The following is a 64,642-nucleotide window of genomic DNA, read 5'->3' on the forward strand; positions in this document are numbered from 1 at the left end:
TAAACGTATTTTGGCACTAAATTCAATTTGTTTTAGGGAAAGTAAGATTCGTAAATACTTCCTCTACTGATATGGGCTGGATTTCTTGCTCATGAAAAGGACAATTACAATGGAGGTTCTAGGACTCTGCTAATTTAGCTCACCTGATCATTCTCATCACAGATGCAGGAAGAATCAACTCTGCCAGTGCCATAGTGCATAGAAAACACAACCCATATAAATTAATGATATTTCGCTTGTAGTTAATAAGATATACTCTGAATATCTTTGTTAAATACACTTAATTAAGCTGGGATATATTTCAGTTTTTCTCTAATGCTTTAAATTAATTAGCTAGGTGTTAAATATAATTTCTATGTGATGGAAGTATAAAGCTGAGGCATCCAAATCAATCATATTGCACACAACCATTTTTTCATGTAACTTGCAGCCTTTTAGGTGACTGAAGCACTATACATTTTGTAAGTATATATAGATATTTACACATGTCATTTTTTGTGACTTGTATACTTTTTTTCATTTCTCCTTACTTGACTACTGAGTAATAAAAAAAATGGGGTTTCAGTTCATGTGAGCTTTGCTGTCTGATTACTTGCTTTTTAAACAGAGCAAATAATTTTTTTTATATATAGGGAGGCATTTATTCACTAGTTGCTTTTAAACAAAAACATGTGGAAATATTTCTTTTTGGTGGGTTGGTTGATTTTTTCTGTCTGGTTTGTTTATTAAGGAACATTTTCCTATATATCGAAGTTGATTTTTATGCCTTTTATAAAGAACAATATATTTTTGAAGAAGGCTGCTAATGCTATGTAGCTGACAGCATTGTAAAATCCATCTTTTATGCACACTCTGCTTTGACATACTACCACTACTTGTTAAACTTTGTTGATGAAAATATTAAAACAGTGGACTAGTCACACTGCAGTTAAAAAATGACCTGGAAGAGTCTACATATGTCATGTTTCCCATTTCCACTGATGGAAATTTACATAACACAAACCTAAGTTAAAATTAATTCCTTGTGCTGTTTTGTGAAGAGTAACACAAAGATATCCTTTCCTGTTTCCCTCTCCCACACTCAGATATTTTTGCATAGATTTCACATTTCAGTTACAAAAGGACAAAGTAAACATAGCAGTGCAAGAATGAGCTCAATTTAATCACAAATATAGCCTGTCCCCTTGTATTTTTTTTCTACAGTACACAACCATTATTTTCCAGGTGGGATGTCACACGGTAAAGAAACACAAACCTCCTATCTGTGTATTTATAGAAAATACAAAACTAGCTTGAGTAAAAAGATAGCTTTTCTAACTATATTGTTGTACAAGGTCAATCTTCTGTTTTTCTACAGTACAAACTCTTATTCTACAAAAAGTGAAAGAGAAAGCTTTGTGTCAAGTGAGTACAGGAAACGGTTACTGGCCTGGAGCAGCTTACAGCATAGGGGAAAAGAGGCAAAGGCAGAAGTTTAAAAGCTACCAGTTCTGCTGAACACACTAGAACAAAGGTCAAAGGCTGACTTTTACTGAAAGTCTACAGTTCTTTCTCTTGAAAATATTCTCTAAAAAAGTTCTAAAAATGGCAGACAGATTTTATCAAGAAACAGCTACCCCTTCAATACAGATAGCTTCATATGGGGAAGGTGATAGACTCGTCTACTCCCTGACCAACATAAAATCATCAGAAGATTCACATATTTTCTAAAACCCCAGTTAAAAATGTTTTCAGTTACAAAATAAATTCACTGTTGTGAGTACTAAATGAGTCTTCACCCAGAAAACACAAACCCAATATACCTTAAGCTATCATTAACTTAGCTTTTTATATCAAACATGAGATTTAAGTAATTTTATCATATATTTTCAAGCATTTAAGATTTTATTTTGAAAAAGGTATGCTGAATTTTCTTAAACCATGCCTCTGAGATTCTGAGCAGCGCCTGTTAGTGCTGTTTCCTGCTGACTTAGACCTCAAATTAAATTCAGAATTATAGTAATAAGAATTTATGCAATAAATAATAAGAATCTCTAAACCTAACTACTAGTTGGAAAAATACTTTTAGATCTCTTACTGAAAATGGATGTTTAGATTGCAAATAACTGATTTTCTTTAGGCTAAGATGGAGAAGGAATATGCATTTTTTTAGAGTAATGAAGCTAAGCACAATACAGTGAAAGTATAATTACATTTGTTTAGAGTTCTTTTCTGTGATGTATTTTGACGGTAAAATACAGGCTAGTCATTCAGAAGTTAGGGGTATTAAGTGATATACTAAAAGAAGCAGAGGCAATTAATTAATTCTATTCCATGTGTTGGTTTTGTTACCCAAGATCCAGTACTATTTTCTCCAGTAAAATATTTTTCTGGATGCATGTGCAATTTGAGCAATATTTTATCTGAAGAAATTCAGAGATAATTCTTTCACAGTGGCTAAAGTAGAGGTTCACAACATGTACGCTAATGCAACTTAGCTAATATGGTAAGAACAGGAATTCCTATTTGGATCAGCATAAGAAAGCAAGCAGAACCAGTAAGGGTGGTTGTGCGGGTTTTTTTGTAATTATAATTTGATTTCATAGGTTATTTATAAAGAACTGTTTAGAATACATGAAAGCAGATTTTAGGATTACAATAAACAGATACAGTTCAGTTCCAAATCTGAAGCCTGTACAGTAGACATTCCACCTTGCAGAAATCTGTACCACAGGTGGAAAACGCTTCAAGGATTAGCATTCCATTCCAACATGCTGTGGCATTATCCCAGATTTAAAAGAGATACTAGAATATTTTTCTCAATCATTCAGCTCCATTCAAATGCTGAAAGCTCACTTACAAATAAATTCTAATATTTATTGGCTTGAAAAATATATATCAATGGTTTACTACTTCTCTTAGCCTTCATTTCAGGAAGGACAGCAGCACTAAGGTAGATAGGTCACCATTACTTTTACTACTCTTCTGTCTTTTTGCACTGAGAATTGTTTTTTCTAAGCCATTTTGATTTAATTATTATTTTTTTTTAATTGCATCATTTCCACCATTACCTCCACCAATGATGCTTCACTTATCTTCCAAGAAAAAGATACAGACTTTTGCAGAAGCCTTACAAAGTAAGCAAAAGACAGTGATAAACACCCAGGGATTCTGATGATGTTCTAACAGTATTACATGTCACTAGTGTATTTTGTTGCTTTTCAGGAGTAAAAGACCTCATGGAAGGGGTGCACTAAAAATGAGCATTCAATAAGCAAACAGCCAATAAGATAAGAAGAATAGTCTGAATATATAATTAAAATGCACTGAACTGAGACAGCTATAAGATTTTATTGGGTTCATGGAACTCTTAGGCCTGTTGATGTTTTGTTTTTCTAAAATACTCAGGAGGATGCTAATTTTTCTAAAGTCAAACTGGTAAATATATATTTTTAGTGGTCTATTTGTAATACTCCTGACCCCTTGCTTGTTAACCTCAGTTACTAGACATTCTTGTTGTAGGAATTTATTATGAATTCTGACTGTATATCTATGTGCTAGATAATTTCAGAAACATGTTTTAACTTATTTTAACTTGATAGCTACGAGTAATTTCTTATGAAATTCACACTGATCCTGGCATAAGTGTTCAGCTCTAAAAATCTTCCATTTTACAACATTAATATCTTTAAAAAACAAACAAAAAAGACTGTTCATGTACCATTTTCCAGGCAGATAGAATTTAACAAGTGAACTGAAAGCTAAAAAAAGACTGACATTAAGGCATATTTAGACCAAAACTCAGTACAGAATTGTCAGAAAAATATGTAGGGTAATTTAAGATTCAGTGTTAATACCATGTATAACAATGGTTTGGAAAAGAGGAAAAGAAATTTAATGCCAACAGTTTATCCAGTAGAATCAAAGTCTCCCTATGCAAATAGTTCTACAATGAGCATAATGCTTGGCACAGTAGCATGGAATGAAGTCCTGGAAGGGAGAGGGGCCTAAGAAAGCTGGTTAATATTCAAGGGACTCCTCTTCAGGAGTCATGGCAGTCCAATGAGGTTCCCACTGACTGGAAAAGGGGAAACATAACCCCCAATTTTAAAAAGGGAGAAAAGGAAGACCCGGGGAACTACAGGTCAGTCAGTCTCACCTCTGTGCCCAGCGAGATCATGCAGTGGATACTCCTGGAAACTGTGCTAGGGAAATAAGGAGGTCATTGGTGATAGCCAACATGGCTTCACCATATAGGGAATAAATTCTTTATTGTGAGGGTGGTGAGACACTGGCAGAGGTTGCCCAGAGAAGCTGTGGCTGCCCCCTCCCTGGCAGTGTCCAAAGCCAGATTGGACGGGGCTTTGACCTGGTCTAGTGGAAGGTGTCCCTGCCCATGGCAGGGGGTTGGAACTACATGATTCCTAAGGTCCCTTCCAATCCAAACCATTCTATGGTTCTATGATAATGAGGTGAGACTTTAAAGGTATATATGCTATATCACAAAATTTGGCGCAAAGACTTGGCTACAGTAGCAGAATTTGTATACTCTTTTCTTTGTAAATTCACAGTTTTCAAACATGAAACACCCTGTGAAAAATAAAAGGAAACATTTCCAATCCTCCAGTGCAGGCAGGCTTCATGCACAGAGCATTGCAACAGCAAGAGGAGCCTCTTGACTCCAGACCTGGAGGAAGACAGTCATCAGCATGATTTATACCCTAGGTTAATTGTGTTAGTGGGATGGAGTGGGCAGTGTGGTCCTGGCTGCTGCGAGTGGAAGTGACTCAGTGCTGCCACACAGTCACAGCCTCCAGCATCATGGGGTAAGGAAAGCAACATGCATTTTCTCCCCTCTCCCAACCCAGGGAGTAGTAGAGCAAGGTTTGCAGTTTGGCCCTGATGAAGGTGTAGGCCATAGCATAGCACACAAGTGACATTTATTCTTCTTGTTAGCCAACGGGCAGTGATGGAGGTGTGAAAGAGCACAAGGGGGAGGGCTGATGTTTGACAGCTACTCTGCTGGAGCCCAATCCTGCAACATGTGCAGCAATGTACTGAGGGCAGTAGGATGATTTGCAAATCTATAAAATCCTTTCCTAGAGTAAGGTCATTCCTAAGGCAGTCTAGATATTGTATATTTCTGATTTTAACCTACAGTGGATTTCATACAGGCAAATGATAAACATCAGGAAAAATTAATGGAATAATACAAAATAAACATGAATTTAAACACTTAAAAATGGATCTCAGTGGAAAGTGGGAGTTCCTTATTCTGGGAATATGGTAACACAAGGAGATGGCCATTAACATCAGTACAGCTCTGCTTTCCCTCATCCTCATTGCCTGCCCGAGTTTTGCTGTAAATGCAAGTCATGCTAATAAGCTAAATGATCCAGAAATGCAGTACCACAGAACCGGGCTAGGATGTATTGCTGTTGTTATTATTTTTACTGGATACATTGGATGTTCTTTCTCCATGTGATCCAGTCCCACAAACACGTTAAACATAGTTTTCTACTGCTCATATTCTTAACACACAGGTTTCAAGCAGATACATCAAGAATTAGGTAATCTTTTCTCCCCTCCCTCCTCAAGGCCATGCTATGCAGTCCTGGCAGCTCCTGGGCACAGCTACTGTTGTACTCAGAAGTCAGTGTCCAGAGCTGAGATAAAGTACTCTGAGACCAGGTCAGGCCAACAGAGACTTTTAAGGAGACACTGGAGGGACACATGGACAAAGCTCCTTCATGATATGTACTGAATTTACATCTGACACAACCCTGCATAGTCTCCACCACATGCTGAGTGCATATACAGCCATCTGACAGAGATCTGCTTTTGGCTCCATAGAGGGTACACAGGCACGCTGTGTCTCCCCCCTCCCCATCATGCATGTCAGGCAATCGGGAGGGTACACCACTGTATGATGTTAACATTCACCGTGTTCTGGGGCAAGCAGAGAAGCAGTCTGGGCACTTGCTCACCCTTACAGCACTGAAATGCTAGTGTGGTTTGAGCGAACTGTGTGGGAAGGAGGCAGACGGAGGCCAGGCCCTATGGGCATCCCCACACCACTCAAAGACATACAGGTGCTGCAACTTTGTTACACCTGTGAAAACCTGGTCTCAGAGGGGCCACTCTGCTGCTCCATCCTCAGCAGACTAAAAATTACAGAGGCTGCAGGTGGCAATATTGTAAGGAAGAAAGAAATGGGTCTGTTGGGAAAGGTGGTGAAGTGGAAGGAATAGGGGAGGACACCTCTGCTGCAAGAGAAGCTACGGAAAGTGTGCGACTGGAATTTTGTGAGAGCAGCTGAAGTTTCCTTTAGGTTATGGATTTCTTTGCTGAATATATATTTTAAATGTAAGATTTGTCTGTGACTTTTTCTTCCCCTGAAACAATTAATTATTGTGGCACAGCTTCATCTCCTATGCTTGTGTGTAATACAGTCCTTCATACAGACAGGTCATAAACATCAGGAAAGAGTTTATAATAGAAATTTGGAGACCAGCCTAAGTGCCCAATGCTGGGAACAGCAGATGTTTCAGTAGTATAACTTTCAAACAGCCTTGCAACTGACGTGTGACTGTATCTGTACGATCAAGGTGTCACTTTTACACTTTACCATCAGAGTTGTGGAGGGTTTTTTATTAAGTATACACACAATATAAAATCTAAATATTTTACAGTTCCAGACAACTTAACATTGTTTTTGGGTGGCCTGCTGTTATCAAAATCTCCCTCAATCTTGTTTCAGAGTGAAAGGATAATCTTGTTAATTCGTTGATCTAGGATTTAGAAGCTCTGAACTCTTCATCCGTGTCTGCCACAAACCATGCATAGCAGGAGCACAGTAATCCTTACTGTTTTGGATGGTACACAACCTGGGAGAGGCAACCTCCCTTGCTTAGTATTTGCAGCACTCAGTATGCCATTGTAATACAAATAATAGGTGCTGTAGTGTGAAAGAAAACCTGTCAAAGCTGTTGAACTCTTCCTGATCATGTGCCAGTATCTGCTGAACCGCTTCAGGAAATGTGACTGACAGAAGAAACTCGGTTACCGAGCATGGGGCCAGGCTGCAATGGCACGCCAAGTCAAGCCACTGCTTCTGGCAGCACGGCTGTCTGGCGGCCGCTGTGGTGTGACCAGCAGAGTGTGACTGGCTGCAGAGGGACAGAAATAGCTGTACCTTCAGCTTATGGGATCTGATGAACAAGTCCTCCAGAACGGCTGGCCGACAGCAGAGCTGCTGTGCTGCCCTCCTACTTGCTGCTGAAGGCCCCAGGCAAACCACAAACTGCTTACACCTAGCAGGGAAACAAAAAGAGATAAATCAAAGTAAAAGGCAGTTCAGCTTGATAAACCAGATAAATTTCTACACTTGCAAGCTCGTGGCATCTAAACATTATAATAGCTTACCAGCTATTATAATAGCTTACCAGCAAAAAAAGATCATATGTGGCTCCTTCAGCCACTCAAAACTCCCAGGGCTGGCACAGCCCTTGTGTGGACTTTGGCATGCCACCTGCCTTACAAAAGCCTGTGATATTGCACTTTGTTGCTCAGGGGTGGTGATGGGCACAATATGGTTGTGCTTTGCTGTTTTCTTCCCTGTAAGCCAGCCTCAGGTCTACAAGAAACAAATATTTTGCCAATTTAGTCTGCCAATAAGAACAGGTGGTTGCACAGCTTCCTCTAAAAGGCGCAAAAAGCCACACAGCCAAGGAAGCACAAAGAGAATAAATAAAATTATGTGGGGACAAACTCAGGGGCAGAAGCCACTCAGGTGAATGGTTTTGTTGTCAGCACAATACAGCTCCAGGGCCTCATTACTGAAGGTACAAATGAAGGCAAATCCAAACATGGAAAGCACATTTCAGTGGGATACGAGCTGCAACATGGCCAAAGTGGGATCTCTTTCATCTGTGATCATTCACAGGAGCATTTATCAGTTTGTTTCCACGAAGTGGACTTAAACATGAGTGCCAATATATGGAAACGGTTCTCCAAAGTGCCCATTTAAGGAATTTGCTTCACGTGCTAGGAACATGTCCTACCTTTTTGCAGCCCCTGTCCCGTAAGCTTTTCCTCTTCATAAAGCACATCCATATTTGCTTTGCATATGATTCTCTATCCTCTCTCTCCTGCTTTACCACTTTTTTCCTTCAGTCTTCTCTACTTCTGCTTCGTGAGTTCTGATTTCAAATACAGAGACTTAGAATTAAGTCAGTCAAATTACTAAATATTCTGCAGTTTAAGTGTCAGATGAACCAGATCAACTGTCCATTTCTCTGATCCAACCATCTGCAGGCTTGCAGTGTTAGATTCCTTGTCTCCAGATGTTAGTTGTTTGCCTGCTCTACAGAATGCAACAGAAGACGAGCAGAGTGTGTTACTGTATATTCAGAACAGCTTTTCTTTCAGTTTTTCAGTTTCAGACATTATTGTTTCTGTGTAACCCATTTAAGGTAAAAATCCTTAACTCGGCTATTTCTTTATGTAGACATTTGTAAGTATGCTATCCCTGGTTTACCCTAGATGCTGGGTCCAGAAGTTCTGCTAAATTTCTCTGTGAGGGAAATCTGGATGACAGCCATCTCTCTGCCAGGATGTAGAACTTTCATTTAGCCTGCTTGTTTAACAGCTGCGAACTCCCCCAAGTTTTCAGAAGATGGGACATCAGGCTCTGTAGCTGGTCTGCTTGGATGCAGAGGAGCCTTTTTAGCTTTGCAGCCGTGGAGATTTATGAAGAAGTGGTTTTCCTATATTTCTTTTCCCAGATTTCTTTAGAGCATTATGACAGAGACGAGTGAGATACCTCCTCTGCTTTAGTCCCAACTCCAATGGGGCGGGAGCATTTGCCAGACATGTCACACATGACAAAGCAACCTGCAGCTAATGAGTAACTACACAGAAAACACAGGAGTAAAACAATGGCTGTTTAACCTCAGCTGTAAGGACATTAACAAAATAATAAGCCAAATGAGGACAAGGGGATGGCACAAGACGTCTTACCCTCATATTGGTCTCCAGTAAACACACTATTGAACTTTGATACTCAATAATATGCTTTGTTTCACTGAGTGGAAGGATCCAAGGAAAGTAGGTGGGCTGTACAGCATAAACATCCTGAGAAGAGAGTGCATCTTTCCCCATACAGAGACTAGTTGTGGTTATCAACCATGCCACTTGTCAGTAAAATAACAGTAGCACTGTATAAATGTTATTGTCAATAATTTTTTCCTCCCCCTGCCCCCAAGTTTGCTAGCCATCAAAAACACTTTTATTTTCTAGAAAAGGTAGACTCATCACTTTGAGTTTTATCCCTTGCTAATACATTAAGGGTTTTGCTGGGTAGAGGACAGTATACTTATAAAGTTGTGAGGTATCTCTTAGCATGGAAAAGCCCTATGAGCTTCAGTCAGCCTTTCTTTGCTTGAAATTAGGGAAGATAAAACATGCCCAAATACTAACTGCCACTTATTTTAGCTATGTAGAATTAGAAAACTGATCCTGTGTCATAAAAGCGATGCCAAGAATAAAAGGAAATAAATAAAACATGCAAATATTTAAGGTTCTACATTCTGACATAAGTTATCAATGTAAGTGCCCCAGTTTTCAAAATTGATGATCATCTAGTTCCTCCTTAAATTCTAAGACACCATATATTATTTATCTATGATTTATCTATTGTTCTTATTTATTTCTTTTAAATAAACAGGATAGGTATAATCTCGCTGTAGACAGCAGACTTGCTCAAGAATTGAATATTAATTGCAGAATTGAATAAACTTTATTTAGATTAAATAAAAAGAAAGTATTAGCTAACAAAGAATTTACTTTTTAAATTTATCAGTTCTAATCAAAGAAAAAAAATATTTCTCGATGTTAATATTTCCAGAAGCACATGAAAGGAATTTGTACCACAGAATCCTTATGATCCTTATTGCATTATGATGTAATTTTTTTTTAAATGCCCTATGGAGGCACCTATCTGTAAAGCCAAATGTTTTGCTCTCCTTGTTGAATCACTCTTGTTGGAGCTTGTTTTGAGCTCTGAAGCTCAGCCAGGCAGAAAGTAGTATACCTTATGATTTTCTTTCGCTCACAACGCGACTCACATCACTTCAGAACTTGCACTCCAGAGCATGGAAATGTCACGCTTGGCTTTGCTGAGTGCATGAATAACCAGCCACAACACTTTGAAATCGTTGCTGCTTTATAAAGAAAATGTGAATGATTCGCATTTACAGCATGTGGGGATATACCACAGTTAAGTGCCAAAAGCCGAAATACCTAGGAAGTTGCTGCAGCTGATGGCAGCCTAAGTAAGTTTAATGCTGACTGTGAATCAGTGACATAAACCACTCCAAATACACTGTTTACAATTTCAGACATGCTCAAAGTGCTGGTGGGATATTATTTTCTGAAATTTGCCTACCAGACAAGGCCCAAGAGTCAGGAAGTGGCAAAGCTGTTGTTCTCAACCAGGAGGCTGCAGAAAAAAATAGTTGCTGAGTCAGACAGAATTTCCCCTGAGGACTCTGGCTGCAGCCCAGCCTTCATAAGACCTGCCAGCTCACCTAAGGGTAAAAATCAAAGCTTTAAAAAAGCCTATAGAGCTCACAAAGAGTGAGACTCATTTTTAGGTAGTTTTTCGATATTTTAAATTAGATCTGTGGCAAAGAAATCTCTGGAAAATCTGTATGCACAATTTGTATGGTATCTCTTCAACCTCAGCCACCACTATGTAGCCAAGAACCACTTGGCTGAGTGCTGCTGTACCTGCTCCTGTTACCATGGAAATGGACACTGGCAAAAGTAGAATAAGAGTTTTAAAGTAATTACCAGTATAATTAGGACTTCCACTTTTTTGGAGATTGGATCCCCCAAAGCCCCCAAAGAGTGAAACCACCCAATTCGGACTCATCAATACAGCAATTAGTGTTTAAGGAGGCATCAGTTAACATGATCAATGCGGGAATGCCACGCAAAAGGAAGGCCTTGTTGGAGCTGGGGAAACAGTGGGTTCCTGTGGCCTTCTTTGCTTATTACTAATAAGAAACTCTCCTCCTTTGCTATGAATCACTGTTCCAATTTCATCCTTAGTTAATTCAGAGTCAAGAGAAAGGGCACTAACATGAAAAGAAGTTCCCAGTGATGGCTTAATAAAGTTTGCTGAAGAGGGGGAGGGGAAAGAAGTCATTATAGTAACAAATCTCAAGATAATAGGAACGGAGAAACCTCAACAGACATGCTGTACAGCTGCCATACTGGCAAGTCTAAGTACCAGTGTTTTTCTTATGCTCAGACACTGCAACTGTCTGAATGAAATGTTCATCGGGGCAGCACTAGCCAGTCACTATGCACACCACAAACCTTTCATCCAGGTTGCATGTGCATCAGTTATTAATACACTGTGATCTGCACCACTTTCTACAATATTGCAAAAGCCATCAAGGTCTTTCAGCTTTCCCAGCAACATCTCCTTTACCTACAGAGGAGTCAGAAGGGACAATCAAGTTTTTTTGGTATCTGATATATAACTTCACCCTTTTGGCTAAAACCACAATAGCCTGTGCTTGCATTCAGGTCAAATACAGAACTCACCTTCAGTGACCAGTGAAGTGACTGCTTCTAACAACATTAACAGGTGGCTGGATACAGCCTCAAAGGTTTTGGCAATGGCTATTGAGCAGAAAGAGATGCACTTGCAGAAGAAACTGACGAATGCTCTGAAGAAGGGCAAGATAGTAGGTAAAATTTTGTAGTATATTTCTTGGTTTACTAGTGGATTTTGACTATCTCAATTGTAAAAAAAAAAAAAAAAGTTTACAAATTACCTCTGTTTATCTCATACTATTCTTTCAGGGCCTCATGACACTCAAGGCCTCATTTCTGTAGAGGAGGCTGAGGGGAGACCTCATCACCCTCTACAACTACCTGAAAGGAGGGTGCAGAGAGCTGGGGATGAGCCTCTTTAACCAAGTAACAAGTGATAGGACAAGAAGGAATGGCCTCAAGTTGTGCCAGGGAAGGTTTAGACTGGATATTAGGAAGCATTTCTTTACAGAAGGGGTTGTTAGGCGTTGGAATGGGCTGCCCAGGGAGGTGGTGGAGTCCCCATCCCTGGAGGTTAAGAGTCAAGTTGACATAGCGCTGAGGGATATGGTGTAGTTGGGAACTGTCAGTGTTAGGTTAACGGTTGGACTGGAAGATTTTCAAGGTCTTTTCCAATCTAGATGATTCTGTGATTCTGTGACACTGTGGGCTGCCTATGGGCAGGGCTGGGCAATACAGCAAAGCACCAGGTAGAGCCATCTGAAATGAAGCTGTGTCCCTGGGCATGAATTTTGTGCAAGACCTACTCACTAGTTCACCCACACTCCCCCCCACACCCCCAACCTGCTCCCTTTGGAGTGTCTGGTTAATTAAGTGTTGTCACATAGCCTAGTCACTGCACAGCAGAGCAAATAAACCTTCTTTGTACCTCCCACCCCCATTAAAAGGTAGTAAGATTCAGCAGCACTAGGGTGTTAGCTAAATACTGGGGGGTGTGTATTCTTGTACAGCTTTGTTAGCTAAATACTGGGGGTGTGTATTCTTGTACAGCTGATTCTCATGCATCTGGATTTTCAGGACCCTTTGAGATGACAATTTTCTCTTCTTCAGTGCAGGAATTTTTATTAAAGACAATGAAATCCAAAATTATTCTTCATCAAAACACTGTTGAGATGAAAGATTATATCATCCAGGTGCATTTGTCATAGCCTGTCTCCCTGCCTACCACTGTTAAGTGTTTTCAAATGAGTGTGAGGGTTAGGCTAAGTTCTTCCACTAAGGGCAAAATATCACTGTGGGTGGAACACTTCTCTGCTTTCACCATGACAACACAGACCTAACAGGCTGGACAGCTTCCTTCTAATAGAGAGTCTGTGACACATTCATACACGATACACACACATTTTATCATGGCTCATTTCAGAGAGGACTGAGCATTTTTCCCACCAAGAAAGGTAAGGTAGGGGCAAGAATGCTGGAGGGAACTGTCATGCCACGTGACTCCAGCAACGTGTGGTTGCTAAGCAGTGTTTTGTTCTGACACTCAGTCTGGACATTTTCCAAAATGACACTATCGCCTCCAGATGCTCCGAGAAGCTTCCAAGATTCCTGAGCTCCCTAGCTGCTACCCTGAGCCCTCCTGAATAGCTCTCATTCCCCAGCAAAACAACACAGCCAAAGCCCTTAGTAACAGCTTTACTTTCTTCAGTCTACTGCCAAATTTCTTCACTAAATAACTTAAAAAACTTAAAACACATACAGAAAACCCACTGATGCTTACATTAACCACATAACTGTCTCTAGCAATAAGAGGGTCACAGCTTATAATGACCATTGTGTGTTTTTGTAGGCCAGCAGAGCTACACCAGACTGAGTTCCAAGGCAAGCACTCAGTTAGGAGGTGCTATAATTAAGGTACATAAGGTTAGGAGGTGCATAATTACATTCAACCATAATTACACCCACTGGTGGCTGTGCTTTATGATATAGTCTTCAATTACATGACCACCTCCTTTTTTCTTTTCCCTATGGGATCTCTGCCTGTGTCAGGACTGTCTCCATGGCACAGTGCTGCAGGACTGCCAAAACTGCCATAAAATATGCTTTTTAGGACACTGGAAAGTGCAGTAGCATTTGCACTGCACTCTGTCCAGGACAATCATGTGAAGTTAGGTTCGCAATAGGTGAATAGTCTGAGGCACAAGAAGTCTGAGCTCACAACTTAAAATGTTCTCATGCTGATTTGCAAGAATTCACAGATTTGCATGTCCGGCTTGCATATTATTAAAGCCTGCATTTATAAATCTCTGCTGATACTCAGCATCTTTATGAACTGCTTTCTTAACTTTAGGATAAGAAGCTACTTCCCAGGACTGAACTTTTTCACGAAAAAAAAAAGGCTTTACCCAGCCTCTATTTCTGTGGTAAAATTCTTATTGACTAAATGTGAGCAGATTCATGCCTCTGGTATCTGCTGTCCTGCCCCACTCCCAACAAAGCATTATTCATCTCAGCCAAACCAACAGGAAGAATCTCTGCAAGAGTAATTTCTCAATTCATAGCACAAATACATGCACATAGTATGACAGACTGAAAGACTATTACTGTTGCCTATACTGAAAAAGTGAGTTGGTTTTTCAGATATACCTGGCACATCTTTGTGAAAAACAGAATGGAGCACTGATCTTTTACTCATATGTCAGCATCATGAAGAAATATTTACACTGTGAGCAGCTAATAGCAATCTTTCATAATTGCTGCTTATTAACATCTCCAAACTTTTGAAGCATGGCAGAATCATAGTTTCAGTGATACTTTTGAAATAACTAATGCAATAGCAATACTGAAATTTAACTACTCATAATTTTAGACTGTCTGTCAGAAATGAGTGTAAATAATCTATATGGCAATTACATTGGTGGTAATAAAAGAGAGTCCAAAATGATAGGTTAAACTAAATCTGATTTTTAAACAGATACCATTAAACTATATATCTCCTTCTAACATAAAACTAGACAACTAAATCTTGGAGCTCAGTCTACAGTACAAGCCCTCTTGAAAATTCAAGAGGATTACATGCACTAGGTGAAGCATATGAATATCTTATTTTGGTTTAACTAGCAGTGTAACTATCTAACCTCTCAAATAGGAAAGAATCAAAAAAAGAAATCTGAAATATGCATCTATCAGAAAAATATGCAAAAGAGGCACAAACTTATAAGGGAGTCCAAACAAGATAAGACCACAGATTTCAGAATTACCTTATTTTTAATTTGCTGTGACCAACTTGGGAAAACATTCTATGAAATAACTCAAGTGAGGGTACTTGCCTTCCTACAGCAAACTGCTTGGCATGACATTCTTGTTCAGCACCACAAATTCCATCCACAAAGTCTCAGCAAGATTTTTGGCAGCAGGAACAAAACTATTTCCACTTTCCCTTAACCACATTGGATAACCCAGAGCTGTTACGATTCAGTGCCTCTGGAACAACTGGAGAAGGTTATCTGATATATTACATTTCAACAGGGTAAGTAAGATTAAAGTTCTTATACATCTGGAAACAACAGAAGTGTTCCAATAAAGTTGTATTCCCTTCCTTGATCCTCCCACAGTAATAAATATTTTTAACAATAATCTCTTATTTATATCCTGTTTATAAACACAGTTTTCTTACCAATATCTCATTTACTCTACTTCATACTCCAATATCTCCATTACCAATACACATTTACTCTATTTCATACTCCTAGTGATAGCTTTTCACATTTCCACCTTTAAAAGTTAAAATATCATGGTATCAGATTTTAGTATCAAGTAAGGATTAACTCTTAAATTGAAGATTACAGTCACCTTTCTGGTTAATCCTATAATTACTTCTCACTCAAGTGTCATCCTGCTTTTAGTTTCAACACATCTTCCAATGAAGTACACACTGTTGTCATCTGGAAAAATGCTTTCCTGCCCTTGGCTTCTTTCTTAGTGTGTAACATCTACATTTGCATCTGTCAGCCTGACACCCTTTTATCCACATCTTCAAATGTGAGACATAGAGAAGAAGCCACATGAATATCTAGCCCATTTTACTTGCAGTGGCAGCCTTTTCAATAGCTGTTCTCACCAGTAACTGCCAATTCTATCTTTGATGTCTTGTGAGTTTGCTTCTGGGAGCTTTAACTTCTTCATTCAATCTTTGAGTGTACCATTTTTAAAAATAACTGCATTGATAGTTTCCTTAGATGAGCCAAAGTAGTCTTTCAGGCTTTTGTTTTACAGCTTCTTCCACAGTGTGAGATTTCAGGTCTAATTAACATCTAGAGGTGGGATTAATACATAGCAGTTAAATAATATGATGGACGAAGTAAATCTGTCCCTTACACAAAACACAGTATTTTCTCTTTTTAAAGTTAACCAGAAAGTTACCTCAGTAGACATTTAAATATTTGATGATCCTTGCAGTTCACTTATTCTGTTAATGCAATCCAACTGACTAGACAGCTCACTTAACATAGGTCCACTGACTTTTAGCAGACCTGTATCAGTGAATCCCTGCTGAAGATTCATTTCCATACAATGGCCATCCAAAACCGAATCTTATTCATTGAAGAGTAAAACTTCACTCTAAACCTGACCATTCTATAAAAACTCTGCTTTTTATGGAAAGGAAGAGTTCTGTAAGCATCTCAGGTAAAAAATTAATTTTTTCCACTAATATCAGTGAAAAGTCTTAGGGAATTTTTCAGCAAGTCTAACAACTGACCAAAGTCTAAATGATACAAAACCATCTGATGAAATAAATGTTGGGGGAAAAAATCATGTTGTTGAAATCCAGAGCTCCATATATGTCAACATTAAATATATGTCAACATTAAAAATATAACATTTTAACCAGTACCACTTCGACAAACCATACCAAGAAACTCTTTCCCCACCTACTTTTGTAAATTATCATCTTACACTTACAAGTTACTTTCTGCATGTAGTAAATTATAGTTTGGGCTTGCAGATCCACCTGCAATTTAGGTTGCCTCACACTTCCTATTATAATAACCTGTTTTCAATTGCTCTTGAATTTGTCAAACTATAACTGAGCTGAAACTCCCTATGCTGAATAAACTCCCCAGGCTGCTTTTGGTGAGGAAAATTTTATCTGCTTCTGAAAACAAAGTATTATAAATATTATTTCAATAATTAAAAACATCTGGTATCCATGATTTAGAGTAAGATTTGAAATATGAGGAGAAAAATTTTGTTTTGAAATGTCCTTTTTGCTGTTCTTATGAAGATACACCTTCATTTACCCAGGTTATATACCTCTAAGAATATGTTCAGTAAAAATTTGCTGTGACTATATACCTAAAAATCTCTGAAATCCCTTGAAATGCTTGGATCTCCCACAGTTTCGCATAGGCTCAATTGCAAATGAGCCATTTTATCCCATGCAAGAGTTTTCCCCAGGCCACAGCCACAGAACTGAAGTTGGGCCGACTATACTAACAGCTGCTCGTGAGCCCTGACTACAGCAAGATAAACCAGCAGAACTGTAGAGTGCAGCTTGCCCCTCATGTGCCCTCAGTGACTGACTTCCTGGCAGCCGATAAGGAGGTGAAAGGCACATTCCTGATGCTAATGCAGAAGGAACAATCTGCAAGGGGAGTAACTGAACAATTTTTCTGTATCTTAAATCTATGACAAATCTATGACAAACTGTAGATTGTGAGCTATGGTAAGTTGTTGCACATAAATCAGTTGTAGAAAAGACTAGATGTTCTCAGTGGACTGTGCATATATAATTAAAAATAAAATGTTCATTGTGCCCTGTGTTTCCAAGTGCAACTTCATCATTGTGTTCTTGTGAAATGTATTTGAAACAGATATTATTCCACTCCATGGCAGGGACCTTTTTTTTTTTCCCACAAAACTGATGATATAGTTCCTTACCAGCAACCCAGCACCTAAGATCTGTGAAACTAATAGCATTGCTGTCTGTAATGCCCAGCGTAAAGGGCCCAAACTTTCTTCACCCAAGATCATAAGCTTCTTTGTTATAAGAAAATCCAGTGCCAAAAGCAATTAATTATACAGCTTAAAATTTAAGGCAAGAGCCTTAAATTAACCAGAAGAGCATTTACTCAAGTGCTCTCAAAGTAGGGTGGACTTGAACACATGGTGGTGTGTATGCTGAATCAGGCAGACACTATGCAAAGTAGAACATTATTTTCATGGCAATTCCTTTTGGGAATTTTGGTCACTGAAACTGTACTGGTCAGAATAAAAGAATATCAAATGCCTCCCACATATGAAAATTATTCCAGTACTTTATATGCCTCTTTTTACAACACATACTAAATGCTGACCCTTAATTTTATATTTTTGTGTAGATAATAAATGATGCATTCACATTTGTGTTTTCCAGTAGAAATTACAGCTATACAGTTCTTCCAGTAAAGGGAAATTTTATCATCACATTACTGATCTCTCCCTATTCATATTCAAATCTCCTGCAGTCATACCAAATATCTTCTACTCTTCTGGCTGAATGTTAATCCTTTTATTTTTTTCCCCAAAATTAAATCATTTACAGCACTTGGATATGGGTTCTCTGAAGAAAATGGAGATGCCATCATCCCTAGTAAGTATATCATAAGGAGACAAGCATCCTTGTTGATATTTTCAAATCTGAGAGGCTCAATGTTTAACAGTTGTCAAAATACCTTCTCTAGGTCTCACTGTTTTACATGTAGAGATAATGGAGTTATCCTTGTTATCCATTCTGTAAAATGCTTTAGACAAGAAATGGTCAGTAAGAGGAGGATAAAAATTTTTAGATCTTAGGCAAGTTACCATAGTATGATTTTTTGGCTCCCTTAACAGTGGCTGTAATTGAGCTCAATAGTTCCTCATTCTCTGAAAATCATCTTCACTTAAATAACTAACCTTGAGCTCTGTATTTTAACATGTAAAATTGTAGCCATAAAATGCTGTTAATAAATACAGGTTATACATATAGGAGTTATACTTTGTGCTTGGGGAAAAGTGGTTATTTAAATTCACACCCTCCTTTTCTGCCAGCAGAATAAACAAAGTACTTAGAAATAAAACATTTCAAGATGGAAGTAGCCACAACACAGCTAAAGAGGCATAACTGCTACCAGAAGACAAGGCACAGCCAGTACTCATGAAAAGACATGAGGGGAACTTCATGCTCAACCTGTATTTGGAATTTAAGAAGATTCATGTTCTCTAATGACAATCTGATTAAAAGTGAGTACAGAAATGTTACTTTACCCTCCATTCTGAAGGCTCTTTTAGAAGTATTATCTAAAATATAGCAAAAGGATCATATATTATTCAGAAGTGTTCTGTTGCTCACACTGAGGTACCAGTTTGCAAGTCATGTACAGAAAGTTTTCAAATACCGGCAGAACCATTTCAGGATTCACTAGACTAAACTCACTAGCCTGAACTCATGATATCCTCCAATTTTTGATACAGCCAAATCTAATTAAAGAACATCAAGAACAATTATTATATTTTCTTGTACTTTGTTTTAAACTAGGCAATTCTTTTTCACTAAGACTATAAAAGAAAATTGTCTTGTGTTTTTTTAGACATCTTGTTGATTTTTATTTGTATGACATATAGCAATATTTTACAAATAAAATCATTATCTGTTTTATATAACAGACTGAACAACTTTCCTCAGCCAAAATTTCTTCTTTGAAGATAACTAGCCTAAATCAGAAGAGAAAAAGTCAATATAAAATGTATAATGCCTCAAAATTAGGTATCAGTATACCAGTTAGATGCTAAGCTCTGGGATAAAATCCTGAGGGAGACACTGAACACTAGAAATGATTGAGATTCTTTTACATCTAAAATTTTGCTTCTGAAAATTCTAATTCTGCTGCTGCCTAATTTATTATCTTTTATGTTACATTTTACCTGCTTATCATAATACTTCTGCACAAATAAAAACTACCTCCTTTTTAAATAAGGAATTTCTTTACATCTTTAATGCAACTTTTCATTTTAATTAACGTTGTACATAAAAAAATAACAGGAAAATTATATCAGCAACAGAAACATCTTTGTTCTCATGACAAATTAATCTAGAGACTTCATTTTTTTGCTACAGATGTTGGCCAGCAATAATTATAAAAATATTTCAATACACTTTTAAAATATTTTAGAAACTTTGATGATAACTAAACAAATACTATGCTAATAGACATTTTAGGGATTTATTTGGCAAATCATTCTACAGTAGCGTATGAAGTCACATCTGTGCAGCTTCCCAAATGTACTGTTACAGAACTGAGCCCATATTAATCAAACGTGTATCAGACAAGTATGATTTCTACTCTCCAAGACTCCTCCAGCCCAGAAAGCACTTGAAGAGGCTTGAATTGTCCCTTTTTCTTTTGAGATAGTCTCAGCCTCAGTCTCTGCTTTGGGTGTCGCCTGGTCAAAGAAAAAAAAAAAAATTGAAAACACAAACGTAGTCTGTCACCTTTCAAGATCAGGAGACCTTATCACTTTTGGACACCAACAAAAAATGACACCCCTTCTGTTGCAGAACCAGCCCGTCTCTTGGAACCTTCTTAGTTATCTTCTAATTTCAAGGTGCTGAAGAAGAAAATATGTGATATATCAAATGTAACTCTCACCATTCCTGCCTGGGCAATTGTTATAATTTGAGAAATTACAATGTCCAGACCCTGTCCCAGGCTTTAGTCCTGCTTTTGCAGAACCTGGGTAGGATTTTCTCTGTGTTTTCTCAGTGATCACCAACATTAGTTTTTTGTAAAGACGGTTTAAAGGTGGGTTTTTGTTGGTTTGGTCTTTTTCTTCACAGATTTTAACTCATAAGGGGTTCTGAACTTTGTTTTCACACACTTCTGGGGGAAACAACCGCTTTAGTAACACGTTATTCTTTCACCACATCAAGCTTACTCTTGTACATCAAATTTCTGTTTTATCTAAGCAAGAGTATCACATCACTTAAATTTTCTCCTTAAAAACCTGATCCACTGCATTCCAACCCAGACATCATGTTACCTTTTTATTCAGGCCGAACAGATCATTTAGGAAGACTTCCTCCTTTTTTGTCTTCATGGCAGACAGATACAGCTCTATTGAGGACTTATCACACTGGATAGCGGATGGTAAAACAGGACTGCTAAAATGAAACCAATCTATGATTTAAGCAATTTCCATCAGAACTCAAGCAAACCTAGTGTCATCCCTAGGGAATGAGAGAGATGAAAGCCAGCCATCTCAGACTTAATCCATGCTTTTACCAAGTATTATGTCACCAAAAAATAGCGGTTCAGTTCTTGAGAGCCGTCCTAGACCAGAAGTTCCTCCTTCACGCTAAGGCGTACTGCTGAATGTGTTCAGCAGAGGAAATGTGAGTACAGAAAACAACCTGAAGGAAAAAAGGTGTTAATTTGCCAGTAAACCAGAAGATCTTCAGATGTGGTTTTTATCTATGCAGCTCACTAAATGCCATTAGAAAAGCTGCAGGGGCCTATGGCTGGGCTTACCCAGGGTTTACTATGCTTGACAGGAAAGACAACAAGCATGTCCCTATAGTGATAGGTAAGGCATAAGCATACTTGGGCATAAGCACATTCATAATGTGAATATGAATACATAACAACATATCTACAACACCCTTCAAATTCTGATGATTTTCCTTTCCTGTAGAAAAATTTAACAAAATTTAATTCTAAGGGGCAAATAACTATTAATGCTATTAAGTTTAACTGCACTATTTTAATTAATATTTACAGATAACTGATTTAAACCTGTAATCTGTATGGGTCAATTCTGATTTTTCAATAGGGTAAAATTGTCTTGATTCCTGACTTGGCTTGAAATATAAAAACACTTCTAAAAAAAATTATCAGGGTGACTAAAATGCATTCCTCCAAGTGCATCCTCTCAAAGCACAATGTGCCATATGTGTGCTTAGAAACATTTCTCATTAATGTTTTAGGCCAAAACACTTGCATGTTTATAAAATCAGTTAGTACTTGCAAAAACCTTCTATTACTGACAATATTAATCACATTTTATACATTAATCTGACTAGATTTCCTATCTTTTGCCAGATACAACTAACCTTTTGTTGTAAGTTATCTTGGCTATTGAGCCATGACCGATTCTTAGCAAATAGTTTAATAAAAGGAGAAATGGAAATTGCTCATTCCTTTCCAAGTGCTTTTCCCAAGTTTAAAGCATACTTCTCAGCTAACAGGTTGACTAAATTCCTAAAGAGAGCAACACTTGGAGAGGCAATGGAGAGGGAGGGGAAGAGGATATTTTTTTGGCCTGATAATGAGTCCAGTCTGAAAGTATTAGCTCTGCAAAAAAGTAATCAGCCTAACTGAAATCTGGAAATACAAAGGGGACAACTCAATGAAGAAAAATAAACTAACTCTGGCTAGTTAAAAATTCTATGTGTAACGATAACTTGGGAATACTACTTGGTTTCTACTTTCTACAGAGAAAAATACTGCATTCTTCAATGAGAAACCAAAGGATAAGCTTATCCTCTGTCATGTGGAAAAACATCTGTCTGCTCAGTTTTCTTCTAAAAGCATGTAAATCTCACAATTATGCAGTTAAAAAAAAAATCAGGTTAAAATGTTTGCTTAATTTAAAAGTACTTTCTCTGTTTGCTTTTGCTTTTCATTAGTAGTTTAGAAGGTAAGAAGTCCTCAGCAGTGAATTACATTTGGTATTTTACAACCCTCCACAGTATAAACATGCAACAAACTTTTTTGCCAAGATAAAATTTACAGAATTGTAGAGTTTTAAAAAGAAAAAAGCCCACCCATAAAATGGGATTTATATATCACCAACTATTCTATTTCACTCAGTTACTCTGAATGAAGTCTAATACATTGTGTTTGGTGAAAGTGTGTTTCCTACAAGAGCTTTTACTTGTCTGGGTTTGAAGACATTAAGAACTGACAACTTTGCCAATTTTCCAAGTAGTTTTGCCCAATAGTTAGTCTCTTTCACTGTTAAAAATGCTGTTATTTTCTCTTTGAAATGACTGGCTTCAGCTTCCAGCTGACATTATCCTACTAAAGACTGAAGAGCCTTTAATATTTAATATCAATACATAGGGACTATAACTAAGTCACCACAGAATCTTTTTTTTTTTTTTTTTTTTAAAGTTGAAAAGATAAAGCTTTTAAAAGTCTTCCTTTGAAAATTCTCCAGCTCCCAGGTAACCTCTGTGGCAACTCTTTTCTGCTCTTTCTCCAGCTTCCATACTGGATCAAACAGCAGATCAATCTCATACAGCATACTATCTCTAGCAGTGGCTAAAAGCAGATACCTAAAAGTAGTATGAATAGGGCAGCCATATATGATGTTTCCTTTGATACTCTTCTTATCTCCACCTTCTACTTTGCAGAGACTTCCTGAGGATGAAAAAGGGTTTATGTATTTAAATACCCTCCACTGGCTCATCTTCTAAGACTGGAACTTGAGTCTTATTTTGACCGCATGTAAACCTATTGCCTCTATAATAACTTTGGCAAGGAGTTCCACAGCTTAACTATTTTGTACATAACAGAACTGCCTGTGTTTATTTGGAATAAGAAGCCCTACTAAGCCCAGTTAAAAATCAGGACACAAAACTGCTGTGCCCATTTTACAGCTACAGAAATAGCATCAACAACCTACTCTTATGCACTATTCTTGCACGCATCCATCATGAAATTGCTTAACCATTTTTGCTATAGTCTCATAACAATTCAGACTGAACTGACTACTATAACCAGCCTCTAGACACTTTCATGAGTCAGTGCTTTCTTGAATACAGTCCACCAGGCTGTAATTTTAACCTACACTTTTAGTTACTATAGGCATGTTACATGTAATTTTGCTCATGCTACAGAAATTTTCAGGCTGAATGCCCAAAGCTTTCAAACAATCCAAAGAATTCTGTGTGACTGCATTTTTTGGTCACTTGCTTATAAATTCTACGACCAGCGACTTTAAATTACTGGCCTCTACAGAGCCCTGAAGCTCTTAGATCACCATACCCTCTTCAATGGTAATTCTACATGAACAGGTACTCCCTGAGAACAGCTAGCTGTTCTTAATCCATTTAAAATATCCTCTGTTCATACTATATAGTGTTATTTCAAGTGAAAGTATACAGTACTAAGTCAAATACTCCTTACATAAATTTGTTTACAATCACCTTCATTAGGCTTGTAAAGGCCATAAATGATTGTATCGGGCTTATCTGACAAACTTGATTTTCATAAAATCACTTGCACTGTATGAATTACACTCACTGTTTAATTTTTCAGCAGCAGGAAGTGTATTTATTATTTCCCACTGTTTTGCACAGATGGATTTCAAGCTATGTAACCAACAGTCACCTATTTGCTCTTTTTGAACACTGGAACACATTAGCACTGTTCTCATACAATGGTATATGCCCAGTATCCCAAGATTAACAGCACTGGGGAAAAGTCCGTGTCTCCCCCGTCCCCGTCCCCCCCCCCCAATCTTGTAGGTTCATAGACTGCAAGTTACTTAATTCTACTCATGTAAAAATATTTATTCTTAGTAGGTGTTGCTTAATATCTTCCTCATTTAATGGACTGGAAAGTACTCTGTTGTTCTCATACGATACGATGACATCACGTTTCTTCTTTCTGAATGCAGAAGAGAAGCAGTATTTTAAAATTACCTTTTTCATAATTTCCGATATTAGCATTTCCATCTACTAAAGGGTCTGTAACACAAATGGGATTCATTAGTTCTTAATACACTAAATAATATACTTTATCATCCATTTTTTCTTGTTGTTGACAGTCTTAGCCTTCTTTATGATTTTTAACACCACAATTTCCCATTTTATAATTATTTCCTACTCCTGACCCCCCGATTTCCATTTTGTTTATTTTTAATTACTATTTTTACTGGTGAATAGATTGGTTCTTAGTCAGAATTGGTCTCAAAAATTTTTAAGGTGTGAAATTGTGGGGTTTTGGCCAATTGAATTTTAAAGACATACCACTTCTCATTCACAATTTTTCTTCCAATAATTTTACTTATTGGTTCTGTTGGCACTGATGTCTTTAGTCTTTTTAATTAATCAGGAGCATAGTGCAAGCAAGTATTGCTTGAATCTATCCTCTGTTAATCAATACTGAACAAAATTAGGTCATGACTGTTAGTTTCTAGGCAACCACTCACTTCTAATTAATTTAATTAATTTGTTTTTATCCTAATTAGGTTGAAAGAACTTCAATTGTTATTTGGTACCATGTCTTTTGTATCATCTACACTTTTTCAATGGCTAATGATGATTAGCTATACAGAATTTCCAGCACAGGTCCCGCAAACTGAACTTCCCCTATAATATCACACCCTTTTTCCTTCCATCGTAGGAACTATTATTTAAAATATATTCATGAAGAAAATAGTGGTGAAACAAAAATTAATCTCCAGATGTCAGGAAGAAGCACAAGTATTCAAGCAACAAGCTGGTGCATAACCTTGTGTTCTTTGGCATGCAAATAGAAAGATAAGAAATCTATTCATAGACAAGTATGCCTTGTTTCTAATTCATAAAACAATGAAAAGCATTCAGTAGCCTTTCATAAATCAGTATACATTAAGCTACTATCTTTTTCCTGCTATCTGTCTCTGGCATCCACTCCAACCTTTCTATAACTATTGTCAAAACACCCTTTTCCAACTTCATCCTTCCACCTACTGCATTCCTTCCCTTTCCTTTGACTTGTGCTGCCCCATAAGCTTCTGACATCTAACCTCTCTAATCCCTGTCAATAACCACTCCCTATGCAACCAGCTCTACACTTCTAGGAAATCCCTCCAGTAGTCTCCATTTAACTCAACTACCCCCCACTAACTCTGAAAGTATTTGGAAATTGTTTCATTTTTCAGAGAGGAAGCTGAGATCTTGACCTTGTGATTCACTTCCTTTTGCAGTAATTTTACTTCTTCCATACCAAATGACTACAGCCCTTAGAATCAGTTGCTGCCTGATTGTTTGTTAAAATGGGGTTTAACAAAGTTGTTTGTCAAACAAGGTTAACAGTTGACTGACTCTGACTAATGATAAAAATGAGGGCAGATTTCTTCTGCAGTGTTATATAATTACAACAGAGAACTATCTGTATAGGAAAACCAACTGTAGTAGTATTAGCTCAAGAGACAGTCAGGACTCCACCTATCTCTACAAATATGAACTCCCTCTGTCTTAATGCTCTCCTTATTAAGACAGCATAACAACTGATAGCCACCACAGCTCAGAGAATGAAGTGTAAACTTTTACTTCAGACTGCTGAAGAAAACCATTTAGGTTTGATCACTTGACTTGCAAGCAATCCAGGGACAGCCTATATGATGGGACCTATGTCAGACAACTAGCAGCAGGGGCTGCGGAGGTCATCACCTAGCCATCTTGTGACCCACCTGCATGGACAAGCCATTCTATCTTTTGCAGTGAAGCAGCAAAATGAGAAAGCCATTGCCTACTACCCACTTACTGAGTGACTACCACCACTTTTTCCCCCCGCATCTCCCATTTTACCCTTTCTCCTTCATTTGAATCTTTTGTTGTGAAGCCAGCCAAAGTCCAATTTGAATTTCTGACAAAGAAAATTAATTCTAAATACAATCAAACTCTAAAACCGTTCATTACTACCTTGAAAAGACAGCTGTTTGTTACAGACTAAGAATATGAGTTATGTTTTTATTTATTACAGTGAATGCTTAAAGCTGAGTTGGAATAAATACAGTCTTCTGCTGTTTTGAAATTTAATTCAGTAGAAGCATGGATCTAGCAACACTAGAATAGGCTGGGTTTTGCCAGATACCTACCTCTTAGCACATTTGAATGTATGTGATTGTTTCTATGCAGTGTCAAGGCAATTAACTCATGTTTTCAAAGCAGAAGTGTTCCCTGTTTTCTTGCAGGACTTTATGTCACAGCCTTGGAATAATGTCAGAGTAAGTTGTTTCCTATATATAGTCAAAGTTTCATGCCCATGATGGAGAGCTGCAAAAAAAGCAGAGATGTCTTTCTCCAGGTTATCTTTTTCATTCCAAGATTAGGTCTTTACAGTAAGAAAGGTGAACATGAATTTTGTAGAATCATAGAGTAGTTTGGGTTGGAAGGGGCCAGTCCTACCCTACAGTCTGATTCAGAAGGCTTCATTAAGCCAATATAAAAATTAGGAGACAAATTTGATATGTTACCCTATTAAGATGTTTCAGAAGCACTTGAGAACATACCCCTTAGTCTTCCGTGTTGAGTGCAGCTTTAGCCATAAGATGATTTGCCTTAATTATTGTCTGATGCAGACTGAGGGAACTGGCTTCTACAAAAACAAATTACAAAAAATCCTATTCCGTGGGACAGTCATAGAACGTAACACTTTCATTTGTGGTCACAACATGGTTTAGGTTTTTCTCCTCTCTACACACATGAATATCCAGCTGATGCTAACATTATCATCATTAGCATCAGTACTGTCCTAAACTCAACTTTTAAATCACCACGTAATTATAAAAATATGTGATGGTAAGTTACTACATTTGAAATTATCTATGTTGATCTGAGACTGCTCGTTTATACAGAGAAAGGTCTCCCTCATGTGGAAATCTGCCTACCAGCTGTAAAATAAGAACTATTTTGCTTAATAAAGGTTCAACTGCCTAGATTTGTGGATTCAATTTTGGAAAGTATATTTTTTGCAACAGTTTAGTTCATCTGAGCTATAATTACAGTCTGAAAGGAAAAAAAACCTTCGATAAGACAGGATCACAAGAATTTAAACAGAAAACAAAATACTTCCAAATCCAGTCAGAATATAAGGGAAATTAATCTAGGCAAAATTCAGAGGTTTTAGGATAATCTCACATCCATCGGTTTCCTCCACTTTCCTTTATAGCTGTTCTGAATACCGTTCAAGATGTTCTCATATGTGTGTTCTTCATGTATTGCCTTTCCATAGCCCAGCAGAACTGGGGTTTAAAACTGTTCACTGACTATAAGAGTTAAAATTGACTTAATTATATGGTCTGGTAAGACTGCACAGTTAAAGTTTTGGCTGCAAATATTTGTTTCCTCACATGCGTAACTAGTATGGTTTAGAAGTCAGTCCTGTCAAATTTTCCATTTCAGAACGTAGTTAAGCTCCTTTTTCTCTTCAGTTTATATGTTTTAGAAGAAAAACACACAGAAATTAAGTTTCTACTGAACATTCAAAATTGTGGGTTCTTTTTTCCTGAAACACATAGATTTGACCCAGAGTGAATGTTTCCAGTTCTCTTTTGCTAGAAAATAGGAAGTCTTTTATGTTGACCAGGCACGTTTTCTCACTTTGTGGTTGAACAAACAAGTAAAAATACCAACCATGTTCACAGCTATGCTTCAAATGTCTAAAATATATTAGCTAGTAACCAAAGTTACTAAATAAAACCAAATAAAATAACCAAATAAAGTTTATGTACATGTTGTAATACCAAAACAAGGTATGGTATCTAAAGAAAAGTGCATTTGAATCAGCAGTTTTATTTGGGTGATGTAGAGTTGGCTTGTAAGACTAATTTTTCCTGATCTTGCAGAAAAGCTGCAAAATAACTTGATTATTTTCATATTCCCACAGATTAATTCATTAAATCTATGATGCTTTTCCGTAGCACCTCTGCATGCCACACTGGAAAGGAATAGGAAAATCCTGGATCAACTTTTGCCATTCCTGCTATAGACATCATCTTCGCTTCATTCCTTATATGTATCTCAAAATATTTCACAAACCCACTGAAACCATTATAAAAAGTATAACTTTTCAGTGCTGGTGTTGATGTAATTTGGAAAACAAAGACCTGATTTGGGATCATCAACAAAAAAGAAAAATTGGTGGAAGAACTGCCAAGGTCATAAATGTAGGCTGCTTTTCCTTGAAGGGAAGAAAATGGTAGCTCCAGATGTAGGGTTTTTTTCTTTTTTAGTTATACTGTATAAGTTTATAAATGATACAATAATTTAACATGCATGGTGATGAAGTCTAAAAGTATCACATAAGTATCTCTGCTGTAAAGCTGTCTGGGGCAGGTTCTTAGTCTTGAATTTGTCTGGAAGCTAGACTGAACCCAAAGAGTGATGAAATCAAACACACTTCCTCTCCATCAAAGACATTGGTGATCCATTAATACAATAGAAGAATACAGAATGAGTCTGTTTCTTTTATTGCTGGTAGTGTCCTTTTTTCCTCTCCAGTTTTAAAATTTGTTCACAAGACACAGTTTAACTTTATCTATTAAAGAGAAACATGGCATCAATTCTTAATACTGATAAGTATTATTTCATAACAATACAAAAAAATTATTCAAATTCCCCAGCTTCTGCACATCTCATTTTCCTCGATGTGTTGAATTTTGTAGTCCTACACAATTTAAAAAAAAAAAAAATCAATTTTTTATTTATGCAGTTAAAAAAAAAAAAATCAAAAAATGACTCAATTTCCCTAGAGTGATACATAGTCCAAATGTGAAATACACTGACATTTCCAGATTATTCCATACATATATGCCATTACACAGGAACCATAATTTTATTGAACACATAATCCCTTACTCAATAGGAAAGCTCTCTGGCTTGGTTTACGCTCCAAGAAACTTTGTAGCATATCCATCCCATCCAAAGACCCTCCAGGTTTCAAAATGAGATTTCTGTATTTCATCCCAGCCTGGTAAAAGGTAAAGCAGAATGTTAGTATTTCCTATCTTGTGAACTGCTTCTGTTCTGTATTTGTTGTGTATTTAAAAATCTACCCATGATTAAATACATTCCCTCCTTCCAGATTTTTGTAATACCAAATCAGGACACACCACAAGTATAATTTAGGTCTGCCAGAAGAATTAAACAGAGCAGAAATTTAACATATTCTCAAAGAAACAATGTTTCTTGAGGTTTTACTGTTTTGGAAGCTACAATCAAAACTTGTCTTTATTCTAGAAATCTTAACACGCACACACAATCTCCAGTGATAGATTATCCCTGTGACTGGCAGGAAAAGAGAACTATCATCTGTTCTCTCAATTGATTCGTCTTTCTTCAGTCTCTCTTTGGAGAACAGACATGATAGTACAGAGATAGACAGATATATAGATATAGAGGAATGACATGGCACATATACACATATATGCATATAATATACACAAACATATCTAACTCCCCTATTGAAGTATCTCAAAGTAACATAGACTTAGGTTGGGTTTCTGAGACATGACTATTAGTGAGAAAATATTATTTTTCATGCAGATGCCCCAGATGCTTCTGATATTGAAGAAAACAATGTTCTTCCTTTTAGTCACTATATACACACATGTATACTTCCCACACATATCAGAGCTATGAGATTACAGGATCACACTGCTTCCTGATAGCTGTACTACAAAGACAAGCATAGGCCTTTTTACCTAATGGACTTCCATGACTTAACTGCATTACCAACTGCACTGTCTGAATTACAACTGGAAAAAAAAAAAAAAAATCACTGAAGCATTGCTTATACTTCACTATTTGTGTTAGTTTCCTGAACATCACCAGCAAATTAAGATATTGTTCCCTGTAGTTTAAAAGTGTTACTTGAGTAGACTTGAGTCTTTGCCCTTGTCTCTCCCCAATCAGTATATTGCTCAGTTCTAAGGAGACCAGAGGTTATTTCAGATAATGTGCAAGAATTGAGTGTGACAACCAATTAAGTTAGAGTTAAGTGTTTGCTGAAGAATTTTTACAGATACAGTCTCTGGAACTAGTTTCTATAACTGTTGCTCAAAAAAGGAAGAGAGGTTTTATTCTAACAGAAAGAGGTAAGCCAAATTTCTAAAAGCCCTAGTCATAATACTATAACTGTTTTCCTTTCCTGCTATTCTGAAGACTAGTCTAAATCTAGGTAAAATGAAATATGAGTAACTACCAAAATCATACTGGTACCTAGTATTTGTTTATAAAAGATTGTTTGTTCCATCATGTGGAACTCAATTACACTTACATGGAATGCAAGTAAGGAAAACTAATTGAGAAAGAACCCATTTGAGAAGACAGCATTGCTCAGAAGTGGAGGGAAAATCTCCATCAGCATCAGTTACATCAGCATTCCAGCAAAGTCTGTGTGTGCACACATATGCTGAACAGCAACACACACACAAATAATAATATTTTTTCCTCACTTCTTAGCCTGGATAGCAGGTTTCACGTTAAGAAGCACTAGTTGCTTTTAGCTGAACCATAACAAATATTCATCCCTAGCATAATGAATTTATTTTCAAAGCCTTCCATACACAGACAAAGAAAACAAAAATCCCCATAGAAAAATATCAGAATAAAAAACACTTTAATCCCACAGACGATGTAAAGGTCACAGAGCATTTCTGTCAAACTATAGCTTAGGATTTTGACTAAACAATCACTCACAAGAGAGTTTTGAGAGTAAGGAGCAAAGCTAGCAGAGAAGAGGTCTATGATGACACTGCAGGGGTGTACATCTGTCAGAACAGAGAACTGACAGGAAATATGGAAAGGGAGGAATGAAGGCGAAATCCAGGAAAGGAACAGGAAAGTCAAGCACCTTTTACTCTCTCCTTTATTTCTCTCTTGAATATATGTACTGAAGGGAAGAATTAGTGCTGGCTGCTGAACCCAGAAGACAGATAAGAGGATCAGGAAAACTGAAAAGGTCTTTCCCATGACAGAACTGCAGTATCTCAACTCACAAGCCTAATACTACCATCTTTGAAAAATGAAAGTTTGCCAGAATTAGTAGAACTACTAACCACATCACTAACTATCCTTTCTTTCTGCTGAAGGCAGAAGAGGATGGAGAATTACACAAGGGAAAAAAAAGCCCAGTAGTTCTAGAACCTGTCAATGATTTGAACTTCAAAAGCCACTTGGGAAAAAAACTAACAGGAAAAAATTTGCAAGTCATGCTGTGCTGTGAAAGCGAAAACTCAAAATCAATTCAGTTTTCTAAGTAATAACTACATAAAAGTACCACACATTTGAGGTACTATTAATGGAAATAGAGCACCATTATCATACAGCTTTTACAGCAGAAGAATATGCATCTGTTCTTGCAATGGAGGACTATGTTTTTTCAGTCTAAAAGAGGAAGGCATTAGTCATTGTAACACAGTGTCATCATATAATATTAAATATATGACTATGTAAAAATTGTATGAAAATCCAAGTGCTCTTGGAAATTTTAAGATTATTTTCTAAAGTAATTGTGTTACTTATACACCTTTTTTTTTGTTGATCTGAACGTGACAGATACAGAAGTACTTGAGATATTATATCTATGGATCATGATTGCAAAAGTTTGTTCAGAGACAAAGTGGAAAAGTCTTTAGTAAAAAGTATTCATCACCTACCTTTGGATTCATTATTCCTTCTTGCTTAAAGCAGCTATAAAAAATGTCCATGGAAAACACTTCACTCCACAAGTATCCATAGTACTGACCATCATAACCACCTGCCAGATGTCCAAAAGTAGCTGGCAGGTTTGTTCCTTGAAAAGCAGATTAATTCATTTAAACCAAATGCAGTTGTGTCTTTGATGTATATACAGTACTTAAACTTTAAGGACAAATTAATAGGGAATTTTTATCAGCTACTAATAAATTTCTAACATAAGGGGTCTGTGTATGCCTCACTGGTCATATTCTGTGGACTACAAAGAAACCTCAATTTCCCATTTTAGGCTAGTTGCACATCCAACACAGATGTGACAGAACATCTAAAGTGGTATTCACATCATGTCAAACTAAAATACAATCTGCAAAAGGTTAAGTTTTATCTTTACCTTAATCTTCCTTCTGAAGAGATCTTTAAGATCAACCCAAGTTTCAAAGTAATTATTCCAGCTTCATAAAGTAGATTCTTTTATAAACCACAACTCTAGGTTTTTTGTATGCCAAGCATTATTGGGAAAGAAAGACATGTTTAATTAGAGAATTTAGACATACTGTATAAAAACTTCATACTGACATACCTGGGGTGGCAGGAACTCCTAGAATCTTCATACAGTATTTAGCATATTCATCTGCTGGGTCAACAGATGGTTTTGTATGCAGTGCCTGGTCAACTTTGCTCAAAACAATCTGACGGAGTGTTAAAAGGCCTAATTGGGTAAGAACATTTAATTAACTAGCATCATAGTAGCTGGAGTTTCTTTAGCACCTTTCATTCAAAGATCTCAACATGACACCTAAATTATTAGAATTTTAACCATGGAAGAAACTTGGGAATTATGTCATTTCCATCTGAATTGCTTCAGTTACAAAAAGTTGAGAAGCGTATTTTTAATAAAGGAATTGTCATTATAAGATCCATCTTTTCAAATGTTATTTTCCTTACAGATCAAAACCGTAATAAAGCAGATACTTTAAAAGCAAATTTCAGTACTTATAATTGTTTTCAGCTGTCTTCACTTCCAGTATACCATTCATTCAGGGCTTGCACAGATGGTAGTAAGTATAACTACCCTAAGACTCTTCAAAGAACAGCAAGAACTGCTGCTGCAGCTGCTGTAGGCTTTTTTGAAGAAGCTGCAAGATATGAACCTTTACTCAGAAAAATGCTTATGTAGCTAAAGTGCCTGTACAAGCCACAAGGACAAAGACTTCTTGTTCAGGATAGAAAAGCAGTGTGAATTAAACAGCAGTGGCTTAATGACAAATTGTACCATAAATGGATAAAACTAAGATATTGGGGGTGTCCTGATTACAAGGACAGAGTGACAGAGTAACAATGAGATCCTAGGTAATAACATGAGATTACAATCTTGGTTTGGAGATACATGTAAGGTGGTATAAGACGTGGAAGGTGAAGATAATGGGACCTTAGTTTTTGGGATGGCAGTATATCTGCTGGGAACATAGAGAACATGGATTTAGGGTTCTGGATTGAGAAGTTAAGAGTAATTGTTTGAGCAATTCAGGGCTACAACAGTTCTGTCTGGGGTATGCTATGTATGTTCTGTGAATCTCCAAACACGTTCATGTCTGCAAGAGTTATGTGCAAATCAAATGTAGATGATACATGTAGAAAATCTGATATTCATATGCAGTGCCTGTCCTGGGCTATCAGAAAAAAACAAAAAAACCCCAGAAAACTGAGGGCCTTTGCCTCTACCCCTAATTTTAAATGAGCGAAGTTGGTAGGAAAAAACAGTCACATGGAGAGGAATGCAAAGTTACTTTAGCCCTGTGGGTAGCCTGGAAAATCAGAGCTGCCACTGTTCCTCCAAATAGTGGTATATGTCATCATGGCTTTTATTAATGGCAGTACCCACGGAAATAAACCCAGAAACACAGGGCTAAGTGTACACACAGAAGAAACGTAATGGGCTTCTTATGTTTGCCTTTAATGTTTCCCACCGTTTTTTGAAATTATATGTTTTTATACATATACTGTGGGGAGAGAGGGCAGAGATACCTGTATTGGCCAGTCTAGAGGCAGCAAGTTTCTCAAGCAGAGTGTCTCCAACATGGCTTTCATCTTTATAATGTCTTGACATTTGTTGTAGTGGTTCTTTTTCCCACACCCAGTTTTCAAACATTTGTGAAGGTAGCTCTACAAAGTCTGTTTCCACATTAGTTCCACTAAACCTAGCAAAATCAGTCTAAAAGGAAAAGTCATTGTATTAAATAAAATTAGAAACTGGGATTTCTAGCAGAATATAAATTTTCAGATGCCAAAATTTCAATGTTAATCATAGCAAAAGGAATAATTTGAACAGAACAATAATAATTAATTTTAAAGAAAGAAGGGAAAAAATACAAATATAAGAATCTTACCAAGGAACAAAATAGATTACTCAGTAGCTATTTACTGCTTCTCTACTGATGAGAAACAGTATTTCAGTTTTCTTAATATTATTTTTACCTTTTAGGTTATGACAGCAGTACAAATGTTTCTGTGGCATCTTATCACAATGATATATTTTGTAATTTGTTATAAAAAGTTGTTACATTATCCCAAAGTAAAATAATAAACTCCAATTATACACTATAAAATAGTTTCTTGTATTAAAGTCTATTGCACTAATTCAAAGATTTAACTTGACCAACTTATCCTATGAAGCTTTGTCCTAACGATCTTCATTCATAAGGCATATGGTTAATGTACAGCCCATTTTTTTTAGCCAGTAATACATGGCCCGAAATAAACGAATCATAGCAACTTTATCAGTGAAAGGTCTCCAAATCTGATACTCAAATCACTGGCAGAATAACCTTCCTTCTGAAAGCCAAGCACTTGAGAACTTTGTATTTTTCACTTTAGTATCATCAATCACTTCATGTTTAAAAAGCCGCCCCAGATACTAATTTTGGAGAAAAGTTTTGTACAGTTAAAAATCTTCATTAAAATATATTCTGAACCAAAAACATGTTGAAAAAGAAAGAGTCACTTCTGAAAGACAGTTGTTCAAACAACAGAAATTACTTGGTCTCACTCCACACTTGGCCTCTAGCAAGTCTGCCTCCTCTTGCCAACCCAAATTTATTGTTCCTCATTTTATTCCCTTCTCAGCAACATTCTAACAAAACATTTCAAGTTCTAAAAGAAAAAGAGAATTCTCAGTTTCCCAAACATACTCTCCAATAGCTGTAGATATTCTTAAGTTCTATCCTCCATCACAGAGTTGATGTCCACAGGAGGGCAGGCTTTTGAACTTGCAGGGTTACAAAAAAAAAAAAAGCATGTATAATATAGAACATAACACTGAACTGACAGTTACGTTGCATGCATATATCTTCCTCTCATGTCTTCAGAAGAACGGAAAAGGAGAAAAACATTTGTCTTCATTTACTCTTGTGGGCTACGGAAATCCATAGTTGTAACAGGCTGGCAGTTCTTACTGTGCTTGGTTGGATAGCAGCTATGAAGAAAAGCTAGGAAGCATCAACTGGGAAGAAACGGTGATAGAAGTGGCTAGAGCAAAACGCAAGAGGAGTACAAGAGTTTGTTGGCTTCCAGATATCCTAATTTACCCATACATAAGAGCACTATGCTAAGAAAAAATATCAAGACATTTGGTTCAAGGTACTTCGACAGCTCTCATTCCCTAACAGCATAAACAGATCCTCTCCCTGCCCTGATAACTCACTTTCCTGCAGATCCCCAGTACATTGCAAACAGTATTAGTCTCCAAATGCTGACCTTTACAAGTAGCTCACAGATGCCCACCCAGTTCAATCGTTGCATAACCTTTAAAGTCAAGTTTTAACATGCTTAAGCAAATCATCATATGAAATAAGACAGTGCTTTGCATGCACAAATCCCAGAGGGCAGGATGTTCTTATTTGTGATTAACAAGTTATTTGCAGATGTGCAAATAAAAATTTAAATAAAATACAACAGTAGTAAGCATGGTAGCTGTGCACACAGAAATCACCTTAGCAGTGGGAGAGACAACTGGAAAGAAGGCTTCCCTGACCAGCATGCAATTCCACAGCAAGCAAAGTACATACACATTGAAATTGTTGGCTTGCACTGCCCAGAAGGGGCTCTGTAACACCCAGAGACATATTCACTGCTTAACAAAGTGTTTCTTTAAAAGAAATAACAGATTTTACTTCTCCATTTCTGAGCTCAGAAACACCTGTCTTAAAGTGTCAAATAATCATTACATTTTTACCTTCAACATCATCATAAAAATATGCAAGCAAGTCTAGCTACTTGTTCTGGAGTTTGCTTGAACATCATTTGTTTAATCCTGGATTTAATACACAGATGTCTATGACTGTTTCTTTTTTCTGCAATCCTAATCTCCAGGATCAAGGTCAAGAATTAAAATCTCATGTCATATTTCTCTGATTTTATTATTTGGTACTTGTTTATAAAGAGGATGAAAGCAATGCTATACAAAGTCAAGATTTGTAGATAATTATGCAAATTTTTTGGTGAATGAAAACTGAGACTTGTGTCTCTCTGAAACATAACATTTTCATTAGGCCAATAATAAATTTATCATCTGACAGAATCAATTTTACATATAAGTAAAAATGAAACCAGCAATTTTACAGATGTATTGATATCTTTATGCAAAATACACAGACTAGCTTCAGTTCTTTCTGGTCAATGTGAGAAAAGCATAAAATACAATAGCTCAGACAAGACCTCTTTTATGCTTTTGATGGCAAGAGTGATAGCTCTCAAGAATACTAAATGCCAAAATGGTGGAAGTGATCTGGATTCATAAGTCATTTTTATTTCTAGGTACAACAACCTTTTTTTGTTTCTAGTATCTAGCATGCTACTAGAAGTAAGAAAAGGTCCTGACAGCTATAATAGAAGCCACCGCTGACACCTCCTTTACCTTACACATGGATCTATTCACTCACAGGTATCTGCATAGTTCAAATGCAAAAGCATATGTTCCTATGAAAATGTTTTTAATAAGGTGTGTTAATTGCTGTAGTTTTAAATAAAAATAAAAACAAAAAATGACACCAACCTGCCGCTTTGAAAAATAATCAAAAAAGTATACAGGTACTTTACTAAAATTAGAAACCACCAAAATAGACTTATACCTTGCTTTGAGGCAGTGGAGAAAGAACTAAGTTTTACACTGCAATTGAAACATCACTAACCTGTGCACATATCTGATGCATTACGTGACCAAATTCATGGAAGTAAATCTTTACTTCATCGTGTCGCAGCAATGATGGGCGATCCAATGCTGGTTTTGTGAAGTTGGTTACCAGCGCAGCTACAGAGATCATTCTGCTGCCATCAGAGAGAAGACAGCCAGGCTGGAGACCAAAGCATGCTGCATGCCCATACTTTCCATCTCTGTGTAAGGAAATATATCAGACACTATCTTCAAACCACAAGCCTGCTCACCAGAATGGTGAAGCCTATTCAACAACAGGGACAATCCGTCAGTCTCTCTTTAAAGCTCTACATGAAGAAATTGCACCTTCTCATGAATTTTAAGACTCGCTAAGTTCAAGATCCTGTTAAGAGCACAAGGGAAAAAACCTCCAGTACTTAAATCACATCAGTTTAAGATTCACAGCAGCATTTACAAGAATCTGATTTTTACTCAAATACTGAAACCATATATACTCTAGATGTCAATTCTACTCTAAGTTGTTAGTGTAACAGGAAGGACTAGGTTCTGTCCTTTGAAGCAGTATTTTTTATTTCATAACAGGACACAAAAGAATACTGTTTATTTGAAAGAAAAAAATATTTTGAAAGTTTTGCTCAAAACCTACGTAGTTAACTGGGTAGTTAGAAGAGTCTTACTAATACTTCTAGATTCAGCAACTCACACAATATGCAGAAAGGAGGGAGCAGGCAAATAGGTAAAGGAGATAATATGTGCCTAACTTTAAAAGAACAATTCATGTACTATTGTATTGACTAACCTAATTTTCTTAACCCAGAAACTCCTAAATCAATTTATATTACTAAAGGCTATTAGCCAATCTATAAATTGCTGAAGTAATTAAAAAAGGAACAAACAAAACTAGTGAGAAACAATCAAAACCGACTAGCTAAGAGTAATTCCAAATCAGTCTGGTCTCCTAATACCTGACAGAACACAGACGATGCTGTAAATAGCTACAATGAGAGCTGGAGAGCTAACAAAGATCAGCCTGGAAATACATTTCAAGGTGTGCTCAATAGGAATTTATTCTTGGTCCTTATCTATTTGATATTTTCTTAAGCAGTATGAACAACCGGGTACAAAATACACACAAACTATAATGAGGAACTGGGAGAAACTAGGAATGCTTGGCAGATAGGAATATAATTGATCTGAACAGATTGGAGTACCAGTTCAACATCAATGAAAACACAGTTGTACTGGGTCTGGCTGAGCTGGAATTGGTTTTCCCCTATAGCAGCCCTCACGGTGCTGTGTTTTATGCTGGGAGCTGGCAGGGTGTTGATAGCACCCTGGTGTTGTGGCTGCTGCTGAGCAGTGCTCACACAGCACCAAGGCTCTTTCCGACATTTTACCCCCTGCGGTGGTAAAACGGGGGTAAAAGGGGTGGGCAAGATCTTGGGAGGGGACACAACAGAACTGCTGACCCGAACTGACCAGAGGGATATTCCAGACCATGTGACGTCTGCTCAGTATAAAGCTGGGAGAAAGGAGGAAGGGGATGGGGTCACCCTTGGTCCTCTGAGGCAACTACTACGCGTGTTGGAGCCCTGCTTCCTGGGAAGGCCTGACATCGCCTGTCCATGGGAAGTAGAGAATTTATCTGTTCTCTTTTTTTTGCTTCTGTACATGGACTTTTGCTTTGCTTATATTAAAACTGCTTTTGTTTTACCCACAAGGGTTGGTCTATCTTATTTTCTTTCCCCTCTTTGCCCTGTTGAGAAAACAAGGGGAAAGGGGGGGGAAGTGATAGAGTGACTTGGTGGCTATCTGGCATTTAGCCAAAGTCAAACCACCACAACAGTATTACAGTTAGGAAGAAAAGTTAATAGAGGCAAAAAATGACTAGACTGCAATACTATGGAAAAGGAACAAAGTAGTAATGTTTCATGAATTGAATATAAGCAAGAAATACAGTAGTACCACAAAAAAAAAAAAACAGTGTAAACAATCTGAAAACAGCCTGGAGGACAACTGAATGAACACAGTAACAGTCTTGTCAGTGGGACAAATGCTTACTTCCAAAAGCATTTAATTTCAGCCACACCAGCAAACCACCAAGACCAATTCCATTTTAAATACGTAAGTAAAACACTAAGACATAATTACCTGGGGTAAAGGTCCAAATAGAACTGCCCTAACATTTCTCCTGTTGAATTATCCTTTACTGTATACAGAGTAACGCTGTCATGCCAAACATGAGCACTTTCTACTTTCTCAAATACAAGTCCCAGCAGCTTCTGGTAAATAGTCAGTAAGCCTTCTGTAACAGCCTCAGTTGGGAAGTATTCCTTCAGCTTTTCTTGATCTATGGAGTACTTCAGCTCTTCTGTTTTGTTCATATAATAAGGAAGATCCCATGCATTGATTCTTCCATCATAATCGAAGTTTCTCTCTTTACACTCTTTTTTCTTCAAATCTAGAATGTATTCTCTTTCTTCCTCAACCAATGGCTGTAGCTTCTTACTCAAATCATCTGAAACAAAGATTGGAATCAACTTCTGTGTTCCTTACTATAATGTGTATTCCTATAAAATATGCTCATAACTTTAAGCACATACTCCAAGAGTGGGTGCTAAAGTTTTCCATTTGTTGACTAACAGCAAGCAAACTGTCTGCTTTCTTGTCTTAGTGAGTTTGAATTGCAGACATGCTATAAATAATACAGGAGCCCACATAGGCCTAGCAGTACTGTGAAGGGTTTTGGTAAATTAAGACTTTTTCAAAGACATCAGAAATGCAAAGTAATACTAGACACTTTTGCTTTAAGCCTTTGATTTTACCTCATATAATCCCAGTTCTCAATGTGTTTCTGCAGAAACAGCGAAAGACTACAACTACTACTGGTTCCTGGAAGTGCAACACAGAATTCAAACACTTTTTCTTCTAAGGCTTTTCAAAACAGTTTATGACCTACTTCTAGCTAAAGTCCTATAAAAAACCAAGAGACTAAAGAGTTCTTGCCTATACAGTGGCTACCTTCTAGACTCCCAAAGCCATGGGATATTCCTCTCTGTGGTCCCAATTTTTTCCAATATAGCCCTTCTTGGACAAGGAAAGGTCACAGCACTATGAATTCAATATATTGAATACAAAATATTTAAGCTTACCAAAACTCCCATAAAGTACATACTGTACTTACTCTCTTGTAAGTATTTCTGGACTATCAGACACTTTTTCTTTTTCCTTAAGAATTCAGGTTAATGTTCACTATTAGTATCTAGAGTGTAAAATTCAGGAATTACCACTTCTGTTTCTAGGTAGACTGTGAGGCACTTATGTATTTACATGACCGAAATACCATTTGCAACTCCTATTATGCTAAATTCAGAATGTCATATGACAGAACACTTTTCTTCCTAGCCCTAACATAGGCTTATGAACATTGATTTGAAACACGAAAATGTAAGAAAAAGCAGAATAAATCATACTGTCATGCTTGTAGCTAAGCATATATCAAAAAACCCTAAATTAAAGCTCACAATTAATTTGATGAACATTCACTCTCTATGCAAATAACCATGAAGCATGATATTTATGAAAAGTATATGATCTCATACTGTAAAAAGTTCGTCACAAGAATAACTTCTAAATTATGAGGTGTGTCAGCTTCAAAACAAATGAAAAAACATAGTATTATATATGCCCATTTAAATTTACAAAAATATATTGAGTAGAAAAGAGGACAACCTACTTTAAATAAACTTAAAAAAAATCAGGTAGTTCTAACATTGGATTATAAATCAAAATTAAGCACAAATTAATTGACAAATACACAGATAATTGGTGTTGCCAAATACGGAGCTGAGCTCACACCGTAACAGGAGAATGCGACAGAATTACTGGTGAAGGAAGAGGCATATTTGAGCGTCTTTACTGATGTATAAAGAAAAAAACCCCACCCCCACCGAACAGAATACATTGCTGTACAAATTATTCTGAGTGGTGTATTTATATGATATATCAATATACACTCCTAAATGGTATTAGGACACATTAAACACATACTATTCTGTGGAACTACATAATTTCAGAAGATAAAGGTTATCTCTATGCACAAAAGCGGGCCCACTGAATGTAAACTCCCCATTAAAAATTTTCAAGGTATCTCTGTTTTCAGATTGAATTCCTTAGCAGGCTTTTAAACTCCATTCCAGATTAATTTTTTTCAATTGTCATTCCAGATTCATTTTTTAATTAAACTCATGGAAGGTGCATCATCATATACTGTAATCTTTCATTATACTTAATGCAGCTGTATCAGAAAAAGACACTAAGGCTACAGACAAAAAAATTTGCAGCTAACCTAAGGGAATGAAAAGATGCAACTGTGACGCAGCCTCTTGAACTGAAAAAAATGCTTAGGCTGCACATGCTATTCTAGTTCTGAATTAGGATAATTGCATTTTGGGGTAGAGGAAGACATAATCACTTGCCTATACTGACTGTCACAAAGCAGTTATTTTCAGATTTTTGTCTTCTGCTTCCCTGTGTTGGAGCATGATCTAAAAAAATATATGCCAGAACAGAGATAACAGAGAGTTCCTCTTATATCTAAACATGATGGACACTGTGACCCACTTATATATTTAAATTTATCTTGGCTGAGTCATGTTGCCACACCAAATATAAAAGTTTGTTTATAGTAAGAACAAACCTAAGAAGGCTGTTACGTTATCTGTGCTCTTTGCAGTGTTTGCCTCCAGGACAAAGTTGGCATATGTGTTATAACCAAGAAGCTCTGCTACTTTTGCCCTTAGTGGAAGCACTTGCTGAAGAATTTCTGTGTTCTCCTGAAGTAAAAAAAAAAAAAAAAAAAAAATATAAAATGCATGTTAGCGAAATAATTATCTGAATAATATCTATAATCATAAGAAGCAGCAAACATTTAAAATTAAACACTCTAAAACGTAAATATGGAATAATGCAAATTTACCTGGATTCTTGCAATATTTTGTCACAGCATTTAATTGCACGTAGCTAGTTTTCTAGTCAATCTGAGTCATTACTCTCCCTATTTATCATCCATTTTAATTAACGAAAATATATACCATTTTCTTTTAGCATAACAACAAACCTTTCACTGTTACAGAGTTTCTTTCCTTAATCAATCATTTAAATGTGAAAGATAACAGGGAAAAGGCTGAAGCAGGCTTAATTGCTTGTTAGTGTTGAAGACAGACTGCAAAGGAATTAGTAAACAAGCTTTGAATGTTGTCACAATTCCCCTCTTTTTGCCACTCTGACAATAGCAGTCAGAGAAAGAGAGCTGAAATACAAAAAAACTTAAATGTGGTGGAGGATCCCTGAGGACCCGCAAATGTAACTGTTAACCTCCAGTTCTGAAAAGTGGGCTTTCTCTGGGAAAAAAACCACATTTTTTCAAGCACTAGATTTGAGGATTGTCCCCCAGTTTTAACAGCAAATCCGTTTAAGTGTGCTGACTCGCAGAGTATTCGGTTCTCGGTGCCATTTTATCTTATCTTGTACTCTTAACATTTCCCAGCACTCCAATTACAGAAGCTCAACTCTGTCATTGTTCTATAATAAATGGCTCGTAAAACTGCCCAAACGACACTTCTTTCTATCCTTTTCATTATTTCTGTACCTGTCTAGCTGCCTGGTCTCATCAGTATCAAACAAATTATTTGTGAAGTTATTTCTTATTTTTGTAAGGCATGTTTACAGCTACTTTTCAGATAATTCAACAATTTTTAATTAAAATTCGGGAGTTTTAACATCTAATTAAAATTCTCGTCAATAAGCAATGTGTTAATTTCACATTGAATCACCTCTACTTTATAATTAAAATGTGGGCTTAAATAACCTCTCAATTCTGAAGAATTCCAAGGCACTACAGAAACTACAATCAGATATCCTTCACTGGGAGGAAGGTGCCAATAAGCAGCTGCAGAACACTTTAGGGAAATTTGGCGAAAGATGAAAATCCTACTTCTAGCATCACTGAAACTTTAAGACACATACACAGACAGGCAGATCATAAACTTCTACGATTAGTCTTCAGAAATCTGAATAAACTGGAGCAAACTCAAATATAACATTTGAATATCTAGCTCAATGTTTCAACTCTGTCATTACCCTGAAAGAGTCAATACATGACATACCTCTTTGCATCTTGAGTTAAAGGCATACTCCATTTTTCTCCTGGTTTCTGAAATGCAGCACTTCTTCATGACAGGAAAATAGTGGGGATACTTCAAAGTAATTTTATATTTGTCTTCCTCAGTCTTCTCTAGACTCTTAAGAAAATCATCAGGAAGGCCTTCTATAGAACACAATTTAATAAACAATGCTTAGCAGAATTACTCTCTCTTTCTGTGAGATTGTTGCATTTGTTTTGCTGTAATCAAATCTGACCTCAGAAATATAACTCCTCTTTTTACAACTATTTACTAAAACATTTTCAAATCTCAACCAAGCAAAATAAAAATTGGAAACAATTGTGAGCAAAAAAGAAGTATATGTAAGGGTACCAGATAAAAAATGAATATGATAAAAAATCTCTGTGTTAACAAAGCACGTTTTACGTCATGCTCTTCTGATAATGAATCCCCAAATTCTTTGTCACATAGAATCTCTAGATCAGTTTAAATGACTAAGTAGCTAAAATATATTGCAGGACGGAAAAGTTTTTCCAATAATTTCCATTAACGTAATACACAGGGGGCTGCCTAATGGTGGAGAACTGAGAAAAGAAGCAGAGAAAAGTTATGAAAAACAAAGTAGGACAGGTAAGTAGGACGCTAACTTGATACAAGGCAAACACTTCAGGAAGCACAAAATGTATGATGAGATCATAAACACCTGCAAAGGGTAATTCTAAACTGGCTTTGGGGAAAGATTAAGAAGGAAGCAGAGAAGGCTGGAGAACAGTCAGAATTTCACTTGGTCTAACACTCATTCACTGGGCCAAAACTATTACTTCAGTAAAACAGGAAGGCTGAAGAAATGCAAAGAGCAAGCATACTACTCACCAAGTTCCTCCTTAGAAAATACAAGAAATGCATTTTCCTCATTCAGGTTTTTGTTAAAGTCTATACATAGTTCACTCAATTTTTTCTTCATCCTCTTTATTTCCTGTATCAGGTATAAACTGAACTTAGTGGAAAAACAAAAAAATCAAACTTGGTAATTACTATCCTCCACATGAACAGAATTTCACTTTTTCCAGCTAGGCTCTCTACTAGTCAACTGTGAATACCAGCACTGAGCAAGTAATACACTGCAGGTAGCATCATACTTCAATCTCCCTCAGCCTCCGTTTTATCTTTCTTTCAATCCTGAGGAATATTGTTGCAAATGAAGCCTGGGACAGGGCTATAGCTCTGACATTTCAAATGTGTTCTCAACTCAGAGGGGAATGAACACAATGATGTTCACAGATCATGTTAATGTGTTAAAATTCAATTATTTTCTTTTATTTGAAAATCCTAAATTGCAATTTTAAGTGTCAAGGGAGTGAAAATGCATGCAACCTATTGAAAAACACTCATTTAGAGTTCATGTAGTTACCAGTAGAAGAACAGACACCAAATAGAGAACTTGGCAGACTATCATTAGACAAGTTTTTACTTAAAACTAATTCCGCTGTTGTTTCCTTATGAAATATTTCAAAATTCCTTTAGAGGTATCTGGTCCCCTTAAGCAATGCAAATACATGTGAATGAAGAATTATTACTTTCTGCAAAGGGTGAAATCTTGGCTAGAAATCTATTTAATTTAGACATTCTCTGTAAACAGAATATGTAACAAAACTCTTCTGGTTAGGCTTCTTTTACTCTAGAAGGCGGGGCATACCACCTCTATCCACTGAGTATCATGGGTATATAACAGATTAATTAAAAAACCTTAAGGTGACTGAAGTTTAAATAATGGATCTATAACTAAGCACAGGTAAGATCAGAGCAGTAATTAAGCAGGTCCAAAAGCACAAAGTTCAAACATATGCTTATTATAACTATTCAGCCATAATTTCATCCCTTCAACAGTTTGTCACCTTTGCTTTATAAACTAATAGTCCATATTTACATTCTGCACTTCTTTAGGAAGATGGAGTCCATTTCTTTTTCCCACTTGAACTGATTTCTCTAGATATCGCTTTGTTTCAGGCTTTACATTTTCAAGATTGCAGGTTTGCTGAAATGACAGTACAGAATAATTGAATTTACAACATGGTGTAAGAAACATACCAAGCATTACAAGGGTCTGAACAGAGCTGCTCTGTAATAATAACATAATAATAACAGTTCAGATTTTAACATGAAGGACTTTCCAAAACCAGTTACCTTATAAAATACTATTCTTATATTATTGTAGCATGATTTTAAAATAACCTTATTTTACCAAGTAAATCAGCACATTTACATGTTGTCATAATGGCAAGCCCTTTATATTACTTAAGCTTACAGTTAAGCTTTTTCTGTAGAGATTGCTTTTTTATACACTTGAAGAAAATCAGTGCTATAATGTACCTTAAAACTTAGATGGTTTAACAAACATCAAAAGATTAGATGTGTCACTGAAGGTTATCAGATGGCATAAAAATCTGAGCACACACATTTTCTGTTTCAGAACAAATCAATCAGTGACATCAAATAAAACCATATTTCTATGTCTGGTTATAGCATTACAAAGATTCTTGAATGGTCATTTCCTAAAGTAACCAACATTAATAGAAAGATGCTGGTTGTAACAGAGCATGGATCAGCCCTATGAGGGTCTTCCTCCAAAATGAAGAAATTTGCTGTTTTGCTCTAAACTGAAAATAAATGCTGCACACAGCCTAATTTTATCTTCCCTCATCTAAAAGTGAACATTTTAAAAAAAAGGTATTAAAGGCCTTGTTAAAAAGGACATATATTTAAAATCACCTTAAAATATGCAACTGTTGGAATTAGCTCTATTTGTTTTAGTAACCCTCTTGTCAGCTTACCTACATACAATTAATTTTTGACTAGCACCACTGAAAAGTAAGGACATTAAAACATGCAAATTTTATGAAAGAGTTGCACAACTGTGTACAGCTGTAAACTAATGACCTGACAGGGCAAATTACCTCTCTTCCTTAAACAGAAAAAACAAGAGACAGGAACCTAATTGTATTCCAAGAGAAAATAACTAAGAATAAAAACACTGAAACTGGTATTTTTCCTACTGTCATTTAAAAATAATCCACACAACAGCACATAAACAGTGTCTACTCCCACCAGTGCCTTGCATATAGGATCAAAAAAAAAAAAAAAAAATCCAACAGAAATTAGTTTTTAGAACCATGAAAGGGCATAGAATGGTTTAGCTTTGCTTTCACTCTGCAGAATCACAAATCCTGATAGCATTATGCTACAGGAGGACTGCTAAGCATTAGTACAATTGTGCCTAAAACTCTTATGCATATACCAATAGTCTATATGCAAGAATTTCTAAGTCCAGAAAAAAAAAAAAATTACAACTATCATTTCACTTCATAATAAACTAACTTTTCTAAAGCAATAGGCAGATTTAATTTAGTTTACCAATACTGTCATATGATAAATAATGAATATATTTTTTCTTTCTAATATTATCTGTTTACAGGTAATTTTTAAAATAATCCACTGACTCATGAAAAGATAATCTAACTACTATGGGTCACCACACAGCTAAAGTCAATGATGACTGAGCTATGTGATTGCATCGTGTACCCTTCACCATGGCTGTGATTTTTTGCAGCACTCAGCCATCATGTTTCATTTGTTCAATTTTGTTTTTAAATAAAAGGATGTAAATTGTGAAAATCTCCTTTCTGGAGGAAAGTAAGTAAAGAAAATCATGCCCTCTGTCTTCTCCAAGTCAAACCTCACGTCCTTATACTAATTTGTGATAAATGCATAAAAGCAAGCCACACAAACTCCCTATGACACCTGGTCTTTCTGCTCTGTTCCTGGCAAAGAATACTCCCTGAAATTCTGCAGCTTCATGAAGATATTGATGCTATGATAGGCGTGTCAATGCTGTGATATTGAGTACAAAAATATTTGTAACAATCAGAGTTTTCACAGAATGTTTCACAGAATGGCCAACCCACAATTCCAGGGTTCTTTTTTCTGACCTAGGACTAGTGTGATAGAAAAAGCACACCTTCAAAATGATAGAGGTGAAAAATGCAGATACTATCACTACATTAACATTTGTATTGTGTTAACTGTGTTGCAAGGCTCAAAAATATAAAGACTGAAGGAAAAAAAAAAAAGAGTAATCTCTACAAAAAGACACTGCATTTATTACAGTAACAGCTAAGGATTGTAAAAGTCTCACAGAGTTATTTAGGCATTGTGAGGGATCTCCCAGCTCCTCCATTGGTCATATGGAGCTGTCATGCTCCTGAAAACCTCCTGGGCCCAAACCCAACAAAGATTTTAAGCAAAAGAAGGGAATTCACAAACACTAAGCCCTTAAAGCCAGTAAATATTGGCCCCTTCTAAAGCTAAGAAAGAGAAAGATTCTTCCGGGAAAAAGGAGAAGAAAAGTAAATTAGTGTTCTTCATCCTTCTCTTGATGATTATACCTGTCTCCATACACTTCAAAAGAAATCAATATTAAATAACTTCTAGTGTTAATATTCGTCTTTGTGAAGTTTATCTGCATCACAGACATGCTTAAGATAAGGATGATATACATTCAAAAAGACCTGTCAGGTCTTTAAGGATAAGGAAGCATATAAACCCTCACAGGCACAGAAACCAAGGGTGCTCTGTGGTCATCTCTGAACTTTGGCCTGGTCAGGATGGTCTATGTCATCCTGTGTTTCTTTGATGAACAATTTGCACAACAGATGTGCTATTTTCAAATATACTATATGAAATTTTGAAACTTCCTAGAAGTTTTAGTATGGTTGCTGTTGATGATTTATACATCATTTCATATTTGTTTTGGACAACCATGCTACCTTATTCCATGAAGAAATCTTCAGGCAGAATAAGAAACAAAACCTACTCAGAATATCAGGAATAAAAACTGCAGCAGTTGTTTACATTAGGCTGAGTTTTCTGAGGGCATGTGGGTGGAGAAGATTGGCAACAATCTTATGCTTGCCTCTGCTAGAGAACATGTGAGATGTTAGGAATATTAAAATTTGAAATTATAGTTTCACTACCAAGTTCACCTTTATTCCAAGTTTCAGACCCCAAAATAAAAGTTTTCTAATGAATAACATCTGGAGCATATTCAGCTGCATATATCTATGCAGGAACTTTTTCCCCTAATGTGTGGGAAAAAGAAAGAGGCTAGATTATTTATTATTTTTTTAAAAAATTAAATACAAAAACCTTACGTAACTTCCACCACCACCAGTTCTTAAATAAAGCAGAATTTAAAAAGAAGTTGGAAGAGTTGTTAAATTAAAGTTCAGTCCTCATTAAAGGGAGTAAAGACATTCAGGATGTGACTGAGATCAAGCAGATTTACTCATCTTGAGTCGACTGACAGTATTATAAATAACATGGGAGTGTGAGAGCCCTCATTCTCCTCACTGCATTTTAATCCAGCCCCTGTGCAGGATCACGAAACTGAATTCATATACCTGAGCTATTAAATCCTCAGTGATGTCATGAAAAAACAAATTTAATCAAAATGTTCTACTGACTCATTTAAACTGTTAAAATTATTCCAGTAAAACATCTCTGTTTGTGGAAGTCCTTTTTTTAATGTGCTCCTGGAACCTGACTTTTCAACTAGGTGTTTCTAACAGGATAAGACATTAGAAATTTAGCAAAACTTAACAAGAATTTTGTGATTTGGAAATATCAAGACTTGATCAGCCTGGCAGTATTGGCATTCACATCAGTTCTACAGCAAAAACTGATACTACTTTCATAGTTACTGTGAAGTTGATATATGCTCTTAGGTTGCATCTCTGGAAAACTAATACCAAAAACATGCTTGCATGCTGCAGTTATGCAAGAAAAATCTCTAAAAAAATAAAATGGAGATTTAAGCAACAATTGTAGTTGTTATAAAAGCCAGGTATTGCTGCAAAGGAAAATAAAGTAGGAAAGAACCAAATGAAAACAATTAAAAAAAAAAAAAGAAAACACCACCAGCAAATAACAGCTGTCAGTTTTCACTAGCTATTAATCAGAAATTCCTGTAAATTAAAAGTAGACAGATATACAGATCTGGCAGATTAGCCCTAAACGTAGCTGTGTATACTATACTGGAAGGTGGGGAAAAAATCACAGCAAATACTACGTATCAAACCATTTAATTAATATCAACAGAGCAGGGTAAAAAAAAAAAAAATCAACATAAGGCACAGGGGAGAAACAAAATCAAAATAAGGCACTGTCTGCCAACACAACATAAGGTCCTCAAAATGGGATTATTAAATACCTCCACAAACATATAAACAATAGCCAGTTAGAGAAGACTTGAAAATGTGCGTAGAAAACACAGCAATAGAAGACAATGGTATTGGAAGGTACTTTAATAAGGTGCTGCAAATATTGTTCTGGTTCCCAGTCAACACTGCAAAAAGCAAAAATGACTCCAAGATATAGGGCTCCAATGTATTATGAACATTACAAGAAGGTTAAAACATCAGTGGGGTTGAAAAGGAATATTCACGTATATATTAGCTTTCACATTAGATAGCTTCCCAGCATTAAGTTACACTTTTGGAAAATTATTACTACATGTCACTAGATGCATTTAAACAAAACCTGGTATTCTTGCTGTTTGAGCTAAAAAAGAAAACAGTACAAATCAAGAATACAAGATACCTGTAGGTGCTCAATTATAAGGGAAGCTAAACAGAAACACAAAATAGATAGAAACTAGTTCAACAATAAATGTATCTTTTAACTTAGTTTTATTCTGAGGCTTAAGCAATATATGAAAAATATACAATGTAGCTGTTTATAATCAGCAGATAGAGGTAATTTCAGAGGTCACTCCCAGTTATATGTTCTCATTAAATTTCATAACATAAAATTGAACTTTAAAATTTAAAATTTTCAACAACTTTAATAAAGCATAATTTTGGACACAAATTCAAAAGCACTCCAAGCCAACCTAAATAGACCACTAAGTTGTCTCTTTTCTTCCTCCCCCCTTGGTGATGCTCCAGACAAACCAGTTCAGGGAGCTCAGCCAACAGAAAACAATACATTTTATTTTTCCTGATGGGTTTTCTTCTAGTTTAGCTTCCTTGTACCAGCTCACTGGAAGATTAGACAGAAATCAAAGCTATTGCAATGAAGAGAGAAGGATACACACACCCAGACACGAGAGGCAAAGAGTGGGAGCACCAAGTTACACTGGTTTAAGTTTTTCTGGAACCACAGCCTTTTTGTATCACTGTGTCTCACTGGCAAGATTTGACTGGCAGGGACACAGGGGAAATACACTAATAGGGATCTTGAAAAGTGCTGTGGATACTAACTTCTTTAGAGAAGAGTTTTTCACTGTTGGAATTTTCTGTACATTTCCACAAGTTATGCAGATATCATGAAATTTACCTGCAAATAAACAATCTTCTGAAACACATCTTCTCTCATGCTCATCTCCACATCAAAATGAGAAAGCTTTTTGTCAGCTTCTGTACTTGCTAAGCGTACCTCTTTGTCAGATGAGACATGCTGGGGAAAATCCAGCATGCTTCTTTCCACTGTTGAATAAAAGGTAGTAAACACTTACACAGAAGGCTATAAATGCTTTAAGGATAAGAAACTTCCTCCTTTCTGATATATATATAAGACATAAGAAACAAGTACCCAAAGCAACCTGACACTTCAGATGAGGCTTGAAGCAAATAAAGTGATTACAGATAATGTAAAAACAAATAGGTGAAAGGACAAAAAACATAAACTATTATAACAAATAAACATTTTACAGAAACTATCTGTTAGTGAAGACTAATTATCTCATCTTCTTACTTTTTCAAAATTAACTGAAAGGTGTATAAATGATACACGATTTTTGAAAGATGACCCATTTGTAAGTGAGGACTAACACTGTTTCATAGCTGGCACAGATGCTTTCATGTTATCATTTAAAGTAAAAAGCTCTGAATCTTTCAAACAGGCCCATCTGTCCTGAAGTTATTTTTACATTGTTATGAGAACAGTGTCAAATCCTGATCTTCTCTCCTTTAAGGAGAAACAATAAAGCAAACACAGAAGATGCTGTCTATGCATTCTGAACTTCTAGATATAAGCAGCTGATTAATACTACTTTTTTAGAATACACTTTTTGAAGTAAATCCTTGCTTATTACAGGAATATTGCACCTTATAACAACATTGAATAGAAATCCTAAAATAGAAATGAATCGTTATGACCACCTGAATTAACTTGATTCAAAACCAATTATAATTTCACTCCTCTCCACCAAAAGCACATTTTAGAGTACAACATTTTAGGATTATTTAAATCTTTGTAATTTTATGTAATCTGAAGTTGTTTTATGAAGCCATGAGATACTCTCAGCCCTTCAGAGACCTCTGGAATGCAAACATGGGCATATAGTTCTTTCTGAAGTCCACAGGAAACCTTCTTTCCCCCTCCTTGTCCTCATGCCAAGATGTTTCACAATGATGAAGTGACTATTGGCAGCTTTCAAGCAAAATGGAAGGCCCGCTGCCATCTGTGTCTCTTCAGATAATAAGTTCCAGTTACTGGGACAGGTCTTTCAAGTACATGTGAAAGGGACATACAGGCCTTAAAAATCCAAGGTTCTAATGGAAGTCTTGCTGCAGTAATACTTCCTTATCATATGCCAAGAGCTGTTTCACAGGTAAGCCATGCTAATTTCACATACAGCTCTGAAGATTAGTATTAAAATCTTAAATATGACCCACTACTGCAATAGCATGTAGAGCAAAAAAGTACATCTTGGAAGATACAAATCTTGGTGGCTATAGTGAGAAGGTGATGGCCACTGTTTTCTGAATCAAACACAGATCTTGCTTCTAATTTAATTTAAAGCAGAGAGTTTTATATGTTGGTGAAAAGGCTTACAATACTTATACCGAATACAATAATTATATGAAATACATTGGTATAACTAAAACTGAATCTGACAGGAAGCTGTTTGGATGAAGATTACTCAGTCTTTCTGCCAGCATCAACTCCAGTCAATTTATTGGATGTGCCTAAACTGTAATTCTAAGTAATGCGAAAGCCAGACTAATATTACAGGACAATCATTTGAGCTGCAGGCTGATCTTTTTTGCTAGGTGAGGATTTTGCTCCAAGCCAAGGTGGTTGTTTCCAGCACTTCTATTGTTACTGCATTTTTTTTCCAGAGGATTTAAGAGGACTTGAAATTGTATTATGCAAGCAACTTTTTGAGAGTCATGCAGCCACCATCCAATAGGTTTTTGAAAACAAAGCCACTCAAGACACATTTTTATTCTTCCTGTCTCCTCTGACTAAAAATTATTAAAGAGTTAACTGAATGACCTGTGTTTGACCATTAAACTCCATCCATGTATTGGCATGTCTTGATAATTCGTTCAGAACAATCTAGATGTGACTGTATGACCAACAGCTCTTCTTGAATTCTTCAAGGCTTGCAGGCCAGAATATAAAAGTGAGCAAGTAAAGCAGTCTTTGAAAAAAGCATTCCAAAATTCCCCCAATGTTAACCATCACATTCTCCACTAGGAGCTTATCCACCTTTCTATTGTTCCATTTGACTTGCTTGTCTCATTCTTCAGTGTTTGAAATAAAGCACTGCTTACCAGGTTTGAGTGTGCAATGACCACTGTAGATACTGTAGTCTACACTGCTGCACATTATCCCCTAGCGCTTGTACACAGTTGGAAAAGAAAATGTAACTGTGGAGCTTCACGTACAAAAAGAAAACAGGTGACCAATGCAGTTCTCTGGATGAGTAAAATAGATCAACAGTACAGTTCTCCTAATTGTTACTTTTGTCTCTAGAATAAAGCAGCAGAACTTTGTTGCTGATCACAGTACATATAGCTACCAGGTTCTGAAAGATTATTAGGACCAGATGACCCTTGAGATGTCTCTACACATTCTACACAAAAAACGCATGAATCATAATTGTAAGCAACAGCTATCTTTTCTCAATGTTTCTTTATGTGCAGATGGAATGCCCTATGTAAAGAATCACAGAAAATGTACACTAACCTGTGTATTCCACTTCCATATCTGCCAAAGCCTGTATAGTATTTTCATGTGTTATTTCACCAATATCAAGCATTCCAACACTGTCATATACATGCTTTGTCTTCCTGATTAGTTCTTCTGTTCTTGTTCTAATTTGTTCTGGTGACAGGTCCCATCTCAAAAGGTTTCGGCCTGATGATATGTATGAAGAAGCCTTGAGCTGGCTAGCAGTTTCTTCTCCTAATGTCATTCTCAACACAAGCCGTGGCCCAATGGACCTGAAAGTACAAAAATGATCTCTGCATAGTAAGATTCTAGTTCAAGAGGTAATTTATAGTAAAGATTTTTCGAAAAGACAACAGACCTTTAAGAATTACAGAATATTTTTAGAAGCAAGATCAAAGTCCTTTTCAGAGCTATAGTTTGTCCAGCAGGACCATACACAGCCATTACCCTTATCAATTAAGTCTAACGTTAAATAAATCTCAGGTCTGCCTTCCACCTTTTCCATTTAGAGGATGACTAAGTGGGGACAGAGATAAAAAACTTTGGTACTGGCAAAACCAGGCAGATTAAGTTATTGTTCAGTCTTCTAAGAAAAACAGAATTAGTTACTGAAACTGTACAGAAACAGCTACTATTTGCATTTTTGAAATAAGGAATACAATCCAGATAGTGATTTGTGGATTATGAAGACCAAGAACTGCAAAGATGCACAAAACAAAACACACACACAAAAAGTCATTTGGTCATGTTCATTATAATAAAAGATTTTATATTTATATGGGATGTCTGACATTATCAGGCATGGGAGGAAAACTTTTAGTTGTAACTCACTTGAAAATTTATTCTTTTAACTGTTGTGGATTTTACAGTTTCACCCTATTGACAGAAAAAGTACATAAGTTTACTGGAATTTATGTACTATTAATTCCGATTATATAAATCAACTATATTTCACCTTTAACTAGCAGAAAAGTTTACATAAATAATTGATTTTAGTGTGCTGTGTAATCAGAGGGTGCCTTTTCACTAATCTTTTTGACAATATTAAAAAAAAAAAAAAAGTGACTTGGAGTAACAAACCCACACGTAAGTTAAGAAGATATTGGCTTCAGAACTACAGGCTTCTACACTCTCATGCCAACAAACCAACAGTCCATTTGTATAAAGGAGAAGGATACAGACTCAGGCAACTGACTGAAGTGGGGCTAATAGAAATTCACAGAGTCAACAAGATGTCTACCTGGCTACTACATTAATAGCTCAGTTATATATGAAGTAGTTGTTGAGGAAGATAATAACTTGATAGTATTTAAAAGAGAGCTTGTATTCAAAGAGTAAAACTTTCTGCAGTGTTTAGTATCACAGGAGCATCATAGGAGGATCTCTGGCTGGCAGAGACTTACTATCTGCCTCCATACTTCAGTTGCATAATTTAAAAAAAAAAAAAAAAAATCACGTTACAGTAGTTTTGACAACTTAATATTTTCAACCATAACTAAAGAAATACAAGAACACACAGAGAGGTTGCTACTAAAAGGGATGTTTACTTAAGACTATTTTACATTAAATACCTTTTTCTCTTAATGCTATCCACCGTACCTGTATTAATTTTATTGCAAAACCAGTATGGTATGTGCATAAGTGCTTAGACAGGTTTTGGCATATAATGCAGGGAGCATGCATAAAAGGATAGGCAATTTTAGCCTGAGGGAAAAACACAGCAGAAGAGTGAAATGCCAACAATCTGAAAAGAGCCACACACAGGCCTTCTGTTTGAAGGCAAGACTTTTCGTTAAAAGTCTCACTCATCTATAAGAGGAATTATCTAGAAATAGCACAGCCAAAATTATTTTTATGAAAGATTAAAATGAAAGACAATGTTTCTATCTACACTTTATGTTGAGAATTTATTTTTCCTTGTTACTGCAGTTTCTTCAAATCCTCCCATACCATTGCAGGTTTCCTTTCTACTGGCATATAGAAACATAAATGTTTAGAATATTGATGATTTAACTATGAAAATGGAAACTAAATAAAGAATAGTCCTTCCACCTCTGTTCCATCTCTCTGAGACTAACTCAGTTCTGACATTAATGTCTCAGTAGCCTCTCCAATGGACTACTAGAAACTTTGAATCTCAGAAGTTTACGATAAATGAAGCTGCTTTCATGAAAGAAAAAAGTATTAGCATTCTCAGAACATATTAGTTTCCCATCATCCTAACCCACTGAATTCTATCTTGAATCTACAAATCCATTAAGGAAGAGTACTTCATTAAGTCATGAACAGCTTCCCACTGTATTGCCCTATGTCTATTTTTTCACACATCACTAGTGCAGCTCTGGCACAACCTCACGCGAACTGAAGGGGAACCTCCTCAAAAGTAGGTTCAAGGCTCTGAACTCTACATGCTTCCCCCTACCCACCCTAAGAACATCAGAAAGAATATGAAATTGTCAAATTAGGGTCAAAATAAAAGTAAAATATAATTAAAGGAAAACAACAGCCTGAACATCAAAGAGAACTATGCTGAAGTGCAGGATATGAAGCAGATACTATTTCTGAAAATGAACCTACAGCTTTGTCATTCATTACCTTCACCTAGACATGTAGAAAACGCAGTCCTGTCACTAACCAACTACATATTATCAGAAACAAACACTAACACAGTCATGGCACCAATAGCCTGTCCAACAAGTTTAATAACTGAAATTGGATTGATTTAATGAACTTGAATGCAGGTCCCCGATTACTGTAGAACACTACTTTTAAATACCAAAAAAACCACCCACTTGATTTTCTTCGCATGTTACCTAGTTGCACTAAGGAACACACATACAAGTTTGACAGCTGCATAAATGATTGCCATAAATGCCAGCAAGTGGTGGTCTATTTGTTAGACAGGAAAATTCAGAACTGCCTAGTTTTGATATGCTGATACCTTGTCTCCTCCTGCTGATACAGGGAAGCAGTCATTTATGTAGATTAACAAAGGCAGCACAAACTCAGAAAGATCTGCCAGTCGACCAAACGAAGGTGATCCTTCAAAAACTGTAATGTAACATTTCACATAAAACCAATCACTACATAAAACAAGACATGTGTTGCTACATTTCTACCAGTCAATCAGATTGTACTTGGATCCAATGCAACTGACATCAGATTAACACAAAACAATGTGTAAATGAAAATATATGTATAGGGAAATCCTGACCATGTCTTTCATGGTTTAGTATTTCATATTTTTTGTCTACATAAAACTATAGATCAGTAAATTCCCCAAAGTCCATGTATCATACTGCAATAAAATCGATAATTTACTAACTTTATTTTATATGCTCAAGAAAGAAACAATGCCAAGAGTAAAGACTAAATAAAGAGACAAGAAAAGATAGCTAAAATAGTATTTGACTGTTTCAAAAAGGCTCTGCAATTACACCTGCCATGTTATTAGAGAGAAAACTTTACAGTAAATTGCATCACTGAGGAAAACTTTAACTTCCCAGATATAAACCGGAAAATAAATTCTATGAATAAAGTTAGGAATCGGATGCAACAGCAAACAGCTTTCTTCAAATAGCAACTGAACGAAGGAGACACAGTTATTATTTTAGGTTTGCTTTTGGTAAACAGCAGCAACATTATAGACAGCCAGCCCCTGCTTGGACTGAGCAATTAGAAGCTGATTCAGTTTAAATTAGACAGAAGGATAAATAAATGTAGGACTGATATTATGTTACATGTATACTGCAATTACCCCATGTGGCCATGGGTATGCTGTTGCTAATGCCTGAACAGACTAGTTCAAAATTTTTAAGATATTACATTCAATTTTCTCCAGTACAGTGTAGAACAGCAGATACAACTAAACAAGCCTGGGTTAGGGATAAGTTTCATGCCCAGCAGCAGTGTTGTCTTAAGATATTCTTCCTCCTTCCTGTTCCTCCCTCTGTAGCAAATTTTCTGTGCTTGTACACCACTCCATCAATGACAGCAGCATAACTATTGGTAGGGTTATATTATGTAAAGAGTCAGGGCAGATACAGATGAAAAATTAAGTGGACCAAAAAAACGAAGGGGAGGCAGCTTTTTTTCAGCTTGCCATTCACATCATCTATTTGATGTGTGACTGAAACAGTTGTGCTGGCCTAAATGAAGGATCAAAAATGTCAATAGCTACCTAAGCCTGCACTACTGCTATGAAATTAATGGATTTAGTCTAGCAAAAAAAGTCTCAAGATGATTGCTGTCATTAAGCATCCCATTCAAACCCCCCAAAGTGAAAAGAGCTATTGATGCTAAAAGACAATACTGACATAAGAAAAAAATAGAATAGATTGGTCATGTAAGCTAGAATTTTAAGAGATGTTTAAAACTATCAGGGCAGTGAGATTCTGAAATGGCTGCCTAATAAGCACCAGGAAGTTAGAACACCTCTGTTTATACCACAGAGCTTGACAAGCTTATAAAACAGATTGTATTACTTGGTTAACTAAGGTAGCACAGGACTAAACTTGATCACCCCAAATGTCCCTTCCAGTTCCTATGTTCCTGTGAGGTCTTTCAAAATTAAAGCACTTTTATTTACATTGTATTTTTACTATGAATATCTAACTGGCCCCTAATGGCAACTTGCACTGGCCTTTTTCTTGGGTGAGTCCTATGGCATCTAATAATGTCAGTGGAATGACATACAAGGCAGACAAATATGCATTTGTGTACTGCTTCATCCATCTATGAGAAGTTCAGGTGGAAAAGCACAGGTTTGGTTTGGACTTTCAGCTACAACAAACAGCATTATAGATGCAGCTATTTTCACAAATTATGGTAGTGATCTGTCACTCACAAATGCAGTAAGAATGATAATTTCTACCAAAAGCAGTGGAAGTTAAGTAACAACTTAGAAGCTTAGCAGCTACTTCTAAAATAGATTTTTAAGGATTTAAAAAAAGCTTCTAAGTTACAGACTGTAATCATAACTATTTTTGCTAGAATGCCAGGTAATTTATTTTACCAACAGATCTACAATTTGATCACTTGCTGCTTCTGGAAAATATAAATTTGATTTGATTTTAGAAAGGAGAAGGACTTTTAAAATACTCTATTGCAGAAATACAGTAGCCAACATAATTGCTGCAAAGATAAACAAAGCAATTTAATTTACAGGCTGTTTTTTAACTAGTGCACTATTAAAATAAAATTGGAAAGCCACAATCTGTGAAGCAGAAGCAGCAAAGGGTAGTACCAGCTTTAGAAAATACAAGCACAAAAACCTACAAGCTTGTCCCTAATATGTTTTTAGTAACTGATAATCACTTCATGATACAGTTAAGATTTAAGCTTGCTTACATATAGATAGCTATGACTCCATCCAAGATTCTTTAATGATACTTCCAGTTTTCAAATTAATCTTCACCTAAACAATATTATTTACAATGATAAGTATAATTTTACAGAATAAAGTGTATTAACAAATGTATTTCTGGGAAACATATATATACAGACCAGTTTATTGTACTTGTTAATAGATCTGACTGTTTCATGTAGCCACATAAAAATCAGAATATATCAGTGTCATATAGGATGGAAAACTATTATATTCTTTGCTGACAAAATATCTGGGATAACAGCTTCAGGGATAAAGTAGAAGCCACAATTTAAAAAAGAAGAGAGAAAGAGAGAGAAGGGTCTCAAATTCAGATAATTTAGTCATCTTCTAGTTTTTAAATACTCTAACAGCAAATAAACACACTTCAGTTTTTCTTGCTGTACCTTATTCACTCTTCAGGGGACATTCCTAACAGGTAGAAGTAAGAGCAGATATCCAAACCCAGTGAACAACTTTTTCAATCAGTAATTTACTGTATGAAGTTCTGTAAAAGCTGATAAATTAAAACTAAGAACAATAGGAAGATCATTTTGATCTTTCTATCTTTTGACACAGCAGATAATAGTTAAACACCACTTCCTAGTCTTACAGGCTTTAGGAGAACTAGCACAGCATGCCGGAAGCCAGTATTTTGTATGGGAAGAACATATCCATCAAGTAACTGCCGGTAACACTCACAGGGTCTCAATGTTTTGACTCCACCTAGTGGCCTTGTAAAAAACCCCCAAAACCAGACACGTCTGAAAGACAATACAAAAACTGATAGTTTGCCTCAGTACAGATTATTTAATAATTGAATAATATGCCATATGTCGACATACCCGAAAGTAAGACTCCAGTGCTACCAAGCATATATAAATGATAGCAGAGAGGCATAGTTTAAGCAAAGCTTTAAAATAGTCAAGCCCCACATGGAATTGAATACTTTTTTTTTTTTCTTTCAATGAAGAAGTTAAAAAGCATTTCAGAAACAAACCACAATGAGTATTCAGATGCATGTAATATGTAAGATATGTGTTCTCAGGATGGATTTTAAGATGGAAATTTAATAGGCTAAAATCTTTGTATTATTTAGAGATCCTTAATTCTTGCTTACATTTTAAGTGTATCTTCATACTGTTTCCCTTTTGACTCAGTTTCAAACAAGAAGTAATTGTGTATTTTATAGTAAAGCAAGGACAAAAATCAAGTAAACTAAGCAGAGGACTGAGTAAGTCATAGCAAAAGCAAGGGAGGGGGGGGGGAAGTCCAAGAGAGAACAAGCAAAGTACAGTTCGTTAAACAGCTCAAAATTAATCATAGGGCAACATTATTTCAGTTGAGCCAAAGGAATGAGACTACAGCCCTGTAAGTCATCACTTTTTCTTGCTGGACAAGCACATCTGAAGTCCTTGTTACACTTCACTTCTCAGTCCTTTCATCTGTTTAGCTCTTGATAGCGTATGAACAGTGAATACATGCTTTGAATTCCTGGGCCATTTTCCTTAGAAAAGTACTTGGCTCTGTGTCATGCCTGTTCGGCACAGACAGATCTCACTACAGCAAAAGGATAGCCTGTTTAGGACTCCCTAATTTAAAGCTCTATAACTGTCATTAGAAACGGAGTTTTTTCCTAAACTGCATTTGAAGGAATAGAAGAAAATCTAGCACCTTTTCACACTAAACCATTAATTTTGTCATTCCACCTTTCAGAAAAAAAGTTCTCTGCAACTTAATTCACTGTACACTCTACACTGATTATACTCCTATAATAGATACACTTTCAGCTCTTCAGATGAATGTGAGCAAGCCAAAAAGTTGCAAGTTATACAAACATTTTTAAATGTTTACTGATACATACATAACCCTCAATGCTGCTTTTATGACCTTACTATCTGGCAACACGTTTACTGGTTTCTCTGAACATCAACAGCGAAGTAATTGAAAAAGGCACTCTGTGGCAACTAACAGAAAATCCAGTCCAGACTTTAAGTAGGAACTCATACATGCATGTTTGCATGTCACAATTTACTTATATCCTCTCCCTTTCCCCCACCCCCCTCCAACAGTGTTCATAAAAACGGAATTTGGAAACTGGTGTGATTTACTTCCACAAGACGAGGTTATTCCCACACAGTAGTCTGGAGTGTAACACATAGAAGGGTCAGGGTACTGTTTCTGCAGAGTGTCTGATCTCTAAAATTATGGTACCCATGGTTCTAGGAAAAAGAACCAAACCCAACAAACAACAAAGCAAACCCAAAATTACTAGAACTGCTGAACTAGGCCTCAAAACCATTCTGTGAACTGAACCCATTCTGTGTTACAGCAAACCTCTACCACAGCACAACCTGCTTGGAGGATCTTAGGCAGGAAGTTAAGAGACTTTTTAATACTTGAACGCAGACAGTAAGTGTACTACACCAAATCTGATGCAGGAGGTTCTCATTAGGGTTATTGTTTGATTCTACCATCAGGTAGAACTATGGAAACAAGGTGGAAAAAATACTGCTTTTAAGGCCCTACAGCTCTCTCAGGTGCTGCTGCATAAGAGTCTATCATGCCAGCAACATAAAGAGCACGTAAAGTGCATGCTATTTAGTGCAAACACCATACACTATTACTGTTCAGTACTTGAATGCAACCAGCTAATGCATGAAAACCAGCTTGTTAACTCCAGCTAAAAATGAAGTGATGCTGTAGGACAGAGAAAACTATTGAGGAGGATTTGTAAACACAAAAGCTTTCTTTGATTTACACCCACAGTTAATAAGTTCAGCCTGCACCATGGAAATATGCTTTGATTTCCCATCTGTCTTAAGTCTCATACAGTCAAAGCAATGAATAATGTTCTTTGCCATCACTAGTTAGTTTGAAAACTCCATTCTGCTTACTCGCTTATTTACACCATTTTAAGTCACTGTTCTTCTTGGGAATACAGTGTGTTATAGCATGTGATGATTGTTTCAGTGCTTACAAAATCCCAGACAGCACTCCGTGCTACTGTGGGCCCACTCAACACCACAAACTAGGCAAGCAAATGAAGCCTGCTTTCTGCTCCGACTTTTGAGTGAATAGTGACTTAGCCAACACTGAGTGCTACCCACATTGGTTCCAGACTATGTGAAAGATTGTTCCAGCTTGATAAGTATGGCCAAGAACTTCAATCATGAAATAAAAAGTGTCTCTGTTAAAGACAACATTCTCTTAGAGATGGTATGAACACACACACAGAGCTGTATTTTGCTCAGAGAAAGTGTAATTCCCCCCATCCTCACCTTGCCTCCCCTAACAGAAACACATATAACATGTACCAGAAAAAAAAGTCTCCTCTACAGAGGAAAATCTTTACTCACAAATCTACTGGAATTCTTTGAAAAAGTCACAATAGACAGAGATCAGTTAACGTAATCTATTTGATTTCTAAAGACTACTGACCAAAATGTCCTAAAGAAACCATCCTGCTGTGAGATGAGAAGGGAGATCCTCTTATAGATAAATGGTTAAAAGCTAGGAAATAAACAGAAGTGGCTGCTCATTTTTCTGAATGGTGACCAGTGGAGCCCTGCAGGGTTCCATGCTGGGTTCTGTATTCATTTACATCCTTATACCTCACCTACAAAAAGGTGCGATTAATGGATTGACAAAATTTACTGATGATAATGTAGTGTACTAAAGGCAGTCACAAAAAAAATGTGAGAGAATGTCACAACACTGAGCAAAGTTTAAAACAACTAAAAAGTGAACTTCAGTTTTAAAAAAATATGTGGAGCAACACACACTTCTGACTTTATGTACACAGTGATGAGCTCTGAGCTGATCTAATAATTCTGGAAACGTAGCAGTTTAACCAAAACATTAGCCACGAAGCAGCTGAAAAGAAGTAAATTATAGGATTTAGTAGAGGTGCAACAGAGAAACACAAGGATTAATTATATTATTTTGTAATAACATGAAGCAGACACATACTATGTGCAATTCTGCTACTCTCAGCAGTTAGAAATTATCTCATCTTCTGTTCTCCCATCTGCCAAAACCTTTTCCTGAAGTCATCATGGGTTCATAACAATCAGCTGCAGTGAGCAATGGCCTCCATTCAAAGAACAACTAACTAGACTGTGATTCTTTAGACTGGGTGTGAGGAAAAAAAAAAGTTTTATCTGATAGTTTAATGAAAGCATACACATACACTACAGTGGTAAGTGTGAAATAAGAAAATGACTACAGAAGTTCTTCCTGTTTCTTTGCCCTCCATGTCATTTCTCCTCCTGTCTCTTTCTCCCAGCTCATTTATTTGATTCTTTGGTATTCCAATAAGAAAAATATTTAAATGGAAATAACCTCCTACCCAAAAGCTGTCTATTTTAACCAGAAGATTGAAACCCTTAATGTAGTTTTATTCAACATAAGGCATGATGCTTGAAACTTACTAAGAACTGTAATTTTTACATCATGTTAAGATGCCCTTAGGAAAAACAGAAGCTGAGAGTCTTTGCTATTAAACATTTCTGTGAACAACCGCTTAACTTTTGAAAGTTAAAGGTTGCTGTTAGGCATTCAAGATCACTCTCTTGAGAAACAATTATTTGGACACACTCAAATGATGACTTGGGAAAAATAAAAAAAATAAATCACAAAATGCAGTGACTATTCCCTGCTGTACTTACAACAAGTGATGAAAAAAAAAAGTTTAAATCAATACTCAATACTTTATGATTACTTAAGGAGGTATCTTCAGTTTCCAAATGCAAACTGCAAATATAGACCTTTTAATCTTTTTCTAATGAAAAAAACCTTCTTTTTTTTTTGAAAAATGTGTAGGACAAACAAGGACAGCCAACACAAAATATGGAGAACAGTGAAAATGACTATATAAAAATAATGTAAATATATATTAGGAAAAGAAAATAATGGTGTTCTTTATTTGACAACAGTGAATTGGTCAATTTGCAACAGCAGGATCTTTATGAAAAGAAAATATTCTGGATCTTAACTTCTAACTGCAAGAACCCCTCAATCCTAAATCAACATGAACAAAGTCTGTGGAATAGGACAAAAAAGGTACATTTCATGCAGTAAGCATACAACTGTCATTTCTCAAAAGTCCACAAGAGGTAACCATCTTCATTTACACTCAAATTCAGCTCCACTCGTTATCACAGTGTATTTACGCTGTGAACCTCCTACTATTTCCATGTTTCCCATCAAATCTAGTCTTTTACTCATATTCTTCAGCCCTCTCAGTTTCTCCAGTGGTGCTCATTTGTCTAGTCCATCTAGAACCGCCTACAAGCCTTCTTCCATAATGGCCTTCTGAGTCCATTTATAGAGAGCATTCATTACAGATAAAAGCATAAATCCTTACTTTAAAACCTTTCGATAATATAGTCGTACCCACCTCACCCCTCATAGAATGTGAAAGTGACACACCTTTTTGTAAAAACTATTAAAACCAGATTGCTTGGTCTCGCTTCCCATACACCTTGCTGCAGAGCCCCACTCTATTGTTTTCCTGCCCATTTCTCCTGCGGTCCGTCTGATAACCCGGTGCAAGAATTACAAGGCAGAGACCTCACCTCACCCGCTCTACCCGCCTGGAAGTTGCACATAATGGAGGTTGGTTGAGGGAAGGCGGACTGCGGGAAACACGCCAAGAGCTGAAGCAGTAAGCCCCACGGGCTGTAAAGTTTCCTACCCTACTGCCTGCCTGGCCCTTCGGGGCACGCCCCGCACACCTGCAGCCCACCGACGGCCCAGACCGTAGGCTACCGCGCTCTTCTCTCCTCAGAGCCCCCCGGCACCTACCCCCTCGGCCCGGCCGCACGCGGAGTCAGCCAGGCCTCACCGCCGGCGCCACGCCGGGACGCCCGGCCACAGCCCAGGCT

General features: G+C 36.6%; 1 protein-coding gene across 1 annotated transcript; it reads right to left on the reverse strand.

Moving 5' to 3' along the window:
- Positions 1–28,076: 28,076 nt before the first annotated feature.
- Positions 28,077–58,786, reverse strand: NLN (neurolysin). Its single transcript, XM_026865850.1, has 13 exons — positions 58,739–58,786; positions 53,405–53,661; positions 50,765–50,913; positions 45,300–45,407; positions 44,246–44,348; positions 43,376–43,536; positions 41,908–42,043; positions 39,360–39,726; positions 37,225–37,426; positions 34,064–34,250; positions 32,619–32,747; positions 31,999–32,135; positions 28,077–29,309 (listed from the first exon to the last, which is right to left on the reverse strand). Coding segments are annotated over exons 1-13 (2,073 nt in total). The 5' UTR covers positions 58,741–58,786; the 3' UTR covers positions 28,077–29,174.
- Positions 58,787–64,642: the final 5,856 nt, after the last annotated feature.

Source organism: Athene cunicularia (assembly GCF_003259725.1).
Source record: "Athene cunicularia isolate RWA chromosome Z unlocalized genomic scaffold, athCun1 chrZ_part1, whole genome shotgun sequence".
Taxonomy (NCBI): Eukaryota; Metazoa; Chordata; class Aves; order Strigiformes; family Strigidae; genus Athene; species Athene cunicularia.

Bases quoted from the DNA above. Each gene is read 5' to 3' on its own strand.
- NLN (XM_026865850.1), bottom strand. The intron at 42,044-43,375 runs GTATGTCATGTA...TTTTTACTTCAG, and splicing joins TTAACTCAAGATGCAAAGAG to GAGAACACAGAAATTCTTCA. The intron at 39,727-41,907 runs GTTTGTTCTTAC...TCTTTGTTTCAG, and splicing joins TAACGTAACAGCCTTCTTAG to ATGATTTGAGTAAGAAGCTA.